Source organism: Pagrus pagrus (assembly GCF_965226575.1).
Source record: "Pagrus pagrus genome assembly, chromosome: 14".
NCBI classification, from domain to species: Eukaryota; Metazoa; Chordata; class Actinopteri; order Spariformes; family Sparidae; genus Pagrus; species Pagrus pagrus.
Window position 1 is genome coordinate 28707472 of NC_140198.1, and position 72089 is coordinate 28779560.

Sequence of the window (72089 nt, forward strand, 5' to 3'; positions counted from 1 at the left end):
TCCAACAACAATATACAGAGAAAATGTGAAATTTTCTGTCATATTTAGGAATGTTGATTAATCGTAATTATTCCACAGCTACCCTGTGATTAATCAGATTAAAAAATTTAATCATTTGACAGCCCTAATTATTGAACAAAAAGGTTGCTCTCTGTAGGAATCATTTCTGTAATTTTGACACTTTGAATAAGAACCTTAAGCTGTCAGTAACAAAACCAAACACTTTTATAGGATGCAACTTTGCCAGTCAGCGTTGCCCCAAAGGATTACTTTGCAGCCACTGCAGGCATGTCGCTGCTGCCAGCTGAGGAGATCTACTGGACCAATTCCAACTCAGCATTAGTGTTGCTTTCCAAGGTAAATATAAAAAAGCAAAGAAAATATTATCTAGACAAAATGCTAACTAAATGAACTGTAGAAGTAAACATGTCATGCTTTTGTCAGTGTCAGTTTGTTTACATGTATATTTCAGTATTTGTATTATTGATTGGGTTATTATAAATGCAGTCTGGTTTTACAAAGTAAAAGTATGGAAATCAAAAATTAATATGTTCAAATAAGACAACATCATGAATGACTGGAATGTTTATGTTACCACAAGTGGATAAAAAGTATGCACATTGATTTGTGACAATGCAACTGTAACAACTTCACTCACTGATACTGAATTGTAATCTAAAAGACCTAAAATTAGACTTGATAGTGGATGTAATGACTTTTTCTAATGAAAATGATGCTTTTTGCCTGCAGTTGGACTTTATCCCTACACTATATCTCTATATATACTCGGAGATTGATTCCCCAGAACCATCCAGCCATACAGGATCAGACCCAGAGTACAATCCAGCTCAGTCTGAATCATCCAAAGATGAGGAAGGTTTAAAAATCCTAAACAAAGCTTCGTCGTAAGGGAATCATCAAGTTATGACTGTTTTTGGTGGTTAGAAATTGTACTTTGGCAGTTAGTCAATGCTAATAGTCGTTTTACAGTGATAAAAACCCATGTATTTAATGTTTTTGTTGTGGAAAATTCTGTAACCATTGTTATGCAGATGATATTCAATTATACATTTCTTTTAAACCTCAAAATGTTTCAAGGCTGTCTTGTTCTGCTAAATTGCATAACCCATATAAAGGATTGGATGGCTGATAATCAGTAGGTGATTTGTTAATTTTTAACAGGGGGGATGGCCCAATGGGAGCACCATCCTGCCCCGACACACCTATGTACACCTCCCAGGACTGAGTTTATTGAGGCAGGGTTTTCTCATGTTACTCACAATACACTATAAGCAGGGTCATCCAAAGATGAGGAAGGTTTAAAGATCCTTTACCATCTAAATTCCTTGAAGGACACACATTGAACATTGTGCAAAATAGTAGAGCCCGACAGATTTATCGGTAGGCTGATTTTATCGGCCGATATTAGCCTATCACAGATATCGGTATCAGCGCATATATTGTCCGAAATGCACCAATATGAAACCTTATATTTAAAAACTATAATGCAGAAAAACATGCTTGGGGTAATTTAAAATTGGTGTAATGACATAGTTTGTCCAGCAGAGTGTCAGGAAATATAACAGCTACCTCACTAATGGTTAAACTATAAACCAGGACAAAAATGACAATTGCCAACATAACATAAGCCACCATGTTCTGAACAGACACACTAACATCAAATTGCAAACTTTTGCTGATCTGGTAATTTTTCGGTTTTATACAATCAGGAGTCTGCACAGGGTGTTCTATTTTGAAGATTTACTGGATGCTCTATGCTGTTCCTGTGTCTCTAACTTCCTGCCGGCGTGATCTGTTCTTCCGTAAAAAAAAGACCAGGCAGCCGGAACGCAAAGCAGCCATGCATGGCTTGACTCCACTGTGCGCCGGAGCTGATCGCGGCCGCCTGTGATTTGTAACACACTATCTGCTACTAGCGGATGGACAGTGATGGCAGGTTAGAAAGGGGGATGCTTTTTGGTAATTTTGCTAACAAGGGGGACGGCATCCCACCTCAAATAGCCTACTGCTGATAATTCTTTACAGCTCAACACCGACGAGACTGACATGATTATTTCTGCTCCTGATTATTTTGTTCCAAAGCTGATTGAATGTCTTGGCCCTTTATCCTCCTCAGTTAAACCTACTCTCTGCAATTTGGGTGTTTTTATGGGTCAGACTATGACTCTAGACCAACAGGTTAGCAGTTTGGTTCGTTCTTGTTTTTATCAGCTGAGAAAAAATGCCAAACTCAGGCCCATTGTCCCAAGACCTCAGTTGGAAATTATCATTCATGCATTTATTTCTTTGCGACTTGATTACTGCAACTCACTTTTTACTTGTCTAAGCAAAACTTCGATAAACCATTTACAAGTTGTACAAAATGCTGCTGCCAAACTTTTGACAAAGTCCACTAAAAGATCTCATGTAACACCAATCCTTATGTCTTAACACTGGTTGCCCATATAATTCAGAATTAATTTCAAGATCCTGGTAATGATATTTAGAGCCCTGCATGGTGAGGCACCAACCTACATTCAACAGGTCTCATGCCCTATAACACAAGTAGGACTCTGAGGTCCACTGACCAGGGTTTGTTAACTGTTCCTCACACCAGGCTAAAGACAAAAGGAGACTGTACTTAGTATTAGCTCCTACACTCTGGAACTCTCTTCCATTGGACTTACGTAATGTGGACACAGTTGACACATTTAAAAAGCAGCTAAAGACTCATTTATTTAAACTTGCTTTAGATTAATGTGTCTGCTATTTTATATTCTATGTTTCACCCTTAGCTTGCTGGCTGGCTGTTTTATGCTCTGTTTCTTTGTTTGAGTTTTTGTTTTCATGTAATTTTGTTGTGAATCACTTTGTGACATTCTGCTCTTCAAAGGTGTTATATAAATAAACTTATTACTATCATTTTAACAGTTGTTTGGTTTAGTTTAGTTTAGTTTAGTTTAGTTTAAGTTTATTTGTTTATTATGACGTGAACAATCTCCTTTAATAAACTTTACAGTAAAAGGAGCAGCTTTAGCCTTTCCGGCTAATTTCCGGCTGTAGTCCTCGGTCGATTGACAGAATAGACAATCTTGACTAGCTAATATTACAAGGGGATGCAAGGGATTAAAACAACGAATGTGGAAAATAAATACAAAGAAGTTAAATAAAATCAAATAAAAAAATGGTACATACAAGGCATGGAGCGGCAACAGATAATGACTACGTCACATATCACGTCTGACGGGGGTTAATGTTTGCAGTTGTAGTTATCCGATAGCCATGTTTTGAGGTGTTTGGTGAAGGTGGAGTGTGTAATTACGTCTTTGATGATGGCGAGCAGTGAATTCCAGTTTTGTATGGCTCTGACTGATAATGATGATTGACCGAATGTGCTTTTCCTGAATGGGGTTACAAGGTCACCTCTTCTAGTGCTTCTAGTGTTATGACTGCTGTTATGTTGGATTATAAATGAGTTGAGAGGGGGAGAGGCGATGTTATGGAGGATTTTGAAGACCAGGCAGATGTTTTTGTATTTGATTATGTCTTCCCAGCTCAGTAGTTTGTGTTTTTTAAAATGATGCAGTGATGTGAAATGTTAGGCTTTTGATCCAGTATTTTGATGGTTTTTTTGTAAAGGGTTGCTAATGGTTGTAATGTTAAGCTGTTAGTTTGTCCCCAGCTTGTCAAACAGTATGTGAGATGTGACGTGATCATGGCACAGTTTTGCAGCATTAAAACTTAGTGTATTTCTGATGTATTTAAAATTGGCCAGGTTAAACTTGACCCTATTGCACACTTTTGTAATGTGTGTATTAAAGGAAAGATTGGAGTCGACGGTGATGCCCAGATATTTGAAATGTGGAACAATACTAATGTTTTTACCAGAGATTGTGATATTCGGGATGATGTTACATTGAGTTTTAGTGAAGAACATTCCTACAGTTTTATTGAGGTTAAGTTGGAGGCAGGAGCGCTTTAGCCAGTTAGTAATTTGATCCATCACTGTGGTGAGTTTGGCAGCAGCCAGTTGTTTCGTGCTGGCATGCACATATAGTACTGTGTCGTCCGCATACATTAGAATGTTGATTTCTGGGCAAACCGATGGTAGATCATTGATATATAGACTAAACAGAAGTGGGCCGAGTATTGATCCTTGTGGTACTCACTGTGGTACAGTGTGGAGGTTGAGACTCGGAGCACGATGATTGTTCACAGAGACTTGTTGATTTCTACCATTTAGGTATGACTCAATCCATTTGAGTGTCAGTGGGGCAAAGTTAAAAGGAGACAGTTTGGCTATTAGGATGTGGTGATTGACAGTATCAAAGGCCTTACGAAGGTCTAAGAATACAGCGCCAACCAAACCCCCCCTGTCGGCCATAGCTCTGACCTTTTCTAAGAAGAGGCAACTAGCCGTTTCAGCGGAGTGATTGGCCCTGAAGCCGAACTGCATGGGGTGGAGAGTGAATGGGCCAATATTGAGGAAGGAGAGCTGCTCTGACACACATTTCTCTGCAACCTTGGAGATCACAGGTAGGATACTGATTGGGCGGTAGTTGCAAGTGGTCAGTGGGTCGTCTGACTTAAATATCGGAGTTACAATTGCGGTTTTCCAGGTAGTTGAGAAAATCCCCTGTAGTATTGACTGGTTGATAAGTTAGTGTGATGGGGTAGGCTAAGTGTTCTTTAAGGGATTTAAGCATTTTACAATCCATACCATAGATATCCTTTGCCGTTGAAGTTTTGAGAGAGTTAATAAGTGCTTGGGTTTTGAGTTCAGAGATGGGTTTGATGTGGAAGGAAGGCTTGCTTTCATCTACTTTAAGAATATTTATAGTTGTTTGAGGGAAATTCTGTGCGATTTCAGCCACAGAGTTGATGAAATATTGGTTGAAGGCTACGACGATTTGTGCTGTGTCTTGTGTTATTTTACCGATCAGGTTCAGCTCTAACTGTTTCCTAGGCCTGTGACCAATTCTTATAACATTTTTAATTTGTTCTCAGATCAGCTTTGTGTTACCCTTTGCCTCATTGATAATTGTTATGAAGAAATTGGCTTTGGCTTTTCTGATTTCTTGGATCACTCTATTTCGTAGTGAGGTGAACCTATGCCTGTCACTATCTAACTTGGACTTCAGCAATCTCTTCAGTGCAGAGTCTCTTTCCATCATCAGTTGAAATATATCGGTGTTGAGCCAGGGGAGTGCATTGTTTTGTTTTTTTCCTTTGACCCTTCTCGTGAACTCCTTAACTAAACTATGTAACTTGGTTGTGAACATTTCGCTGTCTGCTTCTGTGTTGCTCCCAGTGAGTAAGTTGTTCCAGTCTGTCTGTTGCACTGCTCTTTGAAAGTTGGCCATTTCATTTTTTGGAATCCTGAGTTGCTCCACATGTTTTTTTATTATGATGAAAGCGCTTTTTTGAAAGTTTTCTTGATATTAATGTCAGATTGTGGTCGGACAGTCCAGTGATGAGATTAAACGTCTTAACGACTCTTTCGGGCTTGTTACTGAATATGAGGTCTATCTGCGTCTGGGAGGATGCAGTTATTCTAGTTGGCCCTTCCAGCAGTTGTGTAAAGTCCAGACTGTCTGTGATCAGTTTAAGGGATTTCCTATTACTCTCACCCTCTGAGAGTGATTTGTCAGGAAGTCCAGAATCCAGTGGCAGATGGAGGAAGACAGTTCCAGCCTCGTCAGTTTGGGCACCAGTCTGTGAGGGAGGATGGTATTGAACGCAGAGCTAAAATCAACAAAGAGCAGCCTTGCATAGCTCCCCTGCTGCTCTAGGTGGCTCAGAGCAGTGTGGAGGGCTGTTGCAATAGCGTCCTCTGTAGATCTGTTAGCCTTGTACGCAAACTGGTGAGAGTCCAATGCAGGTGGCAGACTTGAGATGATGTGCCCCCAAACCAGAGTTTCAAAGCACTTCATAACAATCGGTGTAAGTGCCACTGGACGGTAGTCGTTCAAGCTGCTGACTGCTATTTTTTTTGGCAGTGGAACAATAACAGAGGACTTCAGACAAGGTGGGACAGTGTACTGGGACTGGTTGAAGATCTTGGTAAAGACAACAGCCAGCTGATATGCAAAGGTCTTCAGTACACGTCCAGGTACACCATCTGGTCCAGCAGCTTTCCTCGGGTTCACCCCCCTTAGTGTGTGCCGCACCTCATGTTCCTCCAACATGAGGATGTTGTCACGGGTTGAGGGGTGTGATGTGGCTGCATGCGGTTGCTCCGCCTCGAAGCGAGCGAAGATGTTCAGTTCCTCCGCCAGCGAGGCGTCTCCATCCGCCACTGCGAGGTTGTTGGATTTGTAGCCAGTGATATGCTGCCCCCCTGCCACACCTGCCTTGTGTTGTTGCTGCTAAGATGTTCCTCTATCCTCCTCTGGTATGCTGTCTTGGCTTCTCTAATGCCTCTCCTCAGGCTGGCTCTGGCAGCACTGTACTGTGCCCCATCACCACACCTGAAGGCCTTGTTTCTCTCCTTCAGCAGGGTCCTGACCTCTCCAGCCATCCAGGGCTTTTGATTTGGATAGACCCAGATGTGCTTCTTGATGGTAACAGTATCCGTGCAGAACTTGATATAGCTCAGGACGGATGAAGTGTAGTCCTCCAGGTCTTGCTGTTCAAAGATGCCCCAGTTTGTTCTCTCAAAACAATCCTGGAGCTGGTGAGAGGTGTCCTCAGGCCAGATTTTAACAGTCTTAGTTGTGGGGGGAGCACTTTTCCAGAGGGGGGTATATGCTGGGATTTACAGCAGGGACAGGTGGTCGGACTGGCCCAGGTGTGGTAGTGGCTTGGCCCTGTAGCTACTCTTGATATTAGAGTAAGCCTTGTCCAGAGTGTTTCCCCGTAGTTGCACACTTAATGTGCTGGTGGAATTTAGGGAGCACAGTTTTCAAATCTGCATGATTAAAGTCCCCAGCAATGATGTGCACAGCCTCAGGATACGTGCTTTGTTGACTGCTAATGGAATTATGTAACAGTCCGAGAGCCGAGCTAGCATTAGCCGCCGGTGGTATGTAAACAGCAGTTAGCATGACAACATTAAACTCCCGTGGAAGGTAGATGGGCCTGCATTTCACAGTAACGTAGTCCAGGTCTGAAGAGCAGTGACTGGTAACAGTCTTAGTGTTGGTACACCAGCTGTTGACGTAGATTCATAGCCCCCCTCCTCTGCTCTTACTGGAGTCTTTGGTCCTGTCATGCCGATGTGCTGTGCGGCCTGCTAGCTCAATAGCCGTGTCCGGGATGAGCGGGTGAAGCCACGTCTCCGTGATGAGCAGAATGCAGCTGTCCCAGACGATCTTGTTTGTTGCAATCTGCAGCTTCAACTCATCCAGCTTGTTGGCGAGGGATCTTGCATTTGATAGGAAAATGCTGGGAAGCAATGGTTTGAATGGCAGCTTGCGGAGCCTAGCTAGCGCGCCCCGTTTTTGCTTCCTGTCCCTGCGCCGCCTCCGCCTCCTTCCCCCGGGGAATGTAATCCAGTCCTGGCTATGTCCGCCGGTATCTCGTGTGAGCGAAGAAACTCAGCTGTAACGTCTTGCTCGCTCTGAAATCCCAACTTTAGAAGTTCGGGTCGGCTGTAGATGTTATTCGCCCGGCTTAATGTGAACAAACACACATACATTACAAGCAAAAACATGAAAAACTTGCACCAAAAGAGAGAGCTCTGAACCGCTGCGTCTGTGCGCGCCGCCATCTTGCTCCAATCAGTAACAGGAAATCAAAGGGTTAGGTTGGTTTGTAATGGTAAACTGTATTCTGACACTTAATCAATGCTAATAGACGTTTTGAAGTAATAAAAACACATGTATTAAATGTGTTTGTTGTACAAGATATCTGTCAAATACCAAACAAACCTACATGAAACAACAGAACTGATCCTGCTTTTACAGTTACTTAATATATATATATATATATATATATAGAAATATTTTTTCTAATTTTAGACTTTTCTTTTGGTATAAACTATATTAACAGTTTTAACAGAATTCATCTGTAAAATGACAGTCATGTATGACTGTTTTTAACGGTTTAAATTGTATTTTCAAATTAATCAATGCTAATAGACATTTTACATTGATAGAAATACATGTATTCAGTGTTTTTGTGGTGGGGAAAAATTACAATATACACGATGAATGTCAAATAACAAACAAATTACATAAAACTACAGAACAAATACTGCTTTTACCATTGATTTTCACTAATTTGATCACATTTTCAAAATACTTTTACAGTATTAAACTGTATTGTAACTGTTTTGTATTGTATTGTATTGTATTGTATTGTAATTGTTTCAGCAAAATTCATCTGTAAAATTACAGTCATTAATAAATGTTTTTAATGGTTTAAATGTTGTTGTTTTTTTACAGTGATGAAAACACATGTATTCAATGTTTTTTGTTGTGGGAAATTCTGTGATTATATTGGATATCTATCAATAAAACAAACAAATATATGTAAAACTACAGAACAAATAGTGCTTTTTCTGGTAATTTTCATAAATTTTACGTTTCATTAATTTTACATTTGAAAATGTTTTTACAGTCTTACACTGTTATTGAACAATTTTATCTATTAAATAAAAAGTATATATTTGTGAAATTTCGACTTTCAAATGTATTTAAACAGACATTTGCTTAAAAAAACATTCAAACTCAAAAAATTAAAATTGTATGTGTATTCACAATTACGGATTTTTCCTGTTATTTTACATAGGATATTTACATTTACAGAGTTCTTTTGTTATTTGCCATTTTCATGTTGTGGAATTACAGACTTTGAAGTAAATTAATTAAATAATTAAAGTACACATAAATTAAAAAAATATATATATTTACCTTAAAAAAAAGTTAAATTGTTTGTATGGACATATACCTTTATATAATGAGCTACATATTTAATTACAGTAAATATTTTGTCATTTAACATACATTTATATGTAATTAAAGAAAGCAGAAAAATACTGTATAAATAATAGAGTAATTTTACTGTACAAAAATGAGAAATAAATGTAATTTTTCATTTTTGGCATAATCCTTAAAATAACAGTTGGTTTGTTAATTTACAGATATTGTCCATCATTTTACAGAGTTTTGTATACAATTTAAAAAGACAGAAAACTAATGTAAAAAGTAGAGTTATTTTCCATAATATTAGGAGTGTACATTGTGAAAGAAGGGGCTGTAAAACGGTGGATACATTTTTTTGAGCATCACAACCCCCACGAAATGACTCTTTTCACTGTCACGACTGGAGCCATTCAATCAAATAACATTTGGAAAGTCTGGAAGAGCCGCATGATTGAATTATTTTACCCTCATTCAAGTTAGCTGGGCACTAAACAGGAAGTTAGCCGGCTCAGTCGGAAGAAGTCTCTAGTGTGCTCTATGGGCAGCACAATGCGGAAGATATGTGGAAAAGCCCCAGCCAGAAGTGGAGCGTTTGTGGCTTCATGCGCCACTGAGCAGCTTTCATAGGAATCAATGCGGCTCCGCCTCGAGAGCTGTGTCCAGTAGTAATAGGGCCGTGGGATGTGCGGCGGCGAGGCTCCTAATAGCTAACGTTAAATTGTAGCCCAGAAACTTTTCAGACGATGGTTTCCGACGATGTTCAAAACACTCCTGATTTTAAAAGTAATTACTCTTCATCCAGATGTGATGGCACCCTTTCACATAGCAAGCTGTGCTATCCATGGTTAACTTTTTTAAAATCAATTTCAATAAGGTAAAGTTCACGCTGCTAACCATTGTAATACTACTTCTGCTCTAAAAAGGAAGTAAGGATTCATTACAGCAGTTTAAAAACAAATGATCAAAAATGATGCAACAAAACCAGAGATATCACCTTCTTTGTTCCACACATTATTTCCTTTTCAACAAACACACATTAATGAATAAACGCATTCTTGCCTTATACAGAAAGTTTCTAACTTGAAAGTATTATTAATGTGCGTTAGCTGGTTTTTGTTTTGAACTGGGATGTTGGTTAGAGTTTGTCATTGCTATGTTCTTATATTTTGGCAACCAATACTCTAATTGTTTGAAATTTGATCTTTAAAGAAAATTAATATGACATTATTCCTGAGTATGTCATATGAATTTTTATGTAATGTCCATTGCCACTGTTTATGTGAGTTTACTTCAAGTCTACTTGAAGTACAGTTAAAGGGTGAATTTCACGTATTGAAAAATTATACCTAAATAGTTCAAGTACAAAAATTACTATAAAAAAAACAACTTTACACTATAAAGAACTATATATATATAAAAACTTTACAACGTGAATATTACTGTGGGTATATTTTATGTTACAGCTGTGTCCCTGAAAGTGTTTCTGTGTGCTTTCCTTTTCCCTGTGTTCCCAGTGTCATTGTTGTCATACACTTCAAAGTGTACTTTAATGAACTAAAATGTGTGCTAGAAGTAGGCTATGTAACAACTAAACTAACAGGACCTAAAAGTGTACTAGTATTGTTCACAGAATAGTTTCACTGCAAAATAAAACTTAAATGTATTAGGCAACCTGGTAGAGTGTGCACACCATGTACAGAGGCTGAGTCCTCAGCAGGCTTGATTCCAGCCTCTGGCCCTTTGCTGCATATCTATTTTATGTGATAAAATTTACTTTTTATAAGGGTAACCCTAGCCCTTACAGATGCTTCTGAAAAAAATATCTTTCTGTTGACTTTTGGTGTCACAGCACAGACTTCCAAACAGTTTTCTGTAGCATCTTACTTATTCTTTGCCTACGAGATCAGAGCCACATGTAACATACTAAATGAATGGAACTACACCAGAGCACTGTTTAAGTATCCATGGTAAGAAATGTCCAGTGTCCAGTTCAACTGCAGGTGCTCATTACTGTTGTGTTTGACAATGTGTTTAACAAATAAGCATAAACAACAAAATCTTTTCACACAAATGCACAGATATAATAGATGTTATTTTAATTAGGTTTAGGTGTTCAAGAAGTAATAGTTGTTTCAGCAAAAAGTGTAAAAGGAATAATAGTTTTGCATCAGCAAACAGTGTTATGACATTGGTAGTTGTTGGTAGGGTTTGAGTATGGAGGGTGGCGGGTGGCTGAGGGATCCCTCACTAAGCAGGGGTTCCAGTAAGGCAAGGCTGCATTTAATAACTGGGCTGTAACAATCAAAATCAAATCTGTCAAGATGATTATCAATAACATAAATAAGATTAAGCACATGTTGTACAAACTAAGAGGAAAGAGACTTTAAAGATCTGGCATTACCTCTTCACAAAAAAACAAACAAACAAAAAAAAAAAACATGATCTACATTCCAGTAAAGGGTAGATAATCTTATACACCTTTGTGTATAAAAGGATGCATATTCAGTTGTATGTTTTATTGTGTTTATTCATCTAAACCTATAAAAAGGAACAGTAATAAATAAGTTGAAACTCAAGCATTCAATTGTTCTATCTGATTGCAGGAGCGTCCCTGTTTTATAAACTGTCCTGAACAGACTTTCACTTTTACTGCAAAGGAAAAAGAAGTAGCAAACCAGGGAAAGCTATTGTCCTACCTCTTAAAATGCAAGAATCTCTCAGTAATCAGTCTCATGGTTGCTCACATGGTACAGCAAGTCCTTTTGGACTTAAAACCTCCACACATTTCCATTGAGTTCGCAGCACAGCAGCTAAACTGTTATTAGAACTGTTGGTTGTAACGAACTATGCACCTAAGGAACAGTATACCATCATAGCATACATACAGTACAATCAAGACTGAATTAGAAAAATACAGGTACAAAATGATTACATTCAAGAAGACAGTACTAGCACAAAAGGGTATTATGGTCATTTAGGTAACTAATATAGGAATTTCAACTTTATAGAAGCATTTTCTAGATAGAAAAAGTGAGGGGATGGGGAAATGACAATATTATGGCTGTTTGGTTGATGTGTGGAATTGTTATTGAGTAGATTCTCGCATATATAATAGTTAAAATGCATAATTTCATTTGACTGGATACAAATTATATATTTTCTTCAAAGACCATGCTCATTTTGGTTTGGGTCATAAGGTGCAAATACTGTATATTAAAAGAGGCATTGAGTGGTGCCCTTTTGTTGCACGTCATTCCAACTCTGGGCTCAAAAACCAAGGAAATTTCATTTGATACTCAGGATGAATTGTGCTGATATTTTTACCTGAAGATTTACACACCTAGAAAATGCAGTGCAACTGTTATACTAGCTTTCTTTTAAAAAAAACAAAAAAAACAGGATTTCTGTTTGAATATACCTTTCCCTTCTCTTTGGCAAATGTCAATAATCCTACTTGCTATTTGCAAATATATCTCTATTTTGGGGGAAGACAATTTCTTTGTCTTTGCAAAGAACTACACTGATTTCCACCAGTGGAAGAACTATACAGTTTACTGCCTGGATAGTATCATCCTTGATGTAACTTCTCTAATATCTGAAAATATATATATACCGTTTATTATTTGGATTATCATAAAGCATACTGTGGTTCCCTTAAGCTTAACTGGGAAACATTTGCAGTTAGTTTGTTAGATTGGACAAATTTAGAGAGGAATTACAGATTTGATGCATAAACTGCACTATTTGCACACAGGGGCCTACATAAGCCAAATATTATTACCACGTAACAAGGCCTTAATAAGGATAAAATACTATTTCAAAACGTATGAGTTCTCTAAGAGCCATTCATTTCTTATTTGTCTGTCCTGTCATTATGTCCAAAGCGTTCTGAACACAGATGAACATATATCCATGAAAAATCGATGCAGTCGCTGTCAAATACACACTCTAGAGGTGAGAAGGCAAGCTCATTGTCTAGAGGTGGTGGATTTTATCTCAGTGCCTGGTTGCTTAGCAGGTAAGCACATATGCATCTTCTATGAGCTTGATCTTTTCAGACAACATTCTTGATCCAGTAAGCTTGACTTCAGGAAAGCCACTGAAGTTCATAAAGGGGACCTAGTTAAAAGAACATCATAAATGCATACAATTTAACAGAAGAATGATCAAATAGAAAATAAAGAGCTAATAAAGTTACAGATGTGACTGAATCTAAAATGTTATAAATTAAGTATTGGTCTACACAGAGGAACCAAAGGCTGCTGCGTAGTAGGTGAGGGGTATTGCTGGGGAGTCTGTGTAGCTCTGTTTTCCTCCGTTAGCCTGTGGCAGCTCTTCCAGGTTCCACAAACCCTTATGAAGACAACAAAGCTGCAACTTTACCACATCCATCCTTATTTTTCCTCCTAACTACAGCTGATAAACTGTAAACACAAGTATAGCCAAGACAGAGGCATGGGAATGGAATGATTCTGACCAAACATTACAAAAACAAAGCCAAAAATAAAGAACACAAAAAACATTGATTATATGTAACCTCTGAGTAGACCATTACTTGGCAATAAAATCTCAAAAGGCTGATAGGAAAAGAATGGGGAAATATTGTCAAATGCCTTGTCTCCATTAGATCTAAGTGGAATAGTGTGCTCTGATTTGACACATTAAAATCAATATTTTGTTTCTGTACGAAATCAGAGAAAACCTATATTGTATTCCTGTCTTTTTTTTAACTGCTAATTTTATGAGAGATAAAACAAATAATCAATTTCGATCTTTTATGTAGGAGCTTGTGGCTGTCCAGAGGACACTATAGAGTGGTGTATTGATGAGGCCTAAAACCTGGATATTGGTTAGCATTTTTGCACATCCAGTTCCCTCGTCTCAAAGTCAGACTTTTTTTGTATTGGTTTTCGGTTAAATGCCTGAAATAGGGTCTGTGGTACCACAGGCTCAAGATATTTACACGTTTTGTTCTAAGACATGAAATACATTATTAAATGTCCCACAATTTAATTATAAAGCACTTAAGGGTCTTAAAAATGGCGGTTGCTAACAAGTGTCTAAATGAGACAACAGAGGTTGTCACAGACAATAAACATCATGATGCCAAATACAGCGACTTATCTACTTACTAGTCCGTCTTTACAGGCGGACTTCAGTTGAACATTATTCTAGCTCAAACTTTACAACTTTGTACAAACACAAACAAGATTTGATCAATCTACAGAAAATCTGTATAGTAATTGTGTAGTAAGACGCTTAGTGGTGGTAACATTCAAGTCATGCCACCACAACGTAGTCTGTTTAAAGCTTAACATTAGCTTTTTACTTCTACACTTTTTACACTTTGAAATTTTCAAAAGTGATATTCATCTGTGAAGATTATCTTGCTGAACAAAACTTGCAGAGTTAAATTTCTCTGCGATATTCCAAAACCTAATTCACATATCCTGTAGGCTTTTTGTCGAGGGAACCAGGGCAATGCTAACTTCTGTGCTGGCCTACAAAACTATGTCATCCCTACACCACTCTATGGAGATGTTATGATGTAAGAACACTGTGACTGGAGACAAGGCATTTTATTACCCCTCCAAGAGCAATTCAAACTTCAGCTACAAATTAGTGCAGTGTTTACGTAATAAACAAATTAAACACCTATTCCATAAAATAAGTTGCACACAAGGAATTGACCTTTCTAATTGCTACGCAAAATGCAAAAGATCAAGTATTGACAAAAACTGCATTTCACTATCCAAACATGTTTACACTGGCTTCAGGATGTGATGGCATTGAGCAAGAAGCTGGTTGAGGGCTTTGTGGTAGCAAAGCAGGTGTAGGTGTGAAGGGTTAAGGCTATATTTGCTTTCACTTTCGCACAACCTCCCTATTATAGGAAGCAGTTTTCAAACCGACCTACTGCCTCATAAGCCTGATAGGGACACTGTGAACCTACTACTTCAGGATAAACAGGACAAACAAACACCCTCAGCTAAAGTCAACTCTAGTTCAAGGGTATGCACAGGTCTACTCTTACACATTCATTCTAACATGATTATTTGTAGCTACCACATACTGTTTTACAGTAGCATCATCTTAACATATATCAAATACACAACCATGATTTCTTTGTGGTTCGAGTACACCACATTAATGTACCACAGGGAAACACTAAGCGAGTAGTTGGTAATGGAAGTCTGTCCATCATGATCATTTACCCTGGTTAAAGTCATTTTGGGTTGAAGCTGGAAGGAATGGAAGGGATAAGAGCTATTCAAATACAGAGGTATTCTACCAGAGGTGGAGGGAACTCTTCAGTAGGCGTGTGTGTGAGGTAAAAAGGTAACAGAAAGCTGTGTTCGTCTATAAAACTAATGCAGTGTTGGGTTTTTGTCCCGACCTAAAATGCTATTTTTTAAATTATAAGACCTTAAAAATGGCCTCTATTTGACAAAACGGTGTACGATAAACAGATGACGACCATCTCTATAAAGGAAGCCATGCACTGGGGGAGAGCTTGGTTCTTCCACAGGCCCTAACAGAGCATCTAAGGAGGGTGAGAGGAGGTGAAAAAAGGTATTCTCCCTCAAACCAAAGGAAGGCTTCAGGGAAAACACTGAGATAGTGAGGAGCAAGGAGGAGGAGAGCGTCTCTTTCCTCCACCATGACCCCAAGCTCAAGCAAATTCATCACAAGGGGAAGGTGGAGTCTGTCCAAAACTTCCTGATCCAAGTGTCCCTTTAATGTGGGGTTACTACTGTGGAAAGTAAAGCTCCACTGCTAACTTCCACTTCCATGTTGTGGCTTCTCATAACAGCAACAGAGTTTCACTGATCAGCGCAGGAGATGAGGACTGGAGTCGGGGCGAGCTCTTTCTTCTGACTCTCAGCCAAGCCTCTCTGGCCTCTGAAAAAAGACATTACAGAAGACGTCAGAATTTGTTCACAACTTAACCAGTGTCTTTTTGAAATGAAACAATCTATCTAAAACTGTCCAAACTGTGTCATTGAAGAGACGTACTGTGACAGAAATAAAGAGGAAATGGTACAACATGAAATAAGATGCCAAAAACATCTCGCTAAAGCAAAATGGTCCATGACTAAAATGGGAGGTGGTCAAATCAATGTCATTGTCATGGAGATGGGTGAGAGAACACATTTCATTGCAGGTAATGTTGCGCTGTCAGGTGTTCTCCTGGACAGAGCCCTGCATAAAGACCCTGAAGTTGGAAGGATCAACCACAGAATTCATTGTAAGTTGTCACAGCAAAATTCAAATCAAATAAGTATTTTCTCTCATACCAACAAGAAAATTATAGAATCTGACATGACTCTATAATCACGTAAAACGTCAAGTGATGTAAAAATATATCTGTATGAGTGGTTCTTCCATGAGATCCAATGTAAAGGATCAGAGATATGATTATATAGAAAGCTCATGGTTTATGATGACAACAACCAGAAGTCTTATAGGGAATTCAGAACTGATATTAACACCCATGAGTGGTCTGATCACAAGTCAAAAACTTCAACAAGTTCACACCTGGCATCAACATGCGTCTCAGCATGCGTCTGGAGCGACCACTTGTGATCGGATCTCCCTTACACACTCTAAATGCAAATAAACGTGTACATTACTGGAACAAACGGAGAAGATGTAACTCCACAACAACTCACAAAATGTAGTGATTTTTTTAAGGGAGTCTGGAGACTTTCTCCATGTGCGATAAAGCAGTTATCTATATTGGTTACTGATTGCTGTATTTGTAAATAATTGACATGTTTAACATCAATAAAATGTTGTCTACTTTCATATAGTCGTGGTCTTGCACGGCAGCCTCTCAGCCCATGTTGATGTAAAACACACTTGACTGTGGACACTGACACCTGTCTTCCAGCAGCTTCTAATTCATTGCAGACTTGTTTTTTGGTGGTTTTTGGTTGACTCTTGACCATCCTGACCAGTTTTCTCTCAGCAGCAGGTGATAGTTTGTGTTTTCTTCCTGATCGTGGCAGTGACACAACTGTGCCATGCACTTTATACTTACAAACAGTTGTTTGTACAGTTCATCTCGGGACCTGTTACTGTCTTGAAATTACTTCAAGTGTATTTTCCTGACTTGTTCAAATCAATAATGTGCTCTTTCAGATCAATGCTGAGCTCCTTAGACTTCCCCATTGTAGTGTTTGTGGCTGAGTCTAATGGCTGTATCAAACAAGCCCTATTAAAATGGGCCCAGAAAACCAAACTTCATGAATGTTTTTGTGACAAAGTAGTATGTATCACAGAAAAATGAGTTATAGAAATCATTGAAACTCAAGACTACCATGATATACTGTACATGTTCTTTACAAGTGTATGTTAACATTTGATCACGACTGTATTAAGTGTAACTCGTGAAATCAAACAGCTGCTAAATGTTGGGAGGTAAGAAACACTTTTGACACAGAAGCAGACAGGCTGATACAGCAATGCTGCGGCAAACTGACACTTTTTACAAGGAAAGAAACAACATAATGTATCAAATGGAGAATTTACAATAACATTTGCCTTTGAATTTACCTTAGCCGTTACGCAAAAGTTTGTCTTCAATCGTGAACTCTTAAAATCACATAATATGTGAAGGGAATCTGGGGACATAGATAGCTTTATTAATCCCTGAGGGGAAATTAGGTTATCATAGCAGCTGGTACATTCAAGTACAAATACAATCAAAGTATTAATAATAGTTCAACGGTTAGTTGAAACAGACACTGTGTTCATAAACATCTGCTGCTAACATGGCAGGTTGAGAGAACCCAAACATGTAATTTACATTACAATGAACCAAATGGAAATCAGACAGTGGGAAATCCATTCTGCCTGTTGTCATGGCTTCTTGTTTCTTGAAGGACTTCAGTTGAGAAGGGGGTTCTTCAATGTAGCCCAGGACACATGTGCGTACACAATGCTAAAATAATATGGTCGCATGTGGCACAAACCACCTCTGACTTTGGTCTGAGTGATCGGATCTCAAATGCGTCCTCAATGGCTCTTGGGGACATTTACACCTGTACTTAGAGCAGTCCACATTGGATCACTCAGGATGGACGTTAATACCAGGTCTGATCAGGGCCTTATGGCTTGAACACACTATAAGACTTTCCAAGTTGTCAGATTGCTGTGCTGTTCACACTACATGATTTTCAGCCTTGTGGTTGGGAGTCTTACAGTCGTTGTGGTTTTCAAAATATGTTACTTATCAGTGACAGGGCGTCACACATTACAAGATCACACACGCAGGACATGACACGGGAATAACGTGATTCAAACAGTCCAGGTTGTTTATGAGCTGACTTGCAAAGAAAGAAAAAATAGTAAGAAAAATACATTAATACCGGTACTCCCTTTTACAGGAGTGTGTGCTGATCTGCCCCTGATTTGGGGGCAGATCAGCACACTCATCGGAGACAGCTAAATCAGGGCTAAAATCTTGTAGTGCAAACTTGGCGTAAGACATTTATATTTAGGTTTGCTAGGTACCTGTTTTAAAACATGGATAATTCCACATTTGGGTGATGCAGATGTTTTTTTCTACTTACAAAAAGTCATTGGCAGAGATATGAGCAAGAAAATGTATGTGTGCCTGGAAAAACCCTGACAGGACAGTTCAAAGCTATACAAATCTATGGTACTATATATTAAAATGCTAGTATTAGCAAAGGTATAAAACACTCACTAACACTTGCTGATAAGCAGAATCTTTTTGTGTGGATTGTCAACAAGACTTCAGCAAACTATAAGCCAAGTATCTTAACTAGTATTATGCTATTTTTATATTTTTACAGCCCATAACATCTTCAATTGGTTGTCTGTAGGTCACTTAACATTATTGTGGACGGGCAGATCAAGGAGATTTGATGAAAAATACACATTATATTGAATATAGAATATGTTACAAATGGCTGTGTCTCTACCTGTGAACGTTTTCCATGGCTGCTACCTCAGCGAGGGCTGCCAAGCTGAAGAAAGCAGGTAGCTCTTGTGGTACGGTGCTCCTCTCTGCCTCCTCTGCGCTGGGATTACTGTAGCACCCTTTATCATTGCATAAATTCTGTTGGGTTAATGGCTTCTTATCCTGTTCCTGGTTTAGGTCCCTAGTTTTGTCCTCTAAAAAAGAAAAACACAAAAGAAAAAGAAAACAAAAAAAACATGCACAATTAGAAATGATTATAGCGGAACATTCCATTTGTATTTCCTTTCAGATCTATCAAACAGGAACTTAAAATGTTAATACTTTCACTAAAATACAGCATTTGAAGAGACAAGACATCAGTGTCTGACATGCCAGAAAAAGTACTTCATCATAGTAACTTGTTATGTTATGTTATGTACTATTCAGATGTACCAGTCTGCAACATTCTTATAACCTTCCAGTTCCAGCAACTGGACGAGATGAGACGATATGAAACGAGATTACGTTTTTATGGTTCTACGTGCATCTGCCAGCTGCGCGGCTCTGACGATGCATTCAGGTGCGCTCTCAGACAATGGGAGAAGGGAGTTTTTATACTTTATTGTACAAATGTGCTAAGTTTCACGTTATAATGTGATTATTATATTGTACAAACGTGACAAGTTTCACATTATAACGTGATAATTTATATTATTATATCTCATTTACATGATTTGATTAAGTTCTATTTCATGCTTGGCTTGAGACAGGCGAGATTTTGCTGTTATTGAGCACGGTGGACGACATTGCGATCAGTATGTGTACAGTTAGGAGGATTTTAAAATGCTTGGGGCTGTACAGAGGACAGAATCAGTCCTTCTTCTTCTGGAGGTAGCATCATTTCTCCTTGATCAGCTGGAGGCACCATGGATACAAGCAACCCAGTACAGCTAATGACAGTGCTATCTGTCTACATGGAGTTTGCCTTCGATAGTGATCAATAATCAATAAAGATGATGACAACAACTCTGTTTGACTGTATATGAGCAAAAAGCTCTATTTAACTGGAAGAGGAGCACATAACGATTGATTTAATGTGAACTGGTACTTGGTAGTACCAACGTACTTTGGTACCCTTAAAAGTACAGAGTTCGGTACCCAACCCTGGACTTGAGACAGATACAGACAGATTTTTTAAATTCCATATTTGCTTACTGATCAATCAATCATTAATCACTCACCCTCGACAGGAGACACGCTGCCATCAGCTGTGCGCACCAAGTGTGTGATCTTGGTCTTCCTAGCCTTCCTCTTCTGGCTACCAACTAGCATCTCCATATTAGTGGTGCACTGGACATCTGGCAACATTATGGCAACGGGGGCACATGATTTGGCTTTTGAAGCTGAATCCAGCATGCTGGAATCATTCTGTACCACTGTGATGGAGAAAAGATTCATTATAGATTTCAATGATTTCACCTTAAGGCTTCATTCATTTGTTCAGTATCATTGTGCTTTTATCAGATGAAAGTGTACTGTTTGCACATAGACAACAGCTAATTCATAATTAATAGTTCCCATGAATATATCCCATTCTTGATAGCTTGAACAGTGCAAGCTGAAACATGTACATGTAGTACACACATTACAGTATAGAGAGCAATGTTTTCAATCAAACCAATCTATCAACACTGAATACTTTATATAAATTCTGAACATTTTCACATCCCTGCCTTATAACGCACAGATATCAACATCCTAGTTCACCTTTGTCCACTGCACCTGGTTTCTCCTTTTTGTGTTTGTGCTTCCTAACAATCTTGTGGAATGAAGTCTTTTTCTGAGATGGAGATGGCCCTGATATAGCAAAAAAACAAAGAAAAAAGAGCATGGAAATGCTATGTTATGGAATCCAAATGTTTTTGTTTCAACAAAGAGAGAACTGGTCCTGAACACAACCAGTGTGAAAAACATGATTTTACAAATAGGTGCAGAGTGGGCCATGGATGAGATGAGGGATATTAAAGAACGGTCATTGTGTTTATTGATTGGAGAAGTCTTTGCATTTGTTCTCACCTTTTCCGGCTTTAGAGACGTCCTCTTGGACAGTGGAGCTGTCGGTCTTCTTCTTCTTTGTGACAGTGGTGCCCTTCTTATCAAATGTCAGTGGGCTATACTGTGGCAGGCTGTTAAACTTCCTCTCAAACTCCTCCTCCAGTTTCCCTAGGCTGATAAGTGAAGTTCAGAGTTTACATAGCTGAGCATGTAACCAATAGCATATTCCCATATATCTTATCATATAGCATATTAGTAACCATATTCCCATTGCAGCCATTTTCCACTGATTATCATTTCATCACTTCCTGATTGAGGAACAACTGAAAATACAATAGATAGTGAAAATCCAGAAAGATATTGGGATTCACTTCAAGGTTAACCAACATATTTGATAAGCTTTTAGCCACTATTAGAGCGAACATTGCCATTCAACTACTTCCAGGCTAACATAGTAATATTTTGCACAATATGATGGGAGAGGAGTAAATTAGCTAATTCTGAAATATCAACACACATGTTGGACACATTTATCTAAGCCTGGAAATAAAACACACTGGACGTAATATTAATCAAGCTTATAATATAACTTTTACTTTCGTACTGGCTCTTCAGCCGACCTCAGAAATGTTCTGGTTAAGTCAGTAACATTTTTTGACGTTATGTTGACTGGAACACATATTTCTTTGTAATGTTCACACATCAATAAGAACATTTCTTTAGAAGTGAGTCTTTGTGTGGCAAGAAGAGACTGGCAAGATGCCTATTTAGTAATATAGCATTACTTCTCATTACAAGCTTGATTATATTGAGTGTGTCTTACTTCCAGCTAAATACATCTTCGGTCCAAAATGTGCGTTGAGATTTCAGAATTAATTTAAGTCTTTTCATATTATGCAACACTATCAAACGGCAATGTTTGCTAGAATATAGTTAAATGCTGATAAGCGCTCACAGTAGCGAATGGGTTATCAAATATGGTGTTTTACCTTGAACTATGGCCCGATATCCCTCAAGATTTTCACTGTCCATTGTCCCTACAGTTGCTAATCAATAAGGAAGCTGTGAAATGGTACCATTTTGACAGATTTCCTATGTTTGCAGCACTTGCAACTTGGAACACAGCAGTGCAATATTTGAGCTTCCCACCATGAGCGTGACGTCAGTGGAAAATAGCTGCATTGTGAATATGGTCTGTTGACAGAAATATGTAGATGCACAAACAGTATGTATTGTCAGATATTTCAGATTTTTTAACATTACCAGGGTTTAGCCTAACCCTAACCCTTCCATACTATAAGGTATATAGAGAACATGAAACAAAGGAACCAACCAATGTGAAGTGACTAAAAATGACTCTTGATTATATCATTACCTGGGAAAATTATTGTACTACATGCTACAAAGAAAGGTAGAGTGAAACTGAGTGAAATGAGGACCTGAAATTACTCACCCCTGTGAAGATTCATCTTTGGACTTGGACTTTTTCAGCTTCTTGGGGTTATTAGGTCCCATCTGAGCAACTGCCCAGCTGTCATCACTCCAGTTTGCATCATGATCAGAAGCACGGAAAGCGCCTCTTTTACCTGCACATGTACAGACCAACAAGATTATATCATTAGCAACGCTGGTGTTGTAAAATGATAAATACATGAACCTTGAAAAATATGCATTTACATACATAAATAGACAAGATTATGCATTTATTAATCAGTTTTACCTCGGTCAATATTGGCTCTCAGTGAGGTCAGCATTCCCTCAGAAACAAGGGTTTTATACAAGGCGCCTTTACAGCTTCGCTCTGACTTCCTGGAGCCACGGTTCTCTGTGTTGGGCTCACAGGTCACTTCACCCGACCTCTCCCTCGCCTTGTCCACCTCTTTGAGCTTAGCACATGAGGGGCTGGGGCTGCTGGGGGAGTGGTGTGGCTCTGACAAACTGCCCTGAAGGTCTATGCTTCCTATATTTGCTTCTTCTGCTTTTGTCTTGAGACTAACATCAGTCACCTCTTCCTTCATCTCCATCTCAGAGGAACTGCACTGCCTACACTGCCCACTGTCATCCTCTATCTCCTCCTCTTTTTCTTTGACAAAGGTCTTGACTTTGGGCTTACTCTTCTTTTTGGGCACACCAGAGTTTCCAACAATAGGACTGCTCTGGGTCTTCTTTTTGGGCTTCTCTTCTGTGTCCTTCCAGGCCCCTTTGGCCACTGCCTCAATCGTACTGAAGATACTGTCCACGTTTGTTTCCGCATGGTTACACTTCTTGATGATTTTTGCTGAGCAAGGGATCTCATCAGGATCATTTGACTTGGCCACCTCTTTTTTCTTGCTCTTGTTTTTGACACGTGCATTTTGGCTGCTGAGTTGTGAGGGAATGGCATCAGTGGAGGTAGAGGTGACAGAGGAGAGCAAAGGTAAGAGGGCTGATGAGTGAGAGGAGGGAGGACAGTCGTCATTGTCTGCTTTTTCCTCCTTGATCTCTATCTTGACAGTAGTCGGCTGGAGAGAGACTGACGAGAAGCTGTCCTCAGGCTGAGATTCCACTGTGTCCATCTTTCCAGCTTCAGACGCTAAGCACATCTTACAAACACAGCAGATAAAATTCACTGTTAAACAAACAAATTTAAAATGACAACAACCTATACTTGACAGTAAACTTACTTTACAAACCCTTTACAAATCTTTATATTTTCTAAGCAGATATTTATATAGACTATTTTATGGATTTATAATTATGATTAATGACTGTGTTATGTGACATGGAATAACATGTATGCCTCTGACTAACAGACAAAGTTTTAATCCGTAAATGTCTGTCACTGTGAATTGTTAATTAATCTGCAGTTAACACAGTCCTGGACAAATATGTGTATGAAGTTAAGGGAGAAAATGTCATAGTTACACAGGAACTTAGCCGATGTTCAACCAGCTTTGTATCATGACAATATTGGCAGCTCTTGTGTGAAATGGGCTAAAATGGTGTGTAGGTTGCAGCTAAACCACAGAACAAAACATACAAAAAATGTAAATGGTATTTACTTTGAATTCACACTTTTACAGTGTTAGAGTACTTTTGTATAAACCGGAAATGTATGTTTGTAATAAGCAATATAAAGTTACTTAGAATCATTGTCCTTTCCCAGCTCTAATTTCAATCTACTGTCCTGCCTAGCGTTCTCCAACTTCTCAGTCTTTTACCGAAAGAACTCCTAAACCCTCACGATAGATCGATAGATACTTTATTGATCTCAAGGGAAATTTAGACATTTAGTAGCTTATATGACACATATGACACACAAATGCAAATGTATAATAAAAGTGTATAAAAAAAGAAAATGTAAACAAGAATACTACTACAATCTGCTAACTGTCATGCTACAGTATGTGCAAACTGAGGTAGTGTTATTGTACGGGGGTTCAACAAGGCATGTGTATTGCCAATTAAAGAACACATTTACAGTGCTTTTATAATCGTGCAACCTGGAAGTTTTCCTTTTACATTAACTCAAGCAGCTCGAGCAGCGCAATCAGCAACCCCACCACACAGCAAAGGCCTTCTTTACTCATATTCCAGTAAGTTAGAAGATCTCTATGCTTTCATATGCCACTTTCAGAACAGTTAAAAACTAGGAATAAGGCAGCATTCAAGATTGGAGTATTCCAGCACACCAGGAGTGCAGACTGTTGGACTTTCTGCGAGAGGGTCTTTTTATTTAATTAATGTGAATGCAAATGCCACAGAATAATCCTCCGATCAGGTTGTTCCTCTATTCTGATTGGTCTCTCTCTCTCTCCCTCTCTCACATTCACATATTACACCTTAAACTACGTTTTATGCTTTTGAGAATATTAAGCTTTTCTCACTTTGTTCTTCTTTTCTTCAATACAGTATTGAGTACTTTAAAGTGCCTCTTTTGAACTTCCAGCTTCAACATCATTACAGATACCTCCCAGCTCTTCAAGCAATGGTTTTCCATCTCTTACCTTCTTGAGGGTTTTTCAGCAATTTAGTAATTTCACCCATATGATCTGCAGTATTTTCTTATTAGTGCCTTCTTTTCAGCTCTCTCTTTATCTCTGTCAATGCAACAGCACTTTCAAGCCAACATTGTTGCTCCAATCAGGTTGTTAATCTGTTCTGGTTGGTGGATTGATGTTGAGCTTTTTCTGGCAAGTTATATTGTTAATAAATTCAAACCCAGATCTGTTTGGGGTTTAATTAACAATATAATCTTCTGTCTATCTGTCTGTCTGTCTCTCTCTCTCTCTCGCTCTTATTCTATATCTCCCTGTCTCTCTCCCTCTCTGTCTGTCTGTCTGTCTGTCTGTTTTTCTTCCTCTTTTTTTTCTTCATCTTCCTCATCTGCCTCCTTTTCCTCTCCTTCCTGCATGTTCTCCTTGTTTGTCTTTGGCTCTTCTCCTTCTCTTTAGTCTTCCACTTCCTCTCTCTTCCTCTCCATTCAAATGAGACGTCTGCATTTTGAATACAAAAGAAGGGCTCGGGTCGGGCCAGGCTTATTTTTTTTTTATGGCTGCTCTAAAGTCTATGCTCCTTGCTGAAGCACTGACCGACTCTCTGTTACACACACCTCCTCATCACTCCTGAGCTGTTAATCTGGCCGCACACAGTGACACACACACCTCCCTGTCCCATCAACAACTCTGTTTGACTGCATATGAAAAAATAAACTGATATTAACTGAGGAGGAGGACGAGCACTGCTGCGTCTCTCTGTGTGTGCTCAGTCTGTGGACAGGAGTGACGGGTCATAAAAAGTATCATCCTGATCAATAACGGTGGGATGAGAAGGGAGAGATAAATCCTTAATGAGGAAAATATTAATGACATCACCTGCAGCGATCCTCCAGCAGCAGAAACCATATGTGTATCTCTACGTTAAAATGCGCATTTGTGCACAAGGAACAGCTGATAAACTTCATTGATTATTTAAAACTCCTGACTTGTTCCCTTTGGAGAGTTGATAACTACAGCTTTTAGTTTTGCTGATTAAATGTGACACAATATTTGTTACAGTGACATGACTGCGTTCATGGCAATGTTTAAAATAACTGAAAGCATCTGATTTTCGGGTTTAGACTCGGCGCGGGATTCAAATGTTGCATTACAGCCAGGCTTATTGTGGGGTCGGGCCTCTACATCATGAGCAGTTCATGTCAATTCAATTCAATTCAATTCAATTCAATTCAATTCAATTCAAATGTCAAAACGTTCAGCTACTTTCTGACATTTTTGCTTCTGTTAACTCATTTCAACCTCCAGTTTTCACAGCATTAGTTACCTTTCAGCTTTTCTAGCAATGCTTTATCATCTCTTACTTCCTTAAGCTGATGAAGTTAACCTTCCATGTTTTTCAACAATGCGTGCAATGCATTTGCTGATATTAAAGGCAATTAATTTCACATTTCTGCTAATTTAGCAATTCTTTCAGAATCTGTTCTGCTATATACGAGCTAAATACAATTTTGTAGTTGGTTCTAAATTTGGTTGTGAATGCTGGGAGCGACATATGTTCTTCTACCGTCGGAATTGTTTATTATTGTCCCGTTTTTTCAGACCTTAATTCCTTCTCCCGTTTTTAAACATAGAAACTTCATTCAAACATCAAAATGTTCAGCTCAATTAGGTTTTGGTGCATTATTATTCAGATTTTTGATATGTTTTAAAGTTCCCAAAATACTCGACATTTTCTGCGAAAATTTCCCCATTGAACTGAATGGCAAATGTCCAAAAATCCTACTAATTAATACTTTCAGTTAGAAACTCCATTCAAACTTGTACATTACGTTAACATTGCTACCTTAGATGGGTTGAATGGTTTGTTTGCATGCTTTCTTCATGAAACATTCTCACCCTTTATTCTATAAAGCTGTAGTGTTTTACTTAAATAAACTATACCCAAACTGTAAAATGCCTTACCTCAGCAAGCTGGAAGAGAGCGGACTGTCTGCATGGTTTTCCTTCAGGTACCACAGAGAGAGATGACTGTGAAAACACAGGATTATGCTTTGTCACCTGTATTTTTATGAAATAACGCTGCTTCATTTTCTGCAGATATTATTATTCAGCAATATTTAGTTCCTTCAACAAATTTCACCCTGCTTATTGTTTATTGTAGGAAACATTGAACCTCAGGCATGTACCACAAAGCGAGTTCAGTTTAGTCTGGTTCTCTTGAGGTTACCTCACTGATCCTAACTGGTATCATGAAGCTTATAATCAGCTGGCTCTACTAACTCTCAGTTTCCCATTCAGGCTAAGATCACATTCATGTGAAATAGGCTCCATTCCAGGGGACACAAGGGACATCATCAGAACCACGTATGAAAGTACTTAATATTTAATATAAAATGAGATGGAATTTGTTTAAAGCAACAGCAAAAAGTGATATTCAACTATTTGAAAAGTGAACAATATAAACACATAACTAGATGAGAGAAGACACTGTAGAAACACTAGAAATAATATCTGAATTATTGACACTAAAGTCACTAAAGCTATAAATAAGTGTGGAAATTAACATATATATATATCTTGAGTATAAAGTGAGTACTTTTGCTTCTTGTCTAAAAAACAATTATGATGAATTAAAGTGATGCACTGTTTGCTGCCAAAAGTAGCTAATCCCTGATAAGGTCCACCTGACTGAAATGCAGCATTTAAAATCATGGGAGCTAAGTCAGTGGACTAGTTTTATGTGACAACCCCTCCACCTAGGCACCAAGTGTCTCTGGTTCAAACAGGAGGATTTGTTTCTCAAATCAGATCTGAAAGACATCTGCACTATTATTTGCAAGTGATCAGATCAGATTTTCAGGTCCAGACATCACCAACATATCTGCATGGGTTGCTATGGTAACAAGGTAAGCATCAGTACCTCTGTATGCTAGAGATGTGGCTTTCCAACACGGTTCTCCAATCACATTGTCAAGTCACGATTCAGACAGTTTATTTAACTCCACAGACTATGTTCTCTGTGTTGTCTTCCATACCACTCTGATCATAGCAGCCTAGATTCTGCTCAACCGCTCTGATGCACTTCTGTCTCTCTGGATTTCACTTTGCTGTTCTGTGTCGTGTTGTAAGTGAGACAAAAGACGCTTTAAAATCCAATATGAGCAGCCAGAGCATCTGGACTGATTTGCATTTGTGATCCGATTTGCAAAAATCACATTTCATGTTTTGTTTTTTTGCTGTCCAGACTTCCTAAAATCAATCTGGATACAATCTGGATATGCCAAAAGACAGACTTTGGCTGGTAGTGTGAACATAGCCTCCGTTTTGCAGCCTCTGTCTGTATGGACTGTGAGATGGAGCTGGGTTTCAGGTCTCTATGACCTTCCTGTCAAAAGTTATTCCCAAAACGGGAAGTCGGGGGGTAACTTGGCAGTTATCATGCCTATAACCTAACCCCTAAAACTCTAACCATAACTTGACAAAACATGACATCACAAAACAAGATTATTTCCAATTCTCCTCAAGTTATTCTGCCACAGTGGTGGAATAAGAGTGTAGAAGCATGGTTGCTGTCAGGACGAAAGATACTTTGTGTGATTAATACAGATATAATTGCCATTATGTAGTTATTAATTGCAGGAAAACTATCTTTCCTTTTGTTAAAAGCTCTGTTGTAAAACCAGAGCAGACACATGTACCAGTTTTACACCAAAATAAGCATGTATATGATTTATTTTTAAATGCAGGCAAACTCCCAAATAAGTCAATGTTATTTCAAAAAGTCTTAATCAATAACATTCTAAATTAGACGCACCATTTTTTTTCTCTCAGCTCCATCACCAACTAAACAATGTTTGATCGCTGCTTGAACAGAGAAGAATGGAAAAGTATTTACAAGCCCAATGTCCTTAACTTCAGCACGTCATAGCATTGCGCTTGAAGGGGCAAATAAAAAGCATGTCTACCTAGGTGTGTTTTCATCAGAGCCGATTAGAGCTGGAGCTGATAAATACCCTTGACTTCTGCAGAGTCATCTGTCCCGTGAGCAAATGCGGATTGTACACATTCACATAAAAACAAAAGCCAGACATTAGTGTTAGTGGGTTTTTTGTCCAGTATAAAAGAGCTCATGGAAATCCTGGATGAACAAAGCAATTTGACTAGCTCCATGATACCAAAAACCTGAGTACAACTCAAAATAGCTGGATAACCCATTAATCTCACTTAGTTGTACAGGCCCCCTCCATGTTTTGTTGTTGTTTTGCAGTATAAAAGGCCTATAGGGCAGCTGTTGTTTGTATGTCAGCAATTGTTGTTGTTGAGTTGTTGAAAAGTTGTCAATGTATATTAACAATACTGTCATGAATCAAAGTAACTAGAACGTTTGTAGATACAGTCTTGGAATATAAATAACTCACAAATGATAAACAGCACATTAATCAAGAATTGAAATTCAGTCATACCTCTGCCAGTGGGGAGAGGGCAGACTTAACCCTGCTTTCAATAATGTCAGGCACTCTGTTCGGTGTTGTCCCAGACAACATCTGTAGATTGAAAGAGGGTGAGGTGAAATCAAGTCAGTTCTGGTGAAAAACTTTAGGTAAAAAACAAAGTGGGTGCAGCCAATCACCATTCAGCTATAAATCTTGGGGAAACCAAAGCACACAAGAGTAAATTTGCAATTTTAAACACTAATATGGTTTTCATAATTCATTGATCTAAAATGACTCATTATGCAGAATGGCAGATTTCAGAATAACACATATTATAAGATTGTCATTACAGAAGTGTTAATGAATGAGCATCACTTAACTTTGCAGCTTATAAAGGTGGGTATCTCAATATTGCTGAATAGCTTAATCTATACTACAGCAGAATTTGTTTGTTGATATATGTTGTTCTAATAACCTGCATAGTAACTAGTAAATAAAGCTGTCATTTCATTTAATGGACAAACTCAAGTAAAGTACATGTATCTCAAAAATGTAATAAGTATGTACCTGCTACTGTGTGTTACTTTCCACCACTAGCAACTGCAACACACCATGTGGTGACTAGGTAATATCTTGTTTGTAAATGCTGATTTGCATACAGCTTTTCTTCCTGGATATTGTTATCTTTTTCACATATCTCCATCTACACAGACCACATCAGTGACCTGCCTTAAAGAGACAACACACATTCAAGTGTCTCAATTAAAATATACAGAGAATAGGGGTAAGAGAAATATAGTCATAGAACACACCTCTTGCTCATCCCCTGGAAAGGACCTCCCTTCGCTGACTGTGTCAGGTAAACTAGGTTTAGTGCAGGAGGGGATCTAGAGAGGTAGACAATATTGCTGTTACTTAGTCTGTTCAATAAAGTAAATAAAAACTCTTCAAATTCAAAAGCATAATGTAAAAGAACATATTTTTGTGTTAAGGATAAAACTAATATCAGTGATAAGCTTTTGAGGCCATCTATTGGAGTACTGGTGCATTACAAGATTGCATTCATTGGTGGGGTTCAACAGTGACATACCTCTCTGTTTGTGAGGGCATGTTCCCCAGCTAACAGCAGCATGCTAAGGCCTCCCATCTTTGTAGGATCTGATAAAGAATGACAGCAGTTTAAAAAACAATCCTACAATTAGTGGCGTTGTTACCAAACTGACAATCATTCATTATACACACCTGCCATGGCAAAGTTTAACTGTGGCATGCTGTCAGTTTTGGGCACTTTTTTGGCAGAGGTGGAATCCTTGGTTGAGTTGGAAGAGAAGGACCAAACCTTTTTGCGGGGGTTGCTGACTGGCTGACAGGAAGGGCTCTTAACTGGTTTGCTGGTGGTCGGACACCACTTGTAGCCCGGATTTGCCTTCATAAAGGCGTCCTTGTACTGAAAGAAGATCCAGAATCAGTTTGGTTACAAGCAAGTTCTTTAAGCCCCTTGTTTCAAATCATCATATCTAAATTATTAGATGCTAAGTATTTTTCTATAAAATTAAACACTGATGACAAAATGAGGAACAATCAGAATTACATTTGGGGAAAATGTACATCCTTAGTTATTATTTATCAGTCAGAAATAAACACACAACACACCAACTGTTATTTAGCTGTGTATGAAATCACTCCCTCATTACTACTGACCATACAACACACATTTATGGTGTCTATTATATGGGAAGTTATGCACATTTTTCGTTTTGCATCATCACTGACAGGTGCAGTGTGTGTGATTGTAAATTTCGCATCTATCAATGTGATACATTGCATTGTGGGATTGAACACACCCTGAAGAAGGCTGTTTGTGCAGCTATATGTGGGTTGCTACACAGCTCGATTTTGACATACATTGTCAAAGTTTTTATGAATTTCAGCATGAAATAGAAATCTGAATAAAGGCTTTTTAACATTTTTTCTCTCTAGAAGAGTGTCTTGGATTCTACCCCACTGAACATAACAATAGCAGTATCCTGACTAGTGGTCTCAGATTTGTGGACTCTACTGTGTTTCCTGGAATCCAAGAATGGAAAAGAGAGACTTAAATGGGTGCTTACAATGTTTTGCTGACAAATTATCCAATAAGATTCTGTGAAGAGCAGTTACGTTTCCCTGCCTCGTTCATAGTACTTTCTGTAACCAAGCAACGACCAGAGTATACAATCTGCAACCTGTTTACAATGTCACATGCATCCCAAGTGTACATGAATCGCCATAGGGTATGCATTTTCAGGTTAGTATGGACAGAGATTATTTCTGAAACGGTGCTAAAATACTTCCAAGTTTCCAAAAAGATGTATGTACACGTGAACTAGGTCTTAGTTGGAATGCACATTACCAAACAAGCCTCAAAATATTATCCACCATTGTTATTTTCTCCTGGCTGTTATTTTGGGGCCACTAAAACAGGACTATTGTGAAGCAGAGCTTTCCTCTCTTGCTTTGGCTTTTCTTCACTGATATATTATATCAAGCTGGAATAGCTCTTTGACTCAAAGCAATGTTTAAAAATGTTTCACCAACAAAGCTGCACCAGCTCTTTAAAGAATTGAAAACAATGTATCAAACTGACAAGTCACTTTGACACGAAAAAGTCACAGAGTAGTCACACCTCCTTGGCCATGTCAGTGTATTTCTGCTTTTCTTTGGGCTCCAGCACAGCCCACCAGTCAGCCAAGATCTTGGTGGCCCCACGGTTGTCCAGGCGAGGGTGTTCCTGCCGCACTAGAGAACGGTGACGTTTGCAGAAGAGGAGGAAGGCATTCATTGGCCGCCGTGCCCGCTGTTCATTTGAGTCCTCCTCCACTTCTTCTGTTGTGCTTCCACACTGCACCTGTGACCCCTGCTCCTGGCCACACAGCATCGGCTGCTGATAACAAATTTACAAACCATTAGATGCAATGCCATGTTTTCTGTCACATTCATGTGATTAACTGAAAGATCTGTTGTTCAGTTCGTCAGAGGTAATTAAATGACAGCCAAGCCAAAACACTCACCTTCTCCAGCTCCTCTTCATCCTCTTCTTCTTCCTCCTCAGAGAAATCCAGAGCCTTTTTGGAGAGAAGTGGGTGCCACTGCAAGCATTTGCGTTTGGGACGCTTGCCAGTGACCTCCCCTGCAACAGGTGGCTCCTTACCCCTTCCTCCACCCTTCATGGTACTACCGCACCTAAAAAAAATGAAAAGATTGGACACACCATGAGACCACGTCTATAAAAAACATGCACGGCGAAAACATGCATCCTAAAGCAGAGATACCTGCTTCCAAAATGAGTTAGTGTTGTAGGTTTGTTATCGTTATATAGGTGTGATGATAACCAAATGAACACCTACTCCAGCTGCACTTTGAGGAATAAGACTTCTCATCAGCATGAGGGTAAGTCGATAATGACTGAATTTCGTTCTAGAGTGACCTATTCCTTTAAGTTTCATTATGTATATAGTATACATGTTTAGAAGTTTAAAATAAACACAATTATACTAGCAATAATGATTAAATAGAAACACATTTCATTGATCAAATTTCATTATAAAGCATCTTAAAATTTGAGAAAGTCTGTACTGTCTAATATATACACAAATATTTAACATTAATGGGCAACTTCGCCGATTTTAAACATTAAGGTGTGTTTATGTGGTACACTCAAAATGTGATATATTTTTGTAATATTGTTTATTGATATTAATAGTATTTTAAGTCTTTATTTTTCACTATTTATACAAACAAAACACTTAAGTATTACGCCTAAGAACGAAAATGATTCTTTCCACAATCTATGTGAGAGAAAGCCTTAGTTCATGAGGAAAGAGAAGAGCGGAACTTAAGACCGTAGGTGGTGTTGCACCCACGTTCCTTACTGCGAGGGTATCCGCCCCCTCCCCAGAGGAAAATTGGAAAGAGAAAAGCATTGGTTCGTGTCTTCATTCCTCTGAACTTTCCCCTGTGTTTTTCAGGTTTGTAAACAGTGAAAACTCCTAAAGTGAAACTAAATGTAGAGCGAGTGTATTGAGTTTTGTTGGCAGACTTGAGTGTTTCGTTAATGAGTTTTAAAAAGTGTAGGAAACCGTTCACCACAGTTGATGGCGGTGCCCGCGACTTAATTTGCATACAATGTTTACATTTGTTTAGAGGTTAAATGCACTGTTAACATGATTGTATACATTATTAACCTTTTTTTTTTAAGCAGGGGCCCTGAACATGAAGCATTTATGTTGATATTTTGTTGTTTCTGTGACTACCATTTTTCTAAGATTTTTGAAGAAGTTTATGAAGAAAAGCACCAAGTTAAAATAAAAAGGTTCAAAATGTGAATTTTGTGAATTTAAGCTGAACTGTTTCCCTATGTGACATGGTTGATGTTTTTGTTGTAAGACTGCAATCGGTGGGTTTAAAGGATCAGTATGTAATTTTATACTGCACAGTCAGTTTATCAGTTTAGATTCCAGAGTTAAACTCTTGTTTGAATTATTTGCACTAACCCAGTGAGCAAAAAGTGGTCTAGATCACGTCTTTTAGACATCATTTACGGACATCCAAGACGTCTAAAAGACGTCCTCTGGGGAGCCAGAATGAAAGTTTTTTATATGTCTTTTCTGGACGTTGTATAGACGTTTATATGTTGTTTATCGACTAATTCTGGCTGTCAGTGGACGTTCAGCTCATAGCCAGTATGAACGTCTATTCTCAACTAATTCTGGATGTCAGTGGATGTCTAGATTATGGCCTGACTGGACGTCTTTTCTCAACGTCATTTATCGACTAATTCTGGCTGTCAATGGACGTCCAGATCATAGCCAGTATGAACTTCTATTCTAAACTAATTCTGGATGTCAGTGGATGTCTAGATTATGGCCTGACTATTGACATGGCCAGGCCAGGCCAGTAAATTAATTGATGGACATGTATACAAAAAAAAGGACACTCATTCACAAGGGATAGTTTCACATATATGTTTTATGTTTTTGAGATCTTGTAATAAAAGAGGAAAATCGGGAAGAGAGCATTGGTTCGTGCCTTCATTCCTCTGAACTTTCACCTGTGTTTTTCAGGAAACTGAACGGCAATGAACCAAAAATCAATTGTTGCTGAGGTACTCAATGTGTTGAGACCCATAACATTTATAGATATTGGGAGTACTACTACTAATGTGAACGGTAGTACAAAGCCTTTTGTGCAGGGCTCCATACCAACTTTTCACACTAGTTGCACTGGTGCACCAAATTCTTTCATTTAGGTGCACAAGTACACAGCTTGGGTGCAATAATACTCAATAATACATTAAAATTTAATTTCTTAAAGTTTCCATGATAAGAGCATCATTGACTCTGATGACCAGAATTCGAGGACTACACGTATTTATTTCTTGTTCTGTATTTACTCCTTGTTTTGCATTATCTCTAACTTCTTTGAATAAAGTCTTGAAAATGATAAATGCCTTTTCTTTACACTTCAAGCATAAACAACCAACCTATTACAGTTCTTTCAGTTTACATGATGCACTAATAATAACAACTGAATTGGGTAAGACTCTTGTATATTGAATACTTGGAGCACATGTAAAAAACATAAAACTACAAAAATAGTATACCTTTTATCATTTAGACAATATACAGTACAATTAACATAAACAACAAGGAAGGACATCCAGAGGTTTCTTGACTTATTATAATCACAGATCAATGTTGGCCAACAGGTTAGGCTGTTGATGCCGGTGCTGTCACAATCCTCCACCGTTTCGGCAGCGATTGTCCTGTAGAAAGAAAAGCAGAATTACCTATCTGACAGTAAATACAGCTTTTCAAGGACCTTGAAATATTGTGTTACTTTACAACATTACCTGTCCAACTCCTCAACTCCTGTGGCTGAAAAGTCATCATCTCTGCAAAAATTATATTACATAAAGAATAGTGGTCTGATCCATGTTGCTATCAGCATCAAATTACACTCACCTGTTGAAGAGAGACTGCAGAAATAGTGGAAACATTAGGGTATGGTTCTGCCATGAACTGACACTCCAAAGGCTGGAAGTTGATGCGCCCCTGTCATAACTATAGGACACAGAAATAGGCAACATCAGCACATTTGTAAAACGTCCAGTTCAGAGTCTATATGAATGAACCATGCATATAAATACCATCTAACAACATCGGCTCACAAATACAATGCAAATTATATTCACAGATATATGTAATCTTCCCAGGACCTCTGAACAGTGGACTTTTCACACGTGTAGCACACAATAATTAGTCCACCTCACATACAGCTTGTCTGGCTAATGTCCAAACAGCCCAGGTTAGCAGTTCATATGAACACTGCGATATGGATTAGATCCACTGTACGTGAAAACGTACTGTAAACGTACTGTGCAAGTAAATGGTAACGTTACATGTAAATATGTTTAATACGGCAGTAGTCTATCATAGCTAGCTAGCTAACGTTAGCTAAAAACTAACGATGCTAACAATGTTAGTGTTGGACTAATACATACGACAGCAACATAAGGAGCTAACATTGGCTACGTTGACTACATAATGCAGAGTAATAATACACTCCCCCAACAAAACAAACCAGCTCATTACCTGTCCAACAGAGACACAGCTACCACGGCGTCCGTTTTCAGGCCTTCAACTCCATCAGTTGGTGCCATTGTTGAACAGCCACTCCAATGTTGCCTCTCGTTTCACCTCGAGTTATCCAACTTCTTTTTGTTTGTATCCTTCTCGAGTTCGGTCTTTCTTTTCTTGCTCTGTTTGGCAGTTTCATTGTACAGATTGTAATGCCCATTTAGGCAATGTGATTGTGATTTTGGGCTATATAAATAAAATTGATTTGATTTGATTTAATTTGGCAGTGCAAGCTGCTGTAGGTACAGCTGCTAATGAACAGTGTGGCTGTACTTTCTCTGCCATTCTTGTCCGTAAACAATGAGCTCACTCCACCACAGCTCCAGCAATGCCCTGCGTAGACTCCGGTCATGCGCAGTGAGTGATGGGCGGAGTTGGGCAGGTAAGGACAGATTTTTAGACAGGTAGGCTGTCCATACAATATCTTCGGCCCTCTAAAATTGATTGGATGAAGTTATTACAGCCCTGTCGCTGCCACAGACCATGGATTTTTCTCCTTTTTCCCCCAAATCATTTCATATTTTGATTGCTGTCTGGATGTTAAGATATTTTATACAAATATGATAAAAAATGTTTCTGAACAGAATTACCAACCCCAGCTTTAACCCATGATGTAAATGATTTTAAATGGGAATAAAGGTGTAGATAAATGTTTTTTCTTTATTAAAATCAAAGCACACGCAACAAGAAATTGTGATATAACCCCGGTTGTTTAAAAAATAATGCAGATGTTTAAAATGCTTGACAAACTTGAATAAATAAATCCACCAAAAACATGAATTGATGTAAAAGTTTACATATGGCCCGAATAAATATGACAAGAACTATTTTAAAGTTGTGATGTATCACAATTTCTATTTCGCTAAACCTCGGCTACAAGCTGGAAAAGGTGAGGCTTGTGTTCAAGCTGAGAGACTCACCTGATCCAGTTGTTCAACAAGTCAAAATTTCAGTTTAAACAGGGCACAAATGGACAGCTAAAAAAGCAGTTGACCAGGCCATCAGTCAACTACAGCATCAGGAGATAGTCAGGTGGTTCCAGCAATGCAAGGCAGGGCTGGGGTGGGCACCAGCTCCCAGGTTGTGGTCCAAGGCCACAACAAAGGAGAGGAAAGAGTTGATAATCTCAGATGTGATCAGACTGGAGGACGAAACATACAAGATCAAAGCTGTGAGCCAATGGCAGCAAAGAAGGCAGACAAAACTGGGAGGAGGTCACTGACAGAACGATAACCTGGGCCAACATGTGGAAGATTCCTCAGGCATGACTGAGCTCCCTCATCAGGTCCTCATATGACACCCTGCCAAGCCCCCAGAATGTACACCTCTGGTATGGCTCAGTACTGCCATCTCTGTGATGTCAACAATCCCATCTTGCAGCATATTTTAACTGGCTGCAAATTAGTTTTGACCCAGAGCAGGTACAGATGGCACCATGACCAGGTGCTACGAAAACTAGCAGTGGTTTTGGAGGAACAAAGGCTGGAATCAAACAGGACCAGCCCGTCATCCTCCAAACTGCAGATCCGCTTCGTCAGGCAAGGAGCTAATGCACAAAACAATCAACCAGAGGGAATGTTCTGTACTGACACCTGGATGCAAGTAGCACATGAGAGTTGACCTGGACCAACAACTAAAGTCCCCACCGGAGTTAACAACAACTTCCTTATAGCCAGACATTGTCCTGTGACCCATCTCTGCCAAGACAACTCACTGTACTGTGTGAGGAACGATTTCTAGAAGTCTCATTTTTTCTGTGATTGAATGAGTGGAACACAAACTACTTTGTCACAAAAAACATTAATGAACTTTGGTTCAATGATGAATTTACTATAGGTTTATAGGTCAAAAATATACATACAGTAATCCTAATATTTGGTTAAATGTCCCTTGGTCATTTTCACTTCAATTAGGTGCTTTTGATAGCCAACCACAGGCTTCTGGTCCTCCTCTGGCTGAATTTTTAACCACTCCTTTTGAAAGAATCAGTGAAGTTCTACTAAATTTGCATGATTCCTGGCACAGACTTGTTTCTTCAGCTCAGTACAAATGTTCTAGATGGGGTTCAAGTCAGGACTTTGGGAAGGGCATTCCAAAAAAGGAGTGGGAATCACAGGGTACCATCATACGTTACAATACTATATGAAACAACACGCAATACATGGCCCATGATACCGATTTTATCACGATACAGCGATTCTGTGATAATCAATATATTGCAAGACAATGATATGTGATGTCTGCCATTATCCTACTGTAACTTCTGTTCAAGGTTCCCTCATTAATGTGATATCAAATTGGCTGGGAAATTTGTTTAGAGCGGCTTATTTTTTAAATTATCAATATTTGGCACCAGCATTTCGATACTTGTCTCACACGAGGAAGGATCGATATATTGATGTATCAATATGTTGTCCCACTCCTATTCCAAAACCTCAATTCTAGCTTAATTTAGCCATTATTTTACCACTTTTTAAGTGTGTTTAGGATCATTGTTTTATTCGAACACCCAACTGCATCCATAATCCTCCTTCTTCATTGTTCCAATTACTTTCTTTAGAGCACCATTTTAACTCGCAGAACAACAGCCCCACAGCACAATACTACCACCACCATCGTCGAGGATCAGTTAGGGCCCCGTCCAAGGAAACAGGAAGTTTGAGGGGGCTGCAAATATATGGTGTTCTTAGGATTAAAGGTCTCGCCTCTCGCCTAAAATAATTGGAACTCTCAACGCAACGGTTAATCCAATGTAAAAAACAAAACAAAAAAACATGCGATACGCTGCTGTGAATATAGCCATAATGGCAAATATGAATATTGCAAAGTCAAATTATGATCAATAAGAACAAGTACCTCTGTTTTGCTATTTGCCCCACAATACTACAAGGATAAGAATTTAAACTGCTAGGCCAGGTCTGTAACTTATTGTACTTGGATGCTAGTACACTGTCAAGCAATAATACAGCAATAATACGCAGGTAGCTTTCTACTTTTCTGCTTAATGGCAAATATAAATATGGCAAAGTGAAATTATGATCAATAAGAGTGACATGACAGTTGCTGCAGAAGAGTCGGAGTCGAAGGACGGAGGCGTTAACATTACGTTATTCATTAAGGCTGGATCAATGCCACGGTGCAGTAGCCAATCACATAAGCTGGTGATCAGACCAGCAGCATGAAGTGCAGTGGTTCTCAAATGTATTACTCAAAGGTCTGCTTCTGATTTTTTTTAAAAGGTCAGGGGTCTGGAACAATTGGCTATAACAAAATTACATTTCATTTTCATTTATTTAACGTCACATCTTTGCATGCTGCAGTAAAATAACTTGAACATTACAGGCTACTTGGGTACTTATTATTATTATTAAGTATTAAAAGTGCTGTAATGAAAGAAGAAAGTTCTAAGATATAGGCTGATGTGTTTCAACTAAGGAAAATTAAAAAAAAATAAACTTTCCCGTTTTAAATGACCTTCATGGCCATTTGAGTACAGATTTCTGAGTTCATGAAGCACACTTGAACACGTCATTACTTCCTGGTCAGCGCACCTTTTGCTGTATGAAGCAATGTGGAGTTCAGAGTTTAAGACGTGGTCTCGAATGCACTCTGAGTGTGTCAAACTCCAACAGGAGAGGAGAGATGCAGAGATTAATTTATTGCGATAAATGTCATCATTTTTGGGGTTTTTTTGTTTTTTTAAATGACTTTCGGTACAAACTATCAGAGCCTTACAAGATTTACTCGGCAAACGGAAAACACACCCACATTCGGAACTTGGTGGACTCTGATTCACATATTCTTATAACTACATTAGTTGTAGAAACTGTGTACTGGAGGAAACAAGACGGATTATGTATCTGCCATTTAGGAGCTGACAGCAAATTCTCTGGTGTAATGTGCATGAACTCAGCTGCAACAACACACAACACTCTCTCTACTCTCTCTAATAGTTAAAATTGCAATAATGTCAACGACAGGGAAATAAGCCACAATAACAGGATTGCTGTAAATTATGTCTTTGTGCATCAGTTTAAAACACATCTGTGGATGCCAAAGACCACTGTAGGACCAGCATGTTTAACCTACTGTGGCAGAGGCATGACCAGAGATCATAAGCCGAGCAGAATGGGTCAGTAGCGGGGCATGTTATTTAGTTAAATTTCTCTGTGTAGCGTTAAGTTTCACTTTCACTTCGGTTTGGTCTTGTCCCCCAGTTTAAAACACAGTAATGATCTGCCTCATCCTAGTTGTTTACTGTTATTTTTAATCCATCGATAAGGACAAACAATCAGTAGCAGGACCAGCATTGCTAGTAGCAAAACAACAGAGCAACTTAGCCTTTCAGCAAACTGATCAGCGGGGTTGCCAACAAGTCACACACACAAACCATGGAGTGACACTCCCACACCGCCACACAAGTGCGCTTTACTGGATAAATAGCGCAAGGACAAGTCATATTCCCTGCACTTTATTAGGAAAAATAAAAGTGTCAACATCGATGTCTATTGGCCAACTTTTGGCCGATAACGATTATTCTCAGCTATAATGGGCCGATAAAATCAACCAGCAGATAATTCGGTAGGGCCCTACTACAATTAAGGACAAATCAAACTGTTTTCATTCTTGTCTTATTCTCCTACACTCTTTAGTGCTTATATTAAGAAGTAGAAACAGGAGGAAAACCTGCTATGACCAGTATCTGGGTAAGATGTAGAGCTGCAGGCAACAGATGCTCCGTGAAGTTCAGGTGAATCTCCAACAAATCAACAACACATGTAAACAACACCACCCACTATGATATTAGCTCTCTGGTAGAGAGCAGGTTGAATTTAAAATGTACTATGTAATTTATCAGTTTTTTTGTGTATTACCCTTTGGAGTGGACATTTTAACAACAAAGCTTTAATTATGTTGCTGTAAAATCAAAACAAGTTTTGCCAAAATAGATATATGCAAGCAGAAAAATCATGGGAGTTTTCCCTTTAACTGAGTCCCTGAAGTTCAGACAAACATATCATATCTTACAACACTGATTATTAATACACAGTAGGGGTGTGACGAAACACTCAGCTCACGAGACGATACACGATGGGTTCACGAGAATGAGACAAGACAATATTTTAACACTTTTTTTAAGAAAACTTCAAGGACGAGATATATGACTGGAAAATAGTCTTTTACTCGATCGCAAGTCACAAAATGCAAAACAATGCAGGTTAATTTTGAAATGTTTAAATTAGTAATCATCTTGTAATGAATGTCACTTCCATTCCACATTCTGACTGAGTATGAATTATCATTTGCAATAAAAGACACAAACAATACAAATGTAAAAGGTTTTGCCATAACAAAACTGACTGGCCTCTCTCCTGTATGATTTTCTGTGCAAACCATAATCAAAGTAGTACTCTCACAATACCTAAAGTGCAAACAGAGACTGACCAAATTTCTCTTCAAGAATGATACAGAGCTAAGAGCTGGCTACAACTACACTGCCCAGCCTAAGCTATTCTAGACTATTACGTGCATTGTCAGTCACAATAGCGATGCCATGGTCGGGCCTGTTAAGCTTCCAGTCAGCGACAGCTGCATGTAAAACTTTGGCTATGTTTGCCCCTGTGTTGTACTCGAAAAGTCGACGAGTCTGCAGTACGACATTTACCATTTCCCAGGCATTTGTCAGTGGTGTCTGGCCTATCAGTGTTTCTTTCGTAGTGGCGGTTTATTTTAGTAGAGAGTTGTGGTGGTTCTGTGGGTGTCTTTGCATAGTGCTTGTGTTAGCCGTGGTGTATGGCAGTATTTTCTTACAGAAGCTCTTTTTCCACTCAGACTTCGCATTACCAGCGCAGCGAAGGCTCGCCATTTGTCTGCCTTTGTTTGTTCACACTGGACCAAGCAGCTCTGGTGTGTCAATTCATACAGCACGTCTGTGCTGCGGAACCAAAAGAGACGTGATGGTACAGATCATGACGTTGAGATCTGTGTGTTTTTTTCAACGTGTTTCCCCCGGTGTCCTCCTGTTAATCTAAACATGTACCCACTGACTGTTTATAATCATATGGATGCTGTTATAATGTGTTGTGATTGAGATCCTGACCCACCATGCATCATGGAAAGTGACAAAGTTACATGTTGCTCTAAATTACATAATGACATAGTCGCCGTCAGTCAACAGGACGCTGTCTGACTCTGTCACTTGCGGGGAGGGATGCTGTTTTCTGGGGGAAAGTTCACTGAAGTCTCGGTCGGGAGGGCTGACTGTTGCAGTGATTTGTGTCAATACAAGTTGCAAGAGACAGTGACTACAACATCACAATAGTGGAAGGTGACAAACACATGGCGAGTTAAAGTTTTTTGCTCTGAATCGCGTATCATAATCACCGCCATTCAACTACGGGAGCCACCCGGCTCTGCTGCCGGGGTCAGACAGTTTTTATCGGGCAGAAATGTGACAAAGAGTCGGTAGGACGGACGGGATGACAGACACTTCCACGTATAACTGTGGTATTTTTTACCTTATATAAGTTGCCAAAGACACTACCAGTTACCACATTACTCTTGTTTGGTCCTGTAACGTTGCTTTGCGGGTCATTTCTCTTTTATTTGATGAGTGAAGGATCTGTTTAGTTGTCAGACTGTGAATACCATCGGACCGACACACTCCTGATCCGCGCCTCCGGCTTTTCCATTCACACAGACACCAGCTTGCCTCTGCTGAGGCTCCGATATTACCTCCAGAGGTGGATCAGAGCCGCAGAAAAAGTCCCCCCTCTCTGCATCTGAAACTTTCACACAAACCGTGATGCAGAGAATTGGTGCATGATTGCCGCACTGAAAGGGCAATGTGAATGGGGCTAGTGCTTACTGTACATATTGTTCATGTCTTGTCTGTCACGATGCTGTTTCTTGTTTCCACCAGGTACCCAAAATGCTGCCATACAAACGATTTAAAAGTGGTGGGGGCATTTCTCTGCTAATTTCAAGTCCAACGCAAGGACGTTAAATTACATCGGTCAGACGTCAGACTTCGTCATGCTGGCTGCTGCTCTGCTATGTACTGATATCACAAGACAGCTTTTCACCTCAACGAGAAATATCGCCACGTTTTGATCTCTTCACACCCCTAATACACAGGCTCAGGAACACTTCCTAAAACCGATGTCCTTAAAAACAGTTTTCTTTCTGTAAATGACTGCTTTCTGTTTTAATTTACATTTTACAAAATGTCACAAGTTGTTGTTCACGAATGATGGGAAAATTGAGCGTAAGATGGTCAGGTGGTTAGATCAGGCTCACGACTGTGCAGGAAACCTGAGAGAAAGACGTTTTTAAAAGTCAGTGTGTTCAGCTCTCAGTACTTTTGTAGCTTCTAACTTAATTTCTTTAGTTTCTCTCTTCCTCTTTGTACTTTCAGACATCTGCTGTGTTTTACTGTTTCATTGTGTTCACTTTCAGCTGTTTCAGGAGTCATGTTTAGTTACTGCTGGTGAAAACGCAACATTTCCTGTAATACTGCTTCATAATAAAAGCTTTTAAATGACTAAATAATGGGGGCTTTTATTGTGAAGAAGTTATATGAAATGAAAAACGTGTTTGTAACTGAATCAGCACAGCCTCTTTGTTAGCGGTAATTCTTCAGGACGACCTGCTTTTTCACTGCAATGCTAAATTTGGTCTGAATCCAGCCTTACGTTTTTAGCTTAGCAGCTACAGTGAAGATTTTGGCTTAATAGAGGGTTTAAATAATGTCTTCCGAATCAATATGGGCAATCAATACAATGTACAATACAATACAAGTATGGAGCCATTTTCTGTCTGTTTTTTGTATTGTTTTGTTTTTCTGTTGTTTTTTTTTTAAGTTTTAAAACAAGTACCCAGCTACTTCAGTTGTTTAGGAGAATGCAGCAAGGCTATTTTGCTGTGACGCACTAGAAATGTTTTGTGGACTACAAAACCTGACTTTGCAACATGTGGGTGAGTAGATGATTTTACATTTTTGGGTTAAACATATTTTTGGTTGCTATACTAATCCTTATGACAGTTAACTGAATATCTTTGGGTAGTGGATAAACAAGATATTTGAGGATGTCATCTTGGTCTTTGGAAAACACTGATCAACATTTTCGGACATTTTACTGATCAATTAATCAAGAACATAATAACAGATTAATCGACAACGAAAACAGTTTCAGCTCCATACTGAATATTGATAGTTAAGCATCTCAGTATATTTTCCTTCATTGGTTCTTATTTTTTAACATGTTTGCACTTGTTCTGGATGTCTACTAAACATGACACAAATAAAATTAGGCTTTAACAGAAGAATGATTGATTTTATGACTGTATTCTTCTGGACATAATCCACACTAGATGCCAGTCTTTGTATTTAAGGATGCTGAGTGGAAAACAGGAATACTTACTGAAGAAAAACTATGGAAATGCTGTATGAGTGATGAAGATGATTCTGCCACAGCCTTTGTCATGCAATGACGATGACCTATAAAATACAAGACACTGCTCTCAGTCATGTTACACTAGCGTCTCTGCAACAATTTTCCAGCAACAGAAGCTCAGCTGCAGGAAAAATGTGTGCAAAGCAACTTTAATAGAACAGTATTAAGTGACACTGCATAGCACAAGACCTCATCCGCTACAGAATACGGTGGGACATTTTGTCTGATCTGATTACCGATCACTTCTATCGTGCAGTTGATCCGCCCTTGTGGCCAAAAACAAAACATGTAGGCCAAAACCCTGCGACCACTGGATGCATTTCATATAGCATTATAAAGCCTAAATTAAGCTGGCACCGTTGCAGTGGCTATGTTGCTGCGCAGAGTTTTAGTTGTGTTCAGGTAAAACCGCTGATGCCCGATCGGACTGTCTGTCTTGGGAGTGAAGTCTTTAGCTATGTTACTGTATCGAGCATCGCACGTACAATAACAGCACAAAATTCTTAAGGTATGTGAATAAGCTATCTATTTTCCTACCTAATGTGCTCCAACCTCTACGCACACATTTTCATCTTCGTGCAAAATGTCGATCTAATCTCTGACAAGACAGACAAGCCGAATGAGAGTCCATCTTGCTTTGGTTTGGAGAAGAAAACCCAAGTACAGTACAGTAGTGGGGGTATTTCACTCCTGTCAAACTCTCCGATGACAATGTCGTCGAAATGTCTCCCACTCCAAGGAAAAATATCCACAATGATTAATTAAACTGGGGATTTTCTGTCCAGGCACACGCATCTGTGGGCAATGTTTTGCTGGGCAGTAGCTCCATTTTCTAGCAGTGTTACCAGGAATAAAAGTAGCTAGTTAGCTTGCTAGCTCTACAGCTTGCTAACTGGACGTGTCACTGTTTTAACATGCAATGGTTTCCGAAACAGTGTAAGCTTTAAAAAGAGCTGCTGACAAAATTCACGGACTTAAATGTGGTCACAACACTTGTTTGTGCTATTGCAACTGTTCGTTTACATACAACGCAGGGTTATGGCTACATATTTGATGCGAATAGGAAGAGAGGGGGGGTAAGTCATACCACCTCAGTGAGAAACAGTTGCTCTGCCATGTATTTTACACGGCGATTTCAAACAGGAGTGAAGAAATATTACAGCAACACAGTTACAGTGACACGGATGTATGGTCTATAGCACTGGCTATCAATGAAATGTCAATGGGAAACAAACGGATTCACAGGGAAATGCCAGCAGGCGGACATCATGTCCAGAGCAGCGATAATAACAATTTTTCAGAGTGACTGACTGAGAGGTTGAGAAAATAGCGACCGAGTGTGAACGTAACATCGCTAAAACCACAAGTTCTCTGTCATGAACGTCTCGTTAATGTGTCAGCATACCTCTAATATCCTGCTCAGGTAGCGGGGGGGGCCTCTCATCATTGGTGCCGTCCACCTTTTTAACTTATTGACACATCATAACAGTTCAGCACTGGCTGTACTCAACACAGATGCATCAAGCCAATTCAAATCAGACAGGAGGAAACCGGAAGCTAAGTGATTTGTCACCAAAATAAAAACGTTAGCAATTCAAGCTCTGAATCTCCAATTGTATTGCCATTTTTTAGGAAAATAGAGCCAGAGATGGAAGAATGCCTCAGATACTGTACTTAAGTGGCAATACCACAGTGGAGAAATATTTTGCTGCAAGTTCTTAATGAGAGGATAAAAGTATTAATCAAAAAATACTTAAAACAGCCCAATTACTCATAATGCAGAATAGTATAGTCAATTAAATGTAGTAGAGTAAAAAGTACAGCATTTTCCTTTGGATTGTATGAAATAAAAGTATAAAGAAACTGCTAATACTCAAGTAAAGAACAAGTACCTTAAAATTGTACTAATTACAAAACTTGAGTGGATGTAGCCTACTTAGTCTTTTTCCACCACTGACTAGAGCCAATAAAAATAATGTGAATGAATTCTGACGAGACAGATATTCCTCCAAGATGGGCAAACGTTTTTCTTTTAACTGTAAATGAGTGTCGTTTAGCTTTGACATGATACATTAAAATCTAAATTATACGTTGTGTATCTCAATAATAGAGATATTACATCCATAGGCCTCAACCTATGGATGTAATGTATGAAATGTATTTTAAAGCAGCAATTGTATTATATCCCAAACAAACACGCAAAAGCTTTTCTTTAAATAAGTCTGTTGTTGTAATAATTTAGGCAAGGTAAGCCAATTTTATTTGATTATTAAAAATATTTAGGAAAGGCTTTACATAAGATATACAAAGACAGGATTAGTAAGAAACAATTGCAAACACTTAAATACATAATTGTTAAAATTAAATACAATTAAATGGTATTTAAAGTGAGTAAAGTGATAGCTGCTACAAAATGAAAAAGTTAAAACAGAATATGATATTAAGAGTATCAACAGAGCATGTAGTAACTCTGTGGCATATTGAACCATTGTACTTAGAATTGGCAACCTTTGTAACAAAAATAAAATTACCAAAAAACCCCAAAACAAATTAAACACTCTTGTGGCCCTTTTTGGTAAATTTTTGACTTGGGTATAATGTTGCACACACTGTACGTTGATATTCTCTCTGGAAACAGAATATTTGCTCAAAATATATTATCTGCATCCAGCGTCGATACAAGACAACGCTTCTATTTTCATACTGTAAACCGGAAGTCACCTTTGTTATTCTGTCTAACTGTCGACGGTACCGAAACGCAGCACTTTACTAGATGATGAACGTTACTATCGGCGCAGGCGACACATTAAATGAGCTCAGCCCACAAAAATAACACAATAATGCGTTGATTCTGGCAGAAATACAGACTTGTTCAGTCATATAATGTAATAAAAATCACTTTCGTTTTCCTCGAGGTGGGAACAAAATTTCATCTTGGCTATAACCCTCCCCCCTCCCCCGGTTTGCAAAGTGCTCTTACCCAGAATGGCCTGTACTTGCTCACAACATCCCTGACTTAACTTTATCTTTTAGCACGGTCCGATTGTCAAAGGTCACCGAAAATGTGCGGGCTACATCAAAAACTCCGATTACGACTCACTAAACGCTAGTTGCAATCTATCTTCAGTTGAGTGACTACTTGTTAAGCTTCCTGGGTGTCTATGCGCGTGATAACTGATAATAATGTTACAGAAATGTGTAGCGGTAGTTCAAAAGTACATACCTGTCAGCAGCAGTAGTAACGTAAAGCTAGTTGTTTAAATCTTCATAAAGAGCATTAGCCGTGAAATTATCAACAGTTTTGCAGCATACTGTACATTGAAAATATCCACTCCGTCATGCAATGAGGTATGTGACTGGACACTCCTTTTGATGGACAGTTCGATTTCACCAATGAGAAGCCACGATATATTCTACTGTTTTGATATTAGTGTAACGTCCTCAGATGTAATGTTCAGGACACGTGGGGTAAATTTAGGCCGAAACACTATTAAATAACGATAATATATCTTCTATTGTTTGTCTGTAGTATTCAGTGGTAGAACTACATTGTCTCCTTGTGGTTTTTAATGGTATATTTTTAATCTACCTAAGAACACTAAAAATGTATAAGCTGGTAGCTGTCCTTGCATGTTTGATAGGCTACATGTTGTCTGAACAGCCTGCTCGTTGATTAAATGTATTGGTTAATCAGGAAGAAGCATCAATTGAATACCTTAAACTTAAAAAGAATATGGTGACAAAGATATACACTGAATATGCACCTTGGCTACATGCGTTGCAGGATATAAATAAATACAGAATCCATAGTCTGACAGTGCTAAATTCCTATAAATATGATTGTAAAGTATGCCAAATACAAAAAACAAAAACAAAAAATCAACAATAGGAATGATTGATAGCCTATTAAATTAATCTAATTACAATAACTAGAACAAAGCGCGCTTTGGGCATTGCAACCTTTTTCCTGATCCTCCACTGATGTTTGCCCTATAACCCAGGCCTCTCTATTGCTTTAACCCCAGCCTCCCCTGACCCCACTGGAGCCTGGCTCTCACCCTTAAAAATATCTTGTGCCAACGCTGAGCTAAGAAGCAAATTGGTCCAATGCGATTTTTATGCACTTCATCTCAAATCAGTCCCACATAACCAAAGTCATGGTGGGCCATGTATGTAAAAGGTCATTTTGCTGTGGCATGAATCAGCTGGCAGCTAGCTAACCTGGTAAATCAGCAATATGTTAAGAGTTTAATCAGATTAATTTCTATATCTTGGAAATAGAACTCAGGGATATGGCCATAGACTTCTCCCATTTGACTGCCTGCCTCTTTTAGACATGCTTGAGATGCTTTAGACAAACTTTACAGCAGACAGTGGTTTGTTTGAAGATGGACAGAATTAAATGAAAGAATTAATTGACAAAATGAATTTATCGCAGGGGTGAAAATCTGATATCGACTTTGGAGGGGACAACTACATGACATTTTAGCCGAAACAACTTTGGGCTTCTTGAGGTGTCTCTCAACAAAGTAAAATACCAGACTTTTGTGCTGCTTGTGGTTGTTTTAACAAAATAAATTGCAAAGCAACAGGAAATAACATGTCACAAGGTTAGAAGATACATTTCTTATCGTTTTTTAAAACACAAGGGTTAAGTATCCTTTGGGCCAGGGGCGGACTGGGGGGGGGAAGTGGCACGGGAGTCATTGACAGACCGGCCCACTTCATGCGCGGTGTGGGGAGCCAGCCAGCCAGCCAGCCGGCAACACAAGTTTCATGTACCTTGATGAAAAAAACTGCATTTGATGTTGTTTTGGACCATAATCATATAGTAATCATTAACCTGAACCCTTAAGTAGCCTACAGTAAAATAATTACAGCAGTATAGTGATTTTACAGCATGTAGTGATTTAATGCAAACAGGTCATTGATACAATAAAATTTGGCCGACCAATTTGCCAGGCTGTTAGAACTGAATGACACTGACTGTCTATACCATGAGTAAACCACTAGAGGGCAACATAATTACAACAATAAGCCCATTTCAATAAAAATGTTATTTAAAAATCATATTTTCATTGTGATCAAGATAATGACATACACACTAAGTATAGCCAAGACAACCTGAACCAAAATAAATAATACAGTTAATTAAGACATGGTAATAAATTATATCTTGTAGCCTCAAATTATGATTTAATGGCCCAATTTCGCAGACAAGGCTTAAGCCTAGTCCCAGACTAAAATGCAGTTTGAGCTGTCTTAACTTTAAGTCACTTGCACAGACTTATCTTAAAATAGTCATAGATTTAGTCTGTTCTGGATTAAACAAAGCCAATTGCAAGAGGGTAGATTAGAGCTACTCTAGGACTAAATTGAAGTTTATATTAATCCTGCAAAGAGGCAGGTTTAACTTCAGCTTAGTACTGTTTGTGAAAGGGAGCACAGATGGTTTGGGAGCATGGAGTATTTGGAATATCTAAATGAAGACCAATATTCGCTACAGAGGCCAGCCAGACAAATACTTGTGGATAGGAGTAATTCATTGAATCAGTTCGATGAAATAACTTTCCGAGACCGCTTCCGTATGTACAAAGAATATGTACTGGAGATTATTACTTTGCTTGAGCCTAGACTTTCCTCCATGTCTCAAAGAGGAAGGCCTGTACCCAGTTCTCTCCAAGTTCTGATCACTTTGAGATTCTTGGCATCTGGAACCTTTCATCGTGAGACTGGTGATTTGTGTGGTGTCAGTGAAGCAACAGTGTGTAGAATAGTTCACAATGTCTGCAGTGCCATTTGTGAACTGAGAAATCTGTACATTAAGTTCCCTGATGCTGCTGAGCAAGCCAACTATTAAGTGTGATTCTATGAATATGGGAACTCAGGAGTGATTGGCTGTATAGATGGATGTCATGTTGAAATCAAGTGTCCATCAACTCCTGATGCTGAGGAGTACAGGAACCGTAAGAACTGGTTTTCCATCAATGTTCAGGCTGTATGCACTCCCAATTTAGAGTTTTCAAACATTGTTGCCCGTTGGAAAGGAGCAACACATGATTCAAGGATTTTTCACAACTCTTCATTGTGTGCTCAGTTTGAGAGAGGGCAACATAGTGGACTACTACTTGGTGACAGTGGATATGCTCAGAGTTCCTATTTATTCACACCTTGGCCACATCCCACAACAACTGAGCAGCAAAGATACAACAGAGCTCATATTCGCACTAGAGGGATGGTTGAGCGTATGTTTGGAGTGTGGAAGAATCGATTCCAGTCTTTACGCAATACACTTCGTTTTGAGCCAAGAAGATGCTGCAAGGTGATCATTGCTACAGCTGTGCTGCACAACTACCTGAAGCAGCATAATTGTCCTGACCCTCCAATGGAAGACCAGAATGATCCAGATGTGCCCATGCCCGTGGCAGGAAATAACCAAGGAGGACTTGCGCTCAGAGCTGATTTCACATTGCAGCACTTCAGTTAGAAAAAAGATACATCTAACCATGGAATGTATTGATTATGGCTTGTTTTTGCCTTAATAGTGTTTGTTGTGTACAACATATATAAATAGTGTGCTGAAAAATTAAATGAGAAACTTAACCAAGGCTGTTCTAAAATGTAGGTTGTGGTGACTACAATACTCACGCTCTTGTCAAGTGAGAAAAAATTTATTTTCACAACTACATTCTCTCATGCATCTTTCTTTGAACAGCTCTCTCTTCTAATTTCATATCCAATTCGACCTGTAGAATTCTCATTTTCATGTCATGCTCTTCTTTCAGATATTTCATTTTCTGCTCATGAAATTCTAAGGCTAGCTTTTCATGCATGGACATCCTTTTTGGTCTCTGCTGGAAGGTGGTGGCAGCATCTTTTCTCTGGGATGCCATACCAGATGTGGAGGGTGCACAGTCACTGTGCACTGGCTCTTCCACCAGGGTTAGAATGATTTCCTCTGGGAAAAGAACACACTGTTGGATACAAAAACTCACATGGTCCTTAGAATGAAATAAAAATAAAGATAGACACAGACAGTGGAATAATCTGTATGTACAGAATGACGTAACTAATTTACTTTCTATGGTATATTTACCATTTGTGCTCAGTTTTTCATGTCCACTGTCCAAATTGTCATCATCTGGTATACCGTCCAGAGGTTGCTGGTCCTCTATTATCCCAGTCAACAAGTCAGCCAATTCATCGGTCTTGTCTTTACTAGTTGGGGGTCCACCACCAGTAGTAAATCTCTCTCTTCTGGCCTCTGCATTCCTTTTTTTTAAATCTAATATGATGTTCTTCCACAGAGTCTATGAAGGCAGATATCATTCAATATAAACAATGTCACAAAACTATATGACATCTGTGATATAAGGATCATAATAGACATGTCTCACCTGCAGTTGCTGTACCGCTCTTGTGGTTACATTTTCATTTGCATTGAATTCACTGCAAATGGCAGCCCAAGCACTCCTCTTCCTTTGTTCAATAGCAGCACTATGGCCTTTACTTTCAATATCAGCATGATTTCCTACAATTTGTTTAAGTAGAGTTTTTTCATACTCAGTATAGTTCTTTGAGCGTGTTCTTTTAGCTTCAGCCATGTTTGGTGTCAAAATTCCCTCCAGCAAAGCTATCCTCAATTCCATTCCAGGTTTTTATGAGCACCAATAGGCTAACAGGCTGTGCTCCCACTTAGGCTAATGAGGCTTGACCCAGGTGTTCTCGTTTAAGCTTACTCCAGGACTCCACAGTCTGGGACTAACTAAGACAAATGTAAGCCATGCTCATGCAAGCCACTTAAATGACCTAGCTTTACTAGTCTGACTTAGGCCTACTCCTGGCTTGATATAAGCCTTGTCTGCGAAACCGGGCCAATGACCTGTATCTTTTGTGCACATCAGCACATTATTTATTTTCCTCCCCATGACCACTGTTGGGCTCCATACATGTTTATTTATCATAAGTCATATTGTTATTGCAATATTGAACAAGATTATCGCACATTGCAGTTTTTCCTCATTTCTTGCAGGCCTATTACACACTCTGGAATATTATTGCTGAATGAAGTGGTGTCTGTCTGATGATGATCCCATGTAGGATAGGCCATGTACAGACACATAAATAAACTATTCATTCATTTATACTCATTTAGTATTAGAGTCAATTCAAAGACAGTAACAGGTTGATTTCAACCAGACGATAACATTATCTATAGGCAGGTTGACAAATACAGGAAACATCTGGTCAGTGAATGGTGCTCAGTTTGGACTCCGTAGGCTAGCTAACACTAGGCTAGGCACTTCGCGGCATTAACTAACGTTAGCCAAATGAGCATTTTCACCTAAAGCATCACCAAGTTCCAAACATAACTTAGCCTACCATTATTATATCACTGGTTCTTTGACTGGGCTCTGGAGGCCGCTTTGTTTCGTGCTCTGCCGTGTCAGAGTCAGACTCATTATCCTTGCTGGACTCAGGTGCATGTTTGGAAATATCCAGCTGTCGAAGCTCACCGCTGCTAACGCTGCTAGTGCTGGGTATGGCAACATCATCAGATTCTTGTCTGGTGGTGATGGCTAAACCCGAACGACCACCAAATAGGTCCGTCATTTTCTTACTTGTTGATGCAACTTCCTTGAGGGATTTCTTTTTTTTTATCCCTAAGCTTTTCAGCACCACCTTCACGTTTTTGGCCTCGTTTTTTATGCTCCATCTGCCCAGACAGCGCTGGCTCTCAATCCACCAAAGCTGTCTTGCGCCGTTAGCACAGTGTGATTGACAAGTGACAGCTGCAACAGCCTGAGGAAATGGGTGGGACTTACCCACATGGACGAAATGTGATTGGCTATCAGCATAGGCAGTGACACAGGTATAGCCTATCACAACAATAGCCGCCCGACCCAGCCCCCAGCGGACCACAATGCTGTTGGCCGTTGCGATAGACTTTTTTCCCCCTTTCTTTTTCTTTTTCTCATGGCCCGGCCCACCGGGGAAATCCCCGGTGTCCCTGTACGCCAGTCCGCCATTGCTTTGGGCTCTGTGCAGACATCTCACTTCACCTATGTCACTGATGCTCTGTAAATGGGAATCAATTATGTTCTGGGCTGTTTTAATAACCCACTGTAGAGCCTTCCTGTTTTGGGCCGTCCACGAACCACGCCAGTCTGTGATGTTTCCAGTTAGGATGCTTTGTATTGCTCTGTAAAAGTTGCAGAGAATTTGGCACTGATTATTTGTACATATTATTTTGTCAGCCTGTAGCTGCTAGGTTAATGTTAGCTCAATTAGCTAGCCACTCGCTCCTCATAGGTACGTTAACGTGATCTGCCTATTAGCCTACGTCAGCCACTAGTTAACAGGACTTGTGTTCAATGATCTAACGTTAGCTTCTGTACCTTATCTTATTTTACAAAGCTGCAATTAGAACAGCGCTGAATAAGAGGCCACAACAAGATGACGTAATTGAGTGAGCACTAATCAAACCTGAAACAGTGATAAACAATACAGAAAACACTAAGGAAATATGACATTAGTGTTGTTTGTGTCATGTATTAATGTGAGGGAAGCTATAGTCTCCTCATCGCTCCACATAGATCTGATGTTTTTGTCTGCCGCTATCATTAAAATTGAAAACAGGTGGATGGAAATCCAGACAGCTCAGTGAGCGTGACACCAAACGTTAAAACAAGAAAGTGACTAAAGTTAACTAGCTGGCTACAGGCTGATGAAATAATACAGCAACTAACGTTAGAGCATTGAACACAAGTCCTGTTAACTAGTGGTTAATATTACATGCACATGCAGACTAATAGGCAGCTTGGGCACGTAATGTTAACGTACCTATGAGGAGTGAGTGACTAGCAAATTGAGCTAGCGTTAACCTAGCAGCTACAGGCTGACAAAATAATGTTTTTGTGTTTTTGTTTTTACCCATTACAATATCACAGATGGTTAAAGAAAAGCAATTTTCATGCAGCAGTTCAAACAAAACATTCTTGCTGGACAGAAGTTATGTGTAAACATACCTGAGCATCGATTATGTGTCTATACATCCATGCTCCGCTCCTGCTGTCTTAACCATGGACTGCAAAAGTGGGTGCTGCCAAGCTGTCACTCCAATCAACACTGGCCAATAGTGGCATGTCCTACATCTTTCAGCATAGGTCCCGCCCACAAGATGCAGCTCAACAGCGAGCAAAACTTTTGGATTTGCAAACAAAACTTTTGGATTGCATTTATACATTTGCAGTGTTGATAGTTTTGCTCTCAAATCTATTTTTGATTGCAGTGTGGAAAGTTTTTCTCTCAAATATTTTCTGTTTGATTGCATAATAAAGACATAAAATAACTCCATATTACGCCTCCTTTTTTCTAGAATCAACAATCAACTAACGTTAGATCTTGGTTTTGCTGATGCTGAGCTGTCGTTAACTCTCTGTGCACCACTGTGCAAGATTGATTTTCTCCCGATATGAACTCTAATCATCGTTTGTAATGCAGTCTTGATGGTGTTGACCGGTGGTGTCTGGAAGTGCAGTCATGGGTGTACAGTGTGAACAGGAGGGGGCTGAGCTAACAGCCCTGGGGAGCTCCAGTGTTGAGTACTAATGCAGAGGAGGTGCGACTAAAATTCTGTACTCTCTCGGGTCTGCTTGTGAGAAAGTCCAATATCCAGTTGCAGAATGTGGTACTCAAGCCCAGACTCTTAATTTTTCCAGTCAGCTTCATGGGTAAGATTGTGTTGAATGCTGATCTGAAGTCAACAAACAGCATTCTGATGTAGCTGTTCATATTTTCCAGGTGCGTTAAGACTGAGTGGAGATCCCAAGATATGGCATCCTCCGTGGATCCGTCGGTTCTGAAAGCATACTGGTGAGGGTCCAGGCTGACAGGGATTTTATCTGTGATGTGCTGGAGAACTAGTTTCTCAAAAGACCTCATCAGGATGGGAGTGAGAGCCACAGGGCTTTAGTTATTACGACTAGAAACAGCAGACTTTTTAGGTACAGCAATGATCATGGCTGGCTATAATAAATGTAATATGTCACAGTAAGTTATCCTGTCTTAAATGTTACACCACTGTCGTAATTATTGTGGTTAACACTATAAGGACCCAAATGCAAGACACAAGGAGGCAGGCAGGTAAACGAACAAAAAGCAAGTTTTATTAAATAAAGCCGTAAAACAAATCCGTCCAAGCACAAAAGCTCCAAGCACAAAAGCTGGCAAGAAGATCAAAGACCTAAATAAAAAGTACAAACCAAGGAGGTCCTGGAATGACAGGCAGTAACAGGAGGAACACCAGAGACACAGGACTGACATGTGGAAAACTGCATGTTTAATTATGTCAGAAACATGTAGAAGTCCAAGTAGGGACAAAAGTTGAAAATTGGCTATAAAAACAGCTATAAACTCTCTATGGAGCACATCAGTTACATTCTCTGTATCAATGTTATAAACTGCATCGTCCCTATGACATAACATTTTTAAAAAGAACGCAGGAGACACATGACAAAAACAGATGAACTGATGAAGAGTGAGGGGAAAAACAGGCTTAAATACAAATTAAACTAACGAGGGGATGAGGTGCAGGTGGAGAGACATGGGGGACCAGGGCAGTGCCAACGAGGATGATGTGAAACAGGTGTGGGGGAAAATCAGACTGGGGAAAAACAAAAGGAGGGAAACAGGACACTAAGGCTGTGTCCAAATTCAGGGGCTGCAGCCTTCAGTGGCCTAGCCTTCGCGGTCCACGAGGGCCGGGTCCTTCGTACAGGTCTTTGAAGGCCGCGTCTACCGTTGTTAAATGGGACGGTCTAGCCTTCGGAGTATTTCCTGGTTGCCTCACCAGATGTTCCCGCCCCTTACCCTTACGTCACGATTGTGAATGAAGAGATGCATTAAAGTCTGTTTTGGTTCAAATCTATCAAACGTGTACATTTATTTGTGTGTGTACAAAAATTAACGACAAAATGTGTCAAATCTAAATTGAATCATTAACATTACAAAATAAACATTAACCCACTGGTGAATAACAACTATATTTACCATAGCATTACCAGCGTAACGTATTTTAACTGAAAGTTGAAATTTGGAGGTTTTGAAGCTTAAGATATCTGGCGTTGGATGTTTACATGACTAAAAACCGAGTATAAACCCATTGCTTAAATTTGAATGTCATGTCTGCGCCACTTGATGTCGCCATTTTCTCTTGCTTCCTCTTCTGTTTCGGGACTGAGCAGCGGTGCGCAAAGGATCTTGGGATATGGGAGGCCGCGAAGGATAGTAGCGATGCATCCTCCGAAAAGAGGGAAGGCCAGGCTGCATTTGTGGGCTGCGTTTGGAGGAGCCTCTGAATTTGGACAGCCTTCGCGCAGCGTTGTGACGTAATTGGCCTTCAAATGCGCACTTCGTGGGCTGCAGCCCCTGAATTTGGACACAGCCTAAGAACAAGTCGGCGGCAAGATGGCGGCGACGTCAGAAACTCTTTAAAATGTCTCAGAATAATTTGGGCTCCAGCTGCAAATTTACAACTTTCAAGAAGCCTAACCACGCTGTACTACTTTTATAGACTTTTAACTTGAAAGACACTTTGATTCAAAGTAACAAAACAAAGTTTGCTAAATGTCAAAAACCAAACTTCAGTTAATAAGCTAGCTTCATATATTTATTTTTAAGCTAGCTAATGCATCTAACAAAACTTGTCAAGGAGATGATGAGCGGCCAAGGGAACAGAGGAGAAAATAAAACAAGAGATTTAGATTAAGATTAAGATTAAGATTGGCTTTCTTTATCCCACAATGGGGAAATTCACTTGTTACAACAGCTCAAGATGCAACAGTACAGGAAAAAGAGTCAGAAAAATATGCATAAAATTAAATAGAAAATAAATAGAAAAAAACAAGATATTTACACAAACAAACAAGTGAGTGGAAAGTGATTGTTCAGGTAGTGCTTGAGTTAAACAGTCTGATGGCTGTGGGGATGAATGATCTGCGGTAGCACTCCTTCTTACACAGTGGGTGTAAGAGTCTGCTGCTGAAAGAGCTGCTCAAGGCTTCCACAGTTTGGTGCAGGGGGTGAGAAGTGTTGTCCATGACTGTTGTCAGCTTGGCTAACATCCTCCTCTCACACACCACCTCTATGGAATCCAAGCGGACAGTCCAGGACAGAGCTGGCCCTCCTGACCAGTTTGTTCAGTCTCTTCCTGTCCCTGTCCGTGCTGCTACCTACCCAGCAGACCACTGCATAAAGGAGCTCCGATGCCACCACAGTGTCATAAAATGTTGGAATTAATATCCTCTGCACCCAAGGACCTCAGTCTCCTCAGCAGATGGAGGCGACTTTGGTCCTTCTTGTTCTTGTTGTCAGTCCTTTATTCTGTCCCCTAACACATCGAAAAACAAGACGGTTGAGCACAACTATGCTGAACTATGCTTTTGTGCATTGGAGACTGACGCGGATCTCACGCCTCTTCCCGACAATCCTATCAACAGCCCGGCTGCCAAGAACCCACACAATGAAAAACTGGAGCTCTCCCTGAGCGACCTGCAGAGGACCCTCCTAAAAGCGGTAAATGATGGAACTGATGAACTGGCCCGAATAATCAACAGCAACTCAGCAAAAATCAAAGAGCTTAAAGAATCTCTTGAGTGTGCACATGGAGAAATTCAAGACATTAAAACTGAAAACTGTATGCTTAAGAGAAAATGTGAGAAACAACAGGCTGATATAGAGCTCCTGCAGGAGTGAGTTGCAGAGGCAGAGCGTTATAAACGAAGATGGTGCCTTCGACTTTATGGTCTGCCTAAACGAGAAAACAAGGATGTAAAACAGAAAGTTACTGAGCTCTGCCGGAATGTGGCAACAGATTTAGGAACAAGAGCTGCTGATGGAATCGACGTGGCGCACAGGCTGGGAAGAAGTGACAGCAACAAAACTCGAGGGATCATCATTCTGTTTGTCTATCACATAGTCACTGGCACTCAAACCCACCACCGCCCTTGAATCTTTGCATTACATTAATGCAGAATTTGTACATCTTTTATTTTTTATATCTTTTAAATTTTATCTTCCGTCCTTATTTATCAGTCATCCCACACTTTTTGTCTCTGTTTGTTTGTTTATATTGTATATATTATAGTCACTGTTTGTTTATTGATTATTGTCTTCAATGTATGCACCTTATTCACCTAGACAAATTCCTCGTTGGTGTAAAATCCTTTTCGCAATAAATCTTTTTCTGATTCTGATTTCTGATTCTGATAATGCTTCAATTTAATACAGGAGTCAGTTAAGACGGTTGACGTTTAGGAAGACCTTTCTCTCAAATGTTGATGTAAAAGGTTATTTTGGAGTTAATATTTTTGTCTGTAAACACAAGGGGTCTGCGAAACAATGTCAAGAGAAAAGCCTTTTTTTTTCTAAGGAGGCAAAAGCAGATTTTATTTTTCTTCAAGATTGCCGTTCCTGTTTAGAGGATGGATCATTTTGGAAAAGTCAATGGGCAAGAACTTATGGCTGTCTCATGGTTCCAAGAAGTCAGCAGGAGTTGCCATTTTAAAGGACAACTTTAAGGGTAGAGTTTTGGAAACAAAACCTGATGGAAAGGGACACTAGATTTTCTAAGTGATTGAAATTCACAGGCATATGTTTTTGCTGGGAAACATTTATGGTTATAACTCAGACTCTACTGGAGGAACTAGAAAACATGATTAATTCTCTCAGCAATAAATACCCGTCAGCTAAGACTCTTTTGGGAGGAGACTTTAATATGGTCTAGTCTCATGAATTGGACAGACATCCCTCAAGATCCAGAAATGGAGAGAACCACCTCCTTCACTTCTGCAATCGATCTAACTTAATGGACATATGGAGATATCGTAACAAAAGATTTTTCGATCATTGGAAATTCAATAGTTCATTGTTATGCAACAAGGAATTTTCTGAAATTATCAAAAAACTAATTGAACAGTACTGGACACTGGCATCAGTTAACAACCAGTTTGGGAAATATTGGAAATTACTTCAATAAAAAATTTGAAAATTTGCAATTCAATTTAGCAAAGACTTAAATAAAAATAAAAAATAGAGAACTTAATAATGGTCTAATGTGTTTAATTCATTGAAAGATGTTTAAAAAGTAACAGTTTCAAGGAAGAATGTGATGAAACATTATCCACTGAAGAAATAAAATCTCAACATCAATAGGTCACCAGGCAATGATGGCCTTACTTCAGAATTTTATCACGCATTTTCCTCTGAAATTTTTCAAAATTCCTGCTTGCAGTGCACAATGAAGCTATCAGTAAAGAAGAATTACCTCACTCAATGAAACAGGTTCTTATAACCCTAATCCCAAAACCAAATAAAGATTTTTTAATTCTTGATAATTGGTGTGGCATTACATTATTGAACAATGATTATAACATTTTTGCATCTGTCTTGGCCAGGCGACTGAAGAATGGATTATGTGACATCATTGATGAATCTCAAGGTGGTTTCATGCCTGGACGTCACATTTCCAGTATAGATTAGTCCTAGATTTAGTTAATTATAGAAGCGTTATCCCTGGTGACCCGGCAATTCTCATTCTGGACTTCCAGAAGGCGTTTGGAAATGTTTTCATTAGAGCTGTCAAAATACTTTACAAAGATAATAATAGTTCTGTGACACTTTTATATGGCACATCTAGCAGATTTAGTATTAACAAAGGTGTGTGACAAAGATGTCCAGCTTCCCCTTACATTGTTTTGCTTGTTGGTCAAGTTTTAAACAATCTAAAGTTGCAAAACTCTTTTGCAGGAATTGATGTTTATGGTAAGGAACTCAAAATATCACAACTAGCAGATGATACAACACTATTTTTAAAAAGAACTGAAGAAGTTTCTCTGGCTCTATCTGTTATATTTAACACTGATCTTACTGAAATCTGTGACATTCCTGTGAAATACACTGTAACTTACCCTAGGAATGAAAATTTCTAAAGATTCCAAAGAAGTTATGAATAATCATTTTCTGCCTGTTATTGAGGCGATTAAAAAGAAATTAAATTGCTGGTTAGCCAGAGACCTATCTATCCATGGTAGAGTATTATTAAGTAAAGCTGAGGGGATGTCAAGAGCTACTTATGTGTTTTCATCACTAGATGTCTCCAAATCCATATGTTCCAAGCCAGACAAGATCCTGTTTAATTTCTTATGGAAAAATAACACCTGTTCTCTCTCTCTAACGAAATATAGTGTTAACATTTCTCAACAAGAGTTTGATATGGTTATCAAATCAATATCCCACAGTATAGTGTCTTTAACACAAAGGATACATCTTGATGACTTTAAGTGAATGCCCTGTTACTGTTAATGGGGTTTCTATACCTGATAGAAAGTGCACTAATATTTTTTATCAGAAATCAACTTGATCATGTTACAACTCCCATATGTAAATATAGGTGGCTTTATGTAGATAGAAAACGATGGAACAGTCTTTCTCTTGCCTCATAAGTATATAATTCCAAATAGAATCAAAGAGTTTCTTTTCAAAATTGTACATAGGTAATATCCTGTAAGGACAATATATATTTTTTTTTTCCCTTGATGTAAACAACAGATGCTCTTTTTGTGATTGTGAGGGAGAAACTATTGAACATGGTTTTACAGATTGTTTCCATACTACTGCCTTTTGGCTTGATTTACAGAAATACCTTTCAGAAATCCTTGAAAAAAATGTCACTCTGTAAAAGATTGATATTTTACTCATCTATAACAAATCCAACTTCTCCCCAGATGAAATGTATATAATTAATTTAATTTTTTATTTTAGCAAAATATTACATTCATAAAATGAAATGGCTTGAAATATTGCCCTCCTGTCACACTCTTGAAGTTAAAGGTTTGAAATCATATTTAACTTCCATTTTGGCAAAACGATTGTTTTCAATTTCAAATTGACTCATTTTAATAAGCAGACCTCTAAACAATGTTTTGTTTTGGCTGTGCTGAGGATGGACTGGAATTTTGAACTTGTATGGATTGTTTGTATGTATTTGAAGTTGTTGAATAAAAAGAAAGACAAAAAAAGAAAGCTAAGAACACAGGTAAGCAGGAAGTGGAGAGTGACACAAGAGGATATATAACGACGAAATATAACAGGAAATAACTCATCAATCATCAAACCATGACAGTAAATACAAATCCCAGGTCTGTAACAGCACGCTTGTGACTGGAGGGTCACAGGTTCGAATCCCTGGACGGGCAGGATAAATCTGGCTGGGGAAAGTGAAAGTCTCCCGGACTTGCTCCACCCTCATTACCACCACGTAGGTGCCCTTGAGCAAGGTCCTTAAAATGTAGCTCTCGCCAAAATGCAACCTAGGCTTTTTTTGTGAATGTACCCAAGTCAAACCTTCGTGTAAAAGCATAATTACGATGAAAAAGCCACTTTTAAGATTTACTGTAGTTTCGTTTTCGGGTCAAAATCATTTTCAATTGCGTGCTAGGGGCAGCTGTATGGTAGCATCAAAATCACTATTTAATAGCTGGCTCCGCTTGCCGCCCTCCTCCTGATCCCTGGCGTAAAATGGAGCTTTCTCCTCCATGTTACGCCGCACTTGGGGATCAACGCATCTCGACTGGCAGGACGGCTACTGTGTAGGAGATCCAAACCTACTGAACATTTCTCCTAGTGCTTCTATGTTCTTCTCTGTGGTGGTTGATTTCATGATAGTCACTTCAGGCCATTTACTGTGCGCATCCACAGCCACGAGAAACATTCTGTCCTCATACGGACCTGCAAAGTCAATGTGCACATGATGCCATGGCTCCTGTGGGAACTCCCAGGGGTGACGAGGAGCTAATGGTGGGTTGTTTTGGACCTGGTGACAAGATGAACAGCTTTTAGCTATCTCTTCAATCTGTTTGTCCATATTTGGCCACCAAAAATAGCTTCTTGCTATTTTCTTAATTCTCACTATTCCACTGTGTCCTGTATGGAATTGCTGTAACACTTTTGTTTGGAGTGACAGGGGAATAATGACTCTCCTCCCCCACAGCAAACATCCCGACTGAACAGAAAGTTCCGCCCGCTTTCCAAGGAAGGGCTTCAAGTTTGCGTCATCACCAGCAGGAAGACCCTTGATGATCAAGTCCATCACTGTAGACAACAGTGTCATTTCTGGTCGCTTTCTTTACCTGCACAGCTGAGACAGGTGCTTTTTCAACCTCCCTGAAGTAGAGAATCTCCACAGTGTCTGAGTCCAGTTTCTTGACAGGAAGCGGTAACCTGGATAAACCATCGGCGTTGCAGTGAGACTCTGACTTGCGATACTTTCTGTCATACGAATGTCCAGACAACAGCAACGGCCACCTCTGCAGACGAGACGCAGCAAGGGACGGAATCCCCGTGTGAGGTCCCAGGATGGTTGTGAGAGGTCGGTGGTCAGTTAAAAGTGTAAACTTCCTACCATATAAGTACTGGTGAAATTTTCTAACACCAAATACAATGCTCAGAGCCTCTCGTTCCAGCTGAGCATAATTGGACTCAGCCTTGTTTAGTGTTCTCGATGCGAAAGCAATTGGCTTTTCCTGGCCATTTGGCAGTATGTGGGAAATCACTGCCCCTACCCCGTACGGAGAGGCATCGCAAGCAAGCTGAATCGGGAGCGTAGGATTGAAGTGGGTTAGGACCTCTGACGCAGTCAGTGAATCCTTCGCCTTCTGAAAAGCCTCTTGGCAGCTTGCTGTCCACTGCCATGATTCCTCCTTGCGTTGCAGGTTATGTAGTGGTTTCAGAAGTGATGCCAAGCTTGGTATAAACCGTCCGTAGTAGTTCAACAGTCCTAAGAATGACTTTAGCTGGCTGACATTTTGTGGTGGGGGTGCGTCCACAATCGCTGTGATTTTTGAAGGTGCAGTATGTAGTCCATTAGTGTTGATCACATGACCTAAATATTTAACAGTTGACTGGAAGAAGTCACATTTCTCTTTACATACTCTCAATCCGTATTCCTTCAGTCTCTGAAGAGTTGCATCCAAGTTGCGCAGATGCCCTTCATCATCTGCTCCTGTACACAGGATATCATCCAGGTAACACTGCACTCCAGGTAATCCGCTCAGGATTTGATCAATAGCTCGCTGAAACAATGCCGGAGCTGATGTGATGCCAAAAGGCAATCTGCAGTATCGAAAAAGTCCCTTATGTGTGTTGACAGTCAGCATTTCACGTGACTGCTCTCCAACATGCATTTGCAAGTAAGCCTGGTTGAGATCTTTTTTACTGAACTTTTGTCCCCCCCTCAGGCCAGCAAATAAGTCATCGATCAGAGGAAGAGGATACTGCTCGGCTGTTAGTACAGGATTTACTGTTACCTTGAAATCTCCGCAGATCCGAATTCCTCTGTCCTTTTTCGGAACCGGGACAATGGGCGTGGCCCACTCGCTTGTCGTCACAGGCTCCAGAACTCCATTCTTGACCAGCATGTCCAGGTCAGCCTCCACCTTGGGCCGAATGGCGTATGGCACCGGTCTAGCCTTCATGAACACTGGCTTGCTGTCAGGTTTGACATGCAGCTTCACTGTAATTTTTTTCGTGCTACCCAACTCCTCACGAAAAACTTCCTTGTGCTTTTCCAGGATAGCCTGCAGCTGAGTGGAACCGTGCGACAGCTTCCTTATTTCCTGCCAGTTGAGTCTGATTCTCTTGAGCCACTCACGCCCCATTATGGCAGGACAGTTCTTTTGGGTAACGTACACTGGCAGCTTGGCAGTTTGGTCATTACATTGAACAGTCACCTCTGTCATTCCTTTAATCTGCACTCAATGTCCAGCGCACCCTTTAAAAACTGTGTCGGAAGTTTGGAGTGGAAGGTGCTTCAGAAACTTCCTGTAAACATCATATGACACTTATGATGCTTTTGAACCTGTGTCTATCTGCATTTTTATAGAATGTCCTTCCAGCTTGGGTCTGGCCCAAAAGCCGTCTGAAGTGTCATCAACAGTCAATATTCGCACAGTATTTATTGCAGTCGACACTTCTTCTTCTGAGGAATCACTCAGTCTGTCCTCATCATGCTTGACTGTGCGAACATGTCTTTCCTTTTTGAATTTTTCCGTGTCTCTTTTATTTCCAGACTTTGAGCCTTTGTCCTTGCCCTTCTTGTTCCTGCATGCACGTGCAAAATGGCCTTTTTTCCCACAGTTGTTGCAGTCCATTTCCTTGCACCAGCAATCATGAGCAAGGTGTCCTAGCTTGCCACAGCGGAAACATGGTCCTTGTGCATTTGTTTTACCACTGTCTACTTTGTGTACTCTGCCTGTAGCATGCAGAGCATGAGCTTCTTTTGAAGCCAATTCCATTGTCACACTGATATTAATTGCCTTGTCAAGAGTCAAGTCACTTTCTGTGAGTAATTTCTTCTGTGCAGCTTCATTTCTTAATCCACACACCAGCCTGTCTCTTAATGTGTCATTTAAAGCATCTTTAAACTCACAGTGTTCAGCAAATTTTCGTAATGATGCAACAAACATGGTGACAGACTCACCCTCTTCTTGGTTTCGCTTGTGAAACCTGAATCTTTCAGCGATCACCAGAAGCTTGGGTGAAAAATGCTTGGTCAGTGTGTCCACAATTTCTGCAAAAGTTTTACTGCCTGGCTTTGCTGGTTGTACAAGGCTCCGTAGCAGGTTAAAAGTCTTTGGACCAATCACACTCAAAAAAATAGGCACCAGCAGGGACCGATTGAGCCAATAACTCCAGCCATTTTCTTGCTCCTGGTTAAATGGCGTTCTTCCCTCACAACTGTTCCCTCCCGCAACGTCGAGCTCTTCTTCGGCGTCACTCACGGTGTTCTTTTCCTGTCGGTCTCCAGCGGCGTCTAACACCCGGGCAGCGCAAGGCACCAGCAGGAAAAAACAAAAAACGGCAAAAAACATTCCTCCGTCGTGGACTGCAGCGTCGGTCCTGTCGTCCTCGTCACCACTTTTGTTATATCTTCCCACTTTATCAATATAACAAGGATTTATCGGACCACGATATCACTTCAAAGATTTATTGATAGCGGCGTAACTTGCTAGCCCATGGCTACACTGACAACAACAACATAGCAAAGGTTACCCAGCATGCACCAGGTGCATGTCAACTACGGGTCCTAGTGTAACCCAAAATACACAACAATAATATATACAATATAAACAATATAAACACACAGAGGCAAAAAGTGTGGGATGGCTGATAAATAAACATGGAAGATAAAATATAGAAGATATTAAAAATACAGGATGTACAAATTCTGCATTAATGTAATGCAAACATTCAAGGGCAGAGGTGGGTTTGAGTGCAGGAGTGCAAGAGACAGTGTCAGTGTCAGTGGGGGTGGAGGACCCGGGACTTGTTGAGGATCCCAACTGCAGAGGGGAAAAAACTGTTCATGTGGCGGGCGGTTTTGGTCCTGATGGACCGCAGCCTCCTGCCAGAGGGGAGAGTGTCAATAGTCTGTGACCGGGATGGGAGGGGTCAGCCACAATCCTACCTGCATGCCTCAGAGCCCTGGAGCTGTGCAGGTCCTGAAGGGATGGAAGGTTGCAGCCAATCACCTTCTCGGCAGAGCATATGATACGCTGCAGTCTACTCTTGTCCTTAGCAGTGGCAGCAGCATACCAGACGGTGATGGAGGAGGTGAGGATGGACTCGATGATGGCAGTGTAGAAGTGCACCATCATCGTCTTTGGCAGGTTGAACTTCTTCAGCTGCCGCAGGAAGAACATCCTCTGTTGGGCTTTTTTGGTGAGGGATCTGATGTTCAGCTCCCATTTTAGGTCCTGGGTGATGATGGCGCTCAGGAAACGGCAGGACTCCACAGAGTTGACTGGTCATGGCAGTAGGCGCATCCACGATCAGGCAGGGCCATAGCAGTAGGCGCATCCACGATCAGGCAGGGCCATAGCAGTGGGCGCATCCACGATCAGGCAGGGCCATAGCAGTGGGCGCATCCACGATCCACGACCCGGGCGCGGCCAGGATCCATGGGAGCCTGTAGGACTAGAAAGCACAAGGACTCCGGGGAAGAAGTAAGTCAGTGACATGCAGAGATGGGGCATGTATACAGGCATAATGTATACAGATGGAGAGGAGAGGAGAGGGGAGGAGAGAGAAGCTCAGTGTGTCATTGTCCCCCGGACTAGGCCTATAGCAGCATAACTAAGAGCTGGTCCAGGACAGACCTGGGCCTGTCCTGGCCCAGCCCTAACTATAAGCTCTTATCGAAGAGGAAGGTCTTAAGTCTATTCTTAAAGGTAGAGAGGGTGTCCGCCTCCCGGACCAAAACAGGAAGATGGTTCCACAGAAGAGGAGCTTGATAACTGAAGGCTCTGGCTCCCATTCTACTTTTGGAGACTTTAGGAACTACAAGTAATCCTGCGTTCTGGGAGCGTAATGCTCTAGTTGGGTGATAGGGTAGTATGAGCTCCTGGAGATATGATGGTGCCTGACCATTAACAGCTTTGTAAGTGAGGAGAAGGATTTTAAACTCTATTCTTGATTTTACAGGGAGCCAGTGCAGAGAGGCCAATACAGGAGTAATATGATCTCTTTTCTTAGTTCCTGTCAGTACACGTGCTGCAGCATTCTGGACCAGCTGGAGACTCTTTAGAGACTTGTTAGGGCAGCCTGATAATAGAGAATTACAATAGTCCAGCCTGGAAGTAACAAATGCATGGACTAGCTTTTCTGCGTCTTTTTGAGACAGGATGGGCCTGATTTTTGCAATGTTACGTAGATGAAAAAATGCAGACCTTGAAATTTGTTTTATGTTGGAGTTGAAGGACATATCTTGATCAAAGTTAATGCCATCCAAACTCGCTATATCATTAGATAATGCATCTCTAAGGTGTTTAGGACCAAGTACTATAACTTCGGTTTTATCTGAGTTTAACAGCAGAAAATTGCAGGTCATCCAGGTCTTAATGTCCTTGAGACATGCATGGAGTTTAGTAAGCTGATTAGTTTCATTTGGCTTTATTGATAGGTATAACTGTGTATCATCTGCATAACAATGAAAGTTTATGGAGTGTTTCCGAATTATATTTCCTAGAGGGAGCATATATAAGGTGAATAGTATGGGTCCAAGCACGGAGCCTTGAGGAACACCATGACTAACCTTGGTATACAGGGATGACTCATCATTAACATGTACAAACTGAAATCGATCCGATAAATAGGACTTAAACCAGTTTAATGCAGGTCCTTTAATGCCAATTAAGTGTTCCAGTCTCTGTAGTAGAATGTGATGATCAATGGTATCAAATGCAGCACTAAGATCTAGTAAGACCAGGACAGAGACAAGTCCTTTGTCAGAAGCGATTAGGAGGTCATTTGTAACTTTCACCAGTGCCGTCTCTGTGCTATGATGTGCTCTAAAACCTGATTGAAAATCCTCATATAAACTATTTTTATGAAGAAAGTCTCCACTGTCTTTAGAGCATTAAGCTCCAGGTTGTTCTGGCTGCACCAGGTCACCAGATGGTCAATCTCCCACCTGTAGGCAGACTCATCTCCGCCAGAGATGAGCCCAATGAGCGTGGTGTCGTCCGCGAATTTCAGGAGCTTGACTGACTGGTGACTGGAGGTGCAACCGTTGGTGTACAGGTGTACAGGCCTTGGGAGGATCCGGTGCTGATGGTCTGGTATTCAGAGACATGTTTCCCCAGCTTCACGCGCTGCTTCCTGTCAGACAGGAAGCCTGTGATCTATCTGCAGGTGGAATCAGGCACATGGAGCTAGGAGAGCTTGGGAGAACATTTCCGCCTGAAAAACAGCATCTGTCCCCAGCAGCAGAGCTAGGCGGCTCCAGCAGTTTAATGGCAGTGATTATGTGACGCGATTTAGAGCAAAAAGCTTTAACTCACATGTCTTTTGAACCAAACTTCATGAATGTTTTTTGTGACAAAGTAGTATGTATTCAACTCATTCATGTCTTTTACTTGTCTTTTAAACTTGCAAAAGCCACATCCATGATTTGGAGTTTTGTTCTTATTTGTGTTGGGACCCACAGATGAAGTCATTCATTGTGGATTTCAAAATTGACTCTGAACTGAACTGTGTCCCAGAATTCCCCATTTTTCACACCTAGGTGCAAAATTCAGCTTTGAGCTACTATTGGTCAGAGTGGGTAACCCACATGTTGTCTATTTAATATTGTACAAGAGTGAATGTTGTCAACCTCTACTCTGTCAAGAGCTCCAAAATCCTTCGACCATTACTAGCTGTTATGGTAATATTGGTTGTAGTTATTACATTAATTAGTAATCAGAGTTACAAACAGTTTAGTACCTTTCCTGAGACTGATTTAAATTAAATTTGGCTATAAATAATAATTAATGATTATCAGGGACAATTATTAATTATGACTACTAATAAGATCCAATTTACATTAGATCACCTTGGGGCACCACCCTTGAAGAAGGAAAAATATAGCCAATTCACCAAATCAGTCTCAGAAAAGGTACTAAACTGTTTGTAACTCTGATTAATAATTAATTTAATAACTACAACCAATATTATCACAACAGCTAGTAATGGTCGAAGGATTTTGGAGCTCTTGACAGAGTAGAGGTTGGCAACATTCACTCTTGTACAATATTAAATAGACAACATGTGGGTTAAAAAGTATTTTATTCAACACAAAGATGAAAACACACTAACATGTACTATATACAGGTGTGTGTGTATGTGTATGTGTGTGTGTGTGAGTGTGTGTCTGGCAGAACAAAGAAACAATGGTGGTCACTGATATCACATGTGGGTGTGATATGCTCCAGGCTTAAGGAATGTGTGTGTGTGTGTGTGTGTGTGTGTGTGTGTGTGTGTGTGTGTGTGTGTGTGTGTGTGTGTGTGTGTGACGTGATGCCAGGTTATAGAAGATGGTTAGTTGCATGCAAAGACCCTGAGTCTGTGTGAAGCATCATTCGACTAACGTCGAATTAGCCATCTAGGAAAGCAAACTACCAATAACCTGACCTGAGATCACAATACCACTCCAACAGTGGACACACATAAATTGAACACATATGCATTACATCAACCAGAGTTTAAAGTCCTGTGCTTAGCCGTGCTATGCTATGCTATCTAAGCCCAGTTCAACGTTACCAGTCTTTGAAGAAAAGGTGCTGGTGGTTGCAGGAGAACGTTGGGATTCCAGTGTTGAATGCTGTTCTTGCTGTGCAAGGACTGATGAAAGTCGGCAGAGGAGGAAACGGTTCGCTCATTTCCTTTGCAGGGATAGCAGCTCAGTGCTAACTTGCTTGGTGTTCCTCAGATTGTGAAGTTAGCTGGCAAGCTTTGCGTCGCAGCTGCTGGTGCTAACTGATCAGGAATACTGACAGGACCTCGTGTCGCTGCAGTGAGGAGAAGTTCTTTGGGCCTGCTGCAAATGCAGCTTGCAGCTCTCCGCAGCTGTTAGGCCCAGAAAAAGAGATCTTGAGGGCAGGCAGCCCCGAGGGGGGGAGATGGAGAGGAGCCCTTGAGGATAAGAAGTTGGAGGAGAAGAGAGGCTTGAGGAGAAGAGAGAGAACAAAGGAAGGCGCTGGAGTTTTGACTCTCTGATCAGAGGGGGGTCTGTCACCCTGACCAATAGTAGCTCAAAGCTGAATTTTGCACCTAGGTGTGAAGAATGGGGAATTCTGGGACACTGACTTCAGTTCAGAGTCCATTTTGAAATCCACAATGAATGACTTCATCTGTGGGTCCCAACATCCCCCCTTTGGTCTCAGGATGTCGCTTGACGTGGGATCCTGAGAGCACAGATCCACATGTATAATCCATAGTTTGAAGTGTGACAGTTGAAGTTCTGGTCACTATGCCTCCAATTGATCATGTGCCCTGGCTACTTGGCCAAAGGGATGTCCCTTTGGCTGACTGGCAAGCACGCATGACTCTTACCCGGGAGGTGTGGGTTCAATCCCCGCCCGGGCCCTCTTCGCCTTGCCACATTCTGGCGCTGTTGGCAGGATTCATGTAGCACCAGGGGTGGGTCCATGGATTCCTAATGTGTGGCAGCCTGCGCGGAAGCACAAGGACGTGCTTGTGAAAAGAGGGGGAGAGATGTGACAGTTGAGGTTCTAGTCACTATGCCTCCAATTGATCATGTGCCCTGGCTACTTGGCCAAAGGGATGTCCCTTTGGCTGACTGGCAAGCGCGCATGACTCTTACCCGGGAGGTGTGGGTTCAATCCCCGCCCGGGCCCTCTTCACCTTGCCACAGAAGGAATTCATCCGCCAGTTCATTAATATTGGTAACATCTGGGCAGTTCAGTAACCAGCTGGGCATTGGCTAACTCTCTATCTTCTCTAAGAATCATGAACAGAACATCAAGAACAGAAGTTACACAAAGAAAAAGAAAATCCAGATAAACACTATGATTATGACACTGAATTCACTAAACACCTGTGTTTCTCAGTTAATCTCTGGGTTAGTGAGAACAGAAAAGTTAGTGATGTCAATTTGTTAGGGTGAGATGCAGAGAGTGGTACCTACAATGATATAGTCATTTCTGGAGTGTCCAAAAGTGTTTGTGTTCAGTCGTTGGATTTCAGTGCTGATTACTGGTGGTAGTCAAACTTATTTTGGTAGACTTACAATTTGGTTCTTCAAGCAGGTTTTTCTGTGGAAGGGTGTCACAAATGTGAAAGTCCAAATGACTGTATCATGGTTCCTGTTTGACAATGTGATAATGTTGTAACGCAGTGTTGGACGAGGACATGTGTATGTCTTGTTCTGTGAGGTCAGAATGCAGTGTCCTAAGCTGTTGTTTACACAAGTTAATTCACAAAAAAAAAAAAGAAATACAACGAAGGAGCTATTCGGAGTGTATTTACAAATTGGACAGTGGTGTCTGTCCAATCAGAATTTAGTCTCAATAGCATGGTTTTTGGCTATTACTAAATTCAGAATAATTGAGTTTGCTGCTGTTGCTAACAAATCCAAGGTTGCCTGTTGCAACTGTAAGAAAGTAAGTTACTTATTGTTACAGTCAGTACAGGGATGGATCGAGTTGTTAGTTACCAGAAGCTAACTCTGTGGTTCTTGGAGTTTAAGTTTTGCTTAAACTGTGGCTCAGGGCTGTAACGCTCTGAGTAGCTGAATGCAGAAAGGAATTCGGAGGAGCTGTCACTGTCTAAGGAATTATGACTGTGCACTGAACCGTGGTCAGAGAAGCTGTGGTCATCATCTGAACATTTATGCTGGCTGGTCATAATTCTGGGCCAAGATTTCTGCATATGGCCTTCTACAACTCCTTTTGTCTGCATGCCTATCGCAACGCAGTTGGTGGACATGGCGGTTACGCTCTGTGTCCATATGCACCTTTTTGTCACCCCCTTTTGGTCTGTTGGGAGGGTGTCGTTTTGAGGCTGGCGATTTCCAAGACGCTGCTGTGTTTGAGCAGGCAGGCTCAGGTGTCTTACCAATGGATTTGGAAGTGACAACAGTTTCCCAAACCACCTGTGTCATCTTCCTTATCTCATTCAGTGGGAGGTTTTCTTGACACATCCTAATTACAACATGAGTGCGTACACATGGGTGAAGGTTATTCACAAACAAAGACTTGAAGGTAGGGTTCTTTTCTAAACCTGGTGCATTCTTGCCCTGAAAGTACGCATGCCTCAAACGCATGTAATAATCCCTGGGATGCTCACGCCGGGAAT

The 72089-nt window shown here is 40.0% G+C and overlaps 2 protein-coding genes across 2 annotated transcripts; one reads left to right on the forward strand and one right to left on the reverse strand.

The window, feature by feature from the left end:
* Nucleotides 1–10940: 10940 nt before the first annotated feature.
* Nucleotides 10941–44426, reverse strand: bbx (BBX high mobility group box domain containing; the record flags this gene model as incomplete). The annotated part of the gene is given in 16 exon segments (XM_084373323.1): nucleotides 10941–15770; nucleotides 18821–19013; nucleotides 20040–20234; nucleotides 20566–20655; nucleotides 20875–21026; nucleotides 22307–22439; nucleotides 22574–23435; nucleotides 26793–26858; nucleotides 29294–29374; nucleotides 30076–30150; nucleotides 30354–30421; nucleotides 30506–30710; nucleotides 31929–32186; nucleotides 32314–32485; nucleotides 44364–44371; nucleotides 44373–44426. Coding segments are annotated over 16 exon segments (2691 nt in total). The 3' UTR covers nucleotides 10941–15691.
* Nucleotides 44427–49857: 5431 nt separating this feature from the next.
* LOC311269196 (putative nuclease HARBI1) lies at nucleotides 49858–50883 on the forward strand (the record flags this gene model as incomplete). The annotated part of the gene is given in 3 exon segments (XM_084373225.1): nucleotides 49858–50253; nucleotides 50257–50259; nucleotides 50263–50883. Coding segments are annotated over 3 exon segments (1020 nt in total).
* Nucleotides 50884–72089: the final 21206 nt, after the last annotated feature.